We start from the raw sequence: 72,089 nt of genomic DNA, 5'->3' as shown, positions 1-72,089 counted from the left end.
ATTTTTATACTGAGCTGGTTCCTAACTATCCTTTTCTAATAGACAAATATGAACACATGAATTTTTTTAAAATTTTAATGTGGAATGTAACAGTAGCACATATATAGAATGACATGTATTAACAGAAGTGACCATATGAAAATTACCCTGCTGGACATATTAAAAAGAATAGCCCATTTACTTGAAAATAATATTATAGTAGATTACAAACATGTGATTTGTATCCTAATTTCCCTATTACTAATGTGCTGTGGAAGAACCTGAATTCAAAACTTAGGTCCATATTTACTTGTTAGGTAACTTTAGACAAATTACCATACTTTTGAATCATGTACTGTTATGTGTGAAAGTGTGTATGTGTATGTGTGTGTATGCACACATGCGTGTGCACACATGCATGTGTGAAAGAAGAGGATGTGTATTTAGATATACAGATAACTATTTAGATAGTGCTTAGTGCAGAACATATGATAGACATACAGTAAGGATACTTTGTTTTCTACCAACACTTCTCTACTCCTCTGAGTCAAAAAGTAAGAAATTCAGATAAGAGGGCACACAAACTAGGGCAGGCTCTTGGAAACAAGATGAACTCTTTTGGAACCACATCCTCTAATAGGCAAAATAAACAACAGAGAAGCAAAAAAAAAAAAAAAAAAAGAACCCCAAAACTTATTTTCTTGGAATAATAGATGATGAATTGTGTCCCCCTTTATGCAAAAGATAGACTAGCCACTGGCACTGATAATCCCAAATGATATAGTCTAGCCAGATATGAAAATAGGCTTTCTCAATATACTACCCTTGGTTTTCTCATAATGGGACCACAAGGATCATCATTTGACTGTTAGAAGTACTCATGAAATTTCTCAACACATTAAACTGATTTTTATTAAGTTCTTACTGTGTACAGTGATTTTAATTGTTCTTGGACTGTCTAGCATTCATATCCTGAGCATTCACTCTATATTTATATATTTTTTCCTTTGAATATTTTTTACCTAAATGTATTTTCAACCTGATTCTATACCTGTTCCTTACTTACATAACTTGGAGATCTGTCATCGTAGGTCTTAATGGGGCCTATTATCAATAGTTACCATATTACCATGTTCTATGAATATCTTTATTCTAGAAATGATATAACTTCAAATTTTGCTTTTCAACCTCACTGGTATTTTTCCTGTTGCTTTTTCTTCCCCATAAATTTTTGGCCTTCACATAATTTTTTTCTTACCAGTTTGACTAATATGTGTAGAATTTATTCAGAGTAGAAATTACTTGCAGAGTAGAACTGATAGCGCATAATCCAAAATTGAATTAAGCTTTTGTGTCCTAATCAACAGTCCCTTTCCTTCTTCCAAATCCTATTTTGCCATCCTTTATTCAGCAGTTACCACTGACCCCAGGATGTACTTCCAAGATTTTCACTTCAGATTAACTATTTAGCCAAAGAACATGAAAAATTTTTGCAGAAAGAGAATTACTCCTTCCTGATGCAAAATCATCTGAGGGCAGAGACCATCAAGGCTAGATAGACATAGATATTAAGAACAGAAAGATGATTTCAAGGATGACAGGACATTCTAATCTGCATAGAAATTAACTATATATTTACAAGAGAACTTCCCTAAAGGCCATCTCATTTTGCCAATGTGGATTTCAAGACCGTGGTAGCTGAGGTATATTTGCTTTTATCAAATACTTTATAATTTAGAATACATACCTAGGATGCTGTACTCCTAGGTTATTTCCATTTTGAATATAGCACTCTACCCCCTCAGTCCTTCTATTCAATTCACATCCAGGGCCTGAGATTTTCATCATCCATGGTTTAGGTCTTTAGAAAATTATTGCTGAAACATAATCATGTTAATTGGGAGGGAGTTGAATTTATTGATAGCGTGTTAAACACTAGCATATTTTAAAGATAATTTTACTTATAGGTCAAATTACAGAAATATGTCCTTAAATTTGGCAATAAGTTAAAAAGTTGCGATATTGACACACATTGGGGTAAATAACTTGATTTGGGAAAGTAGGAAAAAAATGAGAATGTGATTTACCGAGGTTACACTTTGGAATGGGACCTCATTAAGAAGCAAGTCCTGGATTACTGGAGGTAGAAGAGAGTTATAGGAATGCAGTCTGGTCTTGAGGAGATGTGTACCACAACAAAGAAATAGAGACAGGAATAAAAAAATGAAATATCACCTAATTCACCTATTTTTTTCTAGGTCCTATACCTGTCCAATGCCTCTTTTTTTGTTGTTACTATTTTAAACTAGCTCAGGAGCCACTGGTTTTGATCAGATTTTCTTCCTTTCTTGGCCTATCTTGTTTATGCTCTTATCTCTATTATCTGAGGTCATGAAACTTAGAGCTTTGATTCTGAAAACTCTACATGTACCTTTGTCTCTGTTTCTATTTCTTCTTGTATTTCTTTGTCTCTCTTTTTCTCTTTATCTCCATAGACACACAAACACACAGACTGAAAAATATGGACAGTGCACTGCCATAGGGTTACTAAGAATTGTAAGCTTTGATATATTAAACCTGAACAGGGCTGGAGGACAGCAATAGTTATTTGCACCTAGAGAGAGGGAGCTAAGTCAAGGCCATCCTTTAAACAAAAGCAGCCAGTTTTAGCAACCCTTCACAGAAGTCAAGGGATTACTTTGAATTTACTTTCCTATGTCTCATTTTTTCCCCTGTGCTTCCCACTGGCTACCTCCATCTCCCAGAAGGCATAGAGCAACAGACCCCAAGGTCATTGTCCATATACTCACAAAATAGGTACTGCATTTAGAGAGAAGTCTGGAAGAGTGAATGGAAGGTATCTAGTATAGTGCAAAATTATTCAGATGAATGAATATTTTCTACAGTTACTTCTTCATAATATTCAGGCAACTTATTCATCAAATTAAAAATAAAATTATAACAGGTCTACTTTTTATTGTAGTGATCCAACATATGTGTTCATTATAATTGTTCACAAATATGTATTACTAAACAGGAATATCTAGAGTGTATATATTCAGTGATGAACTGATAAACTTCACACAGTGGAGGAAAACAGTTTCATACAAAATTGCTTCAAAGACATTAATAGTTCTCACTTTGGGGAATTTATCTGGAGAAATTCTCCAAGGTATCTCATCCAAGAGATGTGATCAAAAGAGCAGACCACCTAAATTAGCTGCTTGTTCAGACTATGTTAAATATTTTAACAGGAAGTTAAATTAAAGAAAGAAAGAAAGAAAGAAAGAAAGAAAGAAAGAAAGAAAGAAAGAAAGAGAATATATTTTTTATTTTACACAGAAAGAGAAATTTTTATTTTCCATATCCTGTGTCCTATCAGGTGCTGTGTGATAAATAAATTAGTCATAAACTAAAGATCAAAAGAAAAACACAACCAAGTAACAACTTGATTTAAACTTTATTATTTCTCTGGTATTATTTGTGATAAAGTTCCAAGATTGTGTACTTAAAGGTTAGATTAACTATGTATTACTCTAGGACCAAGAGAAGCAAGTTTCTAGATTTTGATGATTATTCTAGGGTTTTATAAGTTTTTAATATTTGAAGATGGTGAAACCACACTATAGGAAAACTGTATAATTTTTGCAACATTTCTTTCAACTTAACAATTATCTAAAAATAGAAATCTTAAAAACAACTTAGAAACAACTATCAAAACAAACTGTCTTAATATGTATTATCATTGATAATATGGCAGTTAAAAGTACTATTTGCAAGAGTACCAATTTTCTGAGTAAAATACCTTCACTTTAGGAAAGGGCAAACAGAAAAGTAGCATTTGTGAATTCATTTTAAAAAATCCCCTTGGTGGAATATTTACTCTAGAAGTTTATGAAAATGAGGACATAAAAATATTAAACTTATAAATCTCACTTTACAAAACCACTTACAGATTTCAAAAACATTGCTGCATATTTGGTCTGAGGTCTTGGGGTTTAATCTTCTGGTCTTTTGAGAAGAGAAATATGTTTGTGTCAGAATGGGAGATGGAATTTTTCTTGCATGAGACAAAACATGGAATTATATTCGAAACCCTATTTTAGTGAACAATTTTAATAACGACTGACCATGAAATATAATAAAGCAAAAACACGAACTTGGTTGTCAGTGACTTAAATGACTGCCATCAAAAGAGTCATTTTTTTGACAGAGTGAAAATATAAATTGTGTATTTACACCCTATATTTCTTTTTTGGGAATAAAAAATCTTTCAATTCACCCCCTTAATACAGAAAAATGAAACACTGAGTTACAGTAAAAAGAGCAAGGTGATTGTAATTCCTCTACCATTTACTTTCTTAATCTGAAGCAGGTAGTTTAACAAAAGACTCTGTATCATCCTTTTAAATTGAGGTTAAACTTCATTACAGGATTATCAAGTGACTTAAAGGAAAAATATATAGAGTTAATTATAAACTAAAAGATCAATACCAGGGTAATACTACTACTTATATTTCTACAATGATTTATGAGAATAACAAGCGATAACATTTATGCCAACTAATGATGTAGAGTGGGGGGAAAAAAGTTTGTTACTGGTACTTTGGCCAGGCTTCAGGTCTAGCTTAGAGATGTGTAACCATGTAAATATTCATGTGAAAAGTCCAGGTAAACTGACCTGAATTCCATGATCTAAAGAAGTCCAAAGTACTCTCCTCAGTATCTGCAAATTCCTAAGGGCAGGTTTTCAAACTACTCTGTGCTTCTGACGTTTGTGTTCTCACAAGCCAACTAACTTTTGCCTGAATTAGTGTGAAAGCAAAATTTACTCCTGCTATTCTTTGGCGTGTGCACAGGTGCACTTGTGTGTTCGCTCTTGTATTTGCTCTCTCTCTTTCTCACTCTCTCTCTCTCTCACCCCCCCCCACACACACACACAGACAGAGTCCAATCACATAAATATTCTGGGATAGAACAAAATGAATCTTTATGGATCACACAGATGATTCATTCTACACACGCTGGTACCTTTCTGTCTTCTCCCATTCTCTCATCTCCTTACTCTTCTCTAGAATCCTCTCTCTAAAGAGACATTTTGTTGGTTATGGCCAGACTTTGGAAACACAGGGTATTCATATTCAATATTACATTATATATATATATTACATTTGTATATATTACATTATTACATTACATTATGTAATATTCAATATTACATTATATTACATCATATTCAATATTACATAATATATATATTACATTTATAAAATATACACATGTATATTTCATATGGGTATATATGTGCATATATATAATATTATGTATGTACACACACAAGTTTTAGATGAATTATGATATCAGTGATTAGAGTCAAATATCCTCTTTATAGATTCCTCCAAATTTTGGTAGTGTCCTGGCCACCTGTTGGGTATTTAGCCCTATGGGAGAAGCCTGGGTACATTTTTAAACTTAATTCAGGTAAGAGTTTTTTTTTTAATATGTAATACATTTATCATTGGCTACAATAAAATGTATTTTATACTTGCATTTTAAGTATTTTTTAATTACCATAAAATAGTAAGTAGCTAGAAATATCAACAAAAAATCCCTTTGGTGGGTAATGGAGAATGGTTTTTAGAGTCTTATTTGAATTTAAATTACATTTATGTCATTCCAGTTTCAGATATCTCCAACCCATTCTAGTATTTTAAATCTATATATTTTGTTGGTGTGCACAGCATTGTACTTTGTGGATTTCAAGCAGGATTCACTTAGGAAAACAGAAGCCATTGCAGACATTTCAAAGAGGAAGGTTTTTCATATCAAGAAATACAGACTTAAAACTTGTTGGCAAGGTCAGAAAAGTAACTGTCAGACAGTCCACTATTGGGTGTTCAAGAAATCAGGAAAGCAGTTTAGAAGTTCTTAAATTAAAAATAGAACTACTTTATGATCCACCCACTTCTGAGATATATACCACTTCTGAGTATATAACCAGAGGAACCTAAACTATTATCTTGAAGAGACATCTGAATTCTCGTGTTCACTGTGGCATTATTCACAATCACTTAGTTATGCCATCAACGTAAGTATTTTTCAGTTGATGAATGGATCAGTATAATATGGTATGGTATAACATATAGGCAATGGAATAATCTTCCTTGAAAAAGAAGGAAACCCTGTTATTTGTAACAACATGAATGAATCTGCAGGGCATTATGCTAAGGGAAAGACAGCAGACGGAGAATGACAAATACTGCATAATATTTACATGTGTAGTGAAAAGAAAAGTCAGACTCATGGAAACAGAGTAGAACAGTGGTTGCTACAGGATGGTTGGTGGTACAAATAGGAAGAGGTTGGTAAAAAGTTTCAAACTCCAGGGGCGCCTGGGTGGCGCAGTCGGTTAAGCGTCCGACTTCAGCCAGGTCACGATCTCGCGGTCCGTGAGTTCGAGCCCCGCGTCGGGCTGTGGGCTGATGGCTCAGAGCCTGGAGCCTGTTTCCGATTCTGTGTCTCCCTCTCTCTCTGCCCCTCCCCCGTTCATGCTCTGTCTGTCTCTGTCCCAAAAATAAATAAACGTTGAAAAAAAAATTAAAAAAAAAAAGTTTCAAACTCCAATTATGAATATGCTTTGAGAATTTAATGCATAACATGATGACTACTGTTGATAATACTGTATTGCATAATGGAAATTTGCTGAGAGTAGAACCTAAATATTTTTACCAAGAAGGAAAAAAAAGAGCAAATAGGTGAGGTGATGGATGTGTTAATTAACTCAATGGAGTGAATTTTCATAATATATATGTATATCAAATCTTCCCACTGCACACTTTAAACATCTTACATTTTTCAATTATACCTCAGTAAGGCTGGGAAGGGGGAAGAAATTTTGTACAGCTAATAAGTAGTGGAGCTGGGTTTCAAACCCAGCCAGCCTGGATCCAGAATCCATGGTTACATCCATGCTTTTAACCACTATTCTTACTGACAGAAACTCTTCTCTCAAATTCCATCTTAATGACTTTATAACATATTCTTATATGATAATATATATAAAATAATATATAATATAATATATATATATAATATGTATATAAATTCCAGGCTATCTTAGAAACATGTTGCTTAGAGACATCCCGTCTTCTGTGGGTTCTAAAGCAATGAAATAATTTTTTGAGCTGCAACTGTTGTTGAAAATAGTGTCATTAGAATTTAGTTCCCAATACACTACCATACAGTAAGCTGCTATAAATGAGAAATTTCATGGAGCCCTTCAATGGTGCAAACTTCATGAACACTGCAGAGATAACAAGCTCTTCATAAGATCAAAAAGAAAAGAGAATTCTCAGAATCCCTGATGACTTTGAGGCACATTTGAGCCATTGTGACACAGGATGTTCCCCAAAGTGATGTGGATATACTCCTTTTTTAATGCATGAATCTATTTAAAATGAGTATCACTGATAATTTTGAGCATTTAAAGTTAAGCAATACATATTAGGGAAAAGCAGTGAATATTGGAATTGTCCAACAGATAAGGTGTAACAAAGGCAAAGATACCACGCATGTATCTCATGGAGACAAAAACCATAGGGAAGCCCACTGCACAATGAAGCTGGAGATGTTTCAAAATCTGATCCTTAATTGTGTATCATTCATTGATTGCTAGTTGCTATGGAATTCCAACTTATCAGACTCAGGAATATACTCATGAAAAGGTTTTGATTTACAGACTAAATATCATAGTCATGTTTTTTTTTCTTTTCTTACCTCTATTTTATTTTGATCATGTTGCCAATTAACAGGAGTTATTTCTTTCCAGTAGTAAAATGAAGACTTTGGTGGAGACATGCCAATTTTGTGTTTTAGAATGCTTACAGCAAGTAAAAAAATAACACTATAATTCGTAGTTTCATTGTTCTTCGCCTTTTTTATTCATATATTTTTCAAGTTCAAAGAACTGCCTTTTTATAGTTTCTCTAGTTTAAATTTCCAGACATTAATGGAAATAGTAAAACAAAATATGATGATAAAAATAGTTCTTAAATAATGCCCAAGAGAGCTCCTAAGACCGACTTTATCTATTCCTTGCAGGCTCAGCCTGAACATATCATAAGATGTGAATTCTATTTAGCTGACACTTTGGTGGTGTGAGTGTTTTTTACAACTAATCAGCACCTGAATAATCAAAGGTGTGTACCATCCATCAGCTTTAATGAAGCATTAAAATACTTTAATGGAACTTAGGGTAATTAGAAAGTCTCTTATGTAGTTCATCTACTAACAAGAACATTTTCAGGATTAATAATAATGGAGTGAATTTTCCAACGAAGAATGGGCACTTCCTTAACTTCAGCAATCCCATTTGTAAAACTGGAGGTGTTTTATGTATTTCAAGGGGAAGTTGGGTATAATTAATGATTAAACTGTTATGAAGTATTCATAGTGTCTTGGTTGAAATGGCAAGTCTGCTTTTCTTCCTTAAGGATCAGTCATAAATGAGAAAAGAAAATGCAGTTTTCCAAATATTTAAAATTACATTTGAAAGAGTCTAGTGCTTCAGAGGAAATATTTTCCTCTGTCACTTGATATTTATCTAATAATGCCCTGAAGACTATTGGAATGGAATAAAATTTACTATGTATTAACAGATAGGTTGTGCATTATAATTCAACAAAATTTAGTTGGTATGACTGATATTCACAATTATTTTCACAATTACTGGAAAATCAATCATGTTCCCAACAGTGAGTATCTCCAGCTGAAAAGCAGGAAAATTATGAAACGATCTTGTTGTTAGCCAGATGTATTTGTATCTCAGCAATTGATTTTCTACTGAATATCTATTCTCCCTTTATTTCCTATTTAAAGAGCCTTTATTGTATTTTGGGTAGCAACATACTTACATAAAAACAACAACAACAACAACAACAAAACAAAACTAAAGTTTCCCAGACTGTTTTGTGGCCAAGCAGATGATAGAACTATGTCAAAAATTATTCTGTTAGTACTATACCCTTTTGCCCTTGTGCCCTCTTTCCTACCTGATGTTTAGAACTGGTGCTCTGGTAGTTCTCTTCCACACTGAGTTGACTTCTGTGCTTTAACATGATGGACCAGAAAGAGGAAAGGAATCTAGGTCTCTGAATAAGAACCTTGTCACAAGCCCAGGACTTCTCACTGCACCTTATTTTATAGGGGAGAGAAATAAATACCTGTCTTGTTTAAACAGTTTCACTATATTTACTGAATATAAATTATGAGATCATATGACATAAGGAAGTTCAATATGTGGTATACAATTTTAAAAAGGAAAGATATATAATTAAATGATAAATTAAGTAAATGTAAAAATACATTAAGAAATATTTCAAAATAACAAAAAATATAATCTTAAAATCAATGTAATATAACACATTGAAAAAAATTAAAGTGTGCATCCTGGTTCCAAGATATTGGGATTTTTTTAAGTATTTATTTACTTTTGAGAGAGAGAGAGCACACACAAGCAGGGGAGGGGCAGAGAGAAAGGGAGACATAGAATCCAAAGCAGGCTCCAGGCTCTGAGCTGTAAGCACAGATCCTGACGCGGGGCTGGAACTCACCACCTGTGAGATCATGACCTGAGCCTAAGCCAGGTGTTTAACTGACTGAGCCACCCAGGCACCCCCAAGATCTTGGGATTTAAACCCAAGTCCACAACCTAACAGCTAGTCAAATTTGGGCAGTTTATTTTATCCTCTAATAAAATGTCTTGGAAAATGATGATAGACATAGTGCCAATTTTAAATGTTTATTTATTTTTGGGACAGAGAGAGACAGAGCATGAACGGGGGAGGGGCAGAGAGAGAGGGAGACACAGAATCGGAAACAGGCTCCAGGCTCTGAGCCATCAGGCCAGAGCCTGACGCGGGGCTCGAACTCACGGACCGCGAGATCGTGACCTGGCTGAAGTCGGACGCTTAACCGACTGCGCCACCCAGGTGCCCCCATAGTGCCAATTTTATAAGCATTGTTGTAGAGATTAAATTAGACACACATAAAATACTCAGAAGACTACCTGGTCCTTAGTATCCAATGATAAATTTCATTTATAAAATACAGTTAAATTGCAAAATTGTGTCCTCATATTTTTAATTTCTAATTTTATTTGAAAATTAATTTTTAAATTGAACTATAGTTGACATACATTTTATTAATTTCAAGTGTGCAACATAGTGATTTGACAATTATACATAATGAAATGCTCACCATAATAACTGTCACTGTACAAGGTTATTATAATATTATTGACTATATTTTGTATGCTAAACTTTTCATTCCTGTGACTTTTTTTATAACTAGAGTTTTGTCTTTCTTAATACCCATCACTTATTTTGATCATCCCCTCATCCTCTCCCTTCTGGAAATTATCACTTTGTTTTCTGTATTTATGAGTATGTTTCCATTTTGTTTTGTTTGTTCATTTGTTTTCAATATTGCACATACAAGTGAAATCACATGGTATTTGTCTTTCTCTGTGTGACTTATTTCACTTAACATAATATCCTTTAGGTTCACCCCTGTTGTTGCAAATGGCAAGATTTCATTCTTTTGTATGACTGAGAAATATTCCACTGTGGTGTGTGTATCTGTAAAAAGACTTCTTTATCCATTCATCTACTGATGGAGACTAAGCGTGCTTCCATATCTTGGCTAATGTAAATAATTCCTCAGTAAACAAAAGGGTGCATATATCTTTTTTAATTAGTGTGTTCATTTTCTTCAGGTAAACACCCAGAAGTGTTATTACTTGATTGTATGGCACTTCTATTTTTAACTTCTTGAGGACCCTCTTTGCTGTTTTCCGCCATGGCTGCAATATTTTACACTGCCATCAACAATGCATGAGGGTTGTCTTTTCTCCACATCCTTGCCCGCACTTGTTATTTCTTGTCTTTTTGATACCAGCCATTCTGACAGGTGTACAGTGATATCCTTGTGGTTTTGACTTGTATTCCTCTGAGAATTACTGATTTGCACATCTTTTCATGTGTTTCTTGGATATCTGAATGTCTTCTTTGGAAAATGTCTATTCAGATCCTCTCTCCATTTTTTAAGCAGATTTTTTTTTCATTTTAGTGCTGAGTTGCATGAGTTATTCATATATATTTTGGATGTTAACCCTTTATGAGATATATAATTGGCAAATATCTTCTCACATTCAGTAGGATTTTTTTCCATTTTTTTGGTTTTCTTCCCTATGCAAAAAAAAAAAAAAAAAAAAAATCAGTTGGATCTAGTCCCAGTTGTTTATTTTTGCTTCTGTTTCTCTTGCCTGAGGGGACAATCTCAGAAAAATATTACTAAGAGTTTATGGCCTAGATTTTGTTTTAGGAACTTTACAGTTTCTGGTCTTTTATTTAGGTCTTTAACTCATTTTAATTTATTTTTGTATATATAGTACAAGAAAGTTTTCCATTTACATTCTGTTGTATGTAGGGGTCTGGTTTTTCCAGCACCACTTAGTAAATAGATCCCTTTTCCCAAGCATAATTTTGCCTCATGTGTCACAGATTAGTTGACCATGTAAGCATGGGTTTATTTCTGGGCTTTCTATATTGCTCTATTATCTTTGTGTCTGTTTCTATGCCAGTACCATATTGTTTTGATTACTATAGATTTGTAGTATAGTTTGAAGCCTGGGCTTGAGATATTTCCAGTTTTATTCTTTCTCAACATTGCTTTGGCTATTTGAGGTCTTTGTGGTTTCACACAAATTTTAGGATTATTTGTTCTAGTTCTTTGAAAAATATTATTGGTATTTTAATAGGGATTGCATTGAAACTGCACATTACTTTGGCAGGTGTGGTTATTTTAACAATATTAATTTTTCCAATCCATGAACATACATATCTTTTTTTATTTATTGTATTACACTCACTTTCTTTCATTGATGTCTTAAAGTTTTCAGAGTACAGGTCTCTCACCTCCTTGCTTAAATTTTCTTCTTACAGTTGTGTGTGTGTGGGGGGGCATGATTGTAAATAGGATGATTTTCTTAATTTCTCTTTCTCCTATTTTGTTGTTAGTATATAGAAATGCAACAGTTTTCTGTAGATGAATTTTGTATCCTGCAACTTTACTGAATTTATTAGTACTAATATTTTTCAGTGTAGTCTTTGGGATTTTCTATATATATAATCAAGTCATCTACAACTGGAAGTTTTATTTTTTCCTTACCAATTTGGATGACTTTTATTTCTTTATCTTGTCTTACTGCTGTGGACAGAAAATCCAGTACTATGTTGAATAAAAGTGGCAAGAGTAGACATACATCTTGTTCCTAATCTTAGAGGAAAAGTAAAACTTTTTTCCATTAAATATGTTCAGTGTGGGTTTGTCATATATGGCCTTTATTATGTTGAGGTATGTTCCCTCTAAGCCCACTTTCTTGAGAGTTTTTATTATGAAGAGAGGTTGAATTTTGTCAAATGCGTTTTCTGCATCTATCGAGACAGTATTGTAGTTTTTATCCTTCATATTTTTAATGTGGCATATCACATTCTCACATTGATTGTTTTATAGCTAATGAACCATCCTTGCATCCCTGGAATAAATCCCACTTGATCTGGTGAATAATCTTTTTATGTATTATTATATTCAGCTTGCTAATATTCTGATGAGGATTCTTGGATCTTATTTTCAGGGATATTGTCTGTAATTTTCTTTTTTTATATATATCTGGTGTTGGTATCAGGGTAATGCTAATTGTTGAATCAATCTGGAAGCATAACTGTCTTCTCTTTTTACTTTCTTTCCTTTTTTTGGAATAGTTTGAGAATTACAGGTATTAACTCTTAAGTGTTGGGTGGAATTCACGTGTGAAGCTGTCTGGTCCGGGAGTTTAGTTTTTTGGGAGTTTATTGATTACTGATTCAATTTTGTTAAGTTACTTATCTGTTCAGATTTTCTATTTCTTTCTGAATCAGTCGTGAAAGATTGTATATATTTCTAGGAATTTGTCTATTTCTTCTAGGTTGTCCAGTTTGTTGGTAGATAATTTTTTGTAGTAGTTTCTTATCCTTAAAATTTTATAAGTAGTATTTCTGAAGTATCAGTTGTAACATCTCTTTCGCTTCTGATTTTATTTATTTGCTTCCTCTTTTTTTCTTGAAGAGTCTCACTAAAGGTTTTTCAGTTTTGTCTTCTCAAAAAACCAGTTCTTTTTATCGATCTTTTCTATTGTTTTTGGTTGTTTGTTTTGTTTTTAGCATCTATTTCTTTTATTTCTGCCCTGATCTTTATTATTTCCTTCCATCTACTAACTTTGGGCTTTTTTTTTCTTTGTCTAATCTTTTAGCTATTAGATTGTTTGAGATTTTTCTAGTTTCTTGAAATAGACCAATGTTATATCAACTTCCCTGTTTGATCTGTTTTTAGTCTGTCCCAAAGATTTTGAACAATTGTTTTCCATTTTCATTTTTCAAGGTATTTTTTGATTTCTTCAGTTTCTTTATCCACTTACTGGTTGTTTGGTAATATGTTGTTGAGCCCCATGTGTTTATGTTTTTTCAAATTTTTTTTTCTTGAGATTGATTTTTAGTTTGATAACATTGTGGCCAGAAAAGATGCCTAGAATGATTTCATTCTTAAATTACTGACTGTTGAGAACTGAAAGCAAACTGAGGGTTGATGGGGGGTGGGAGGGAGGAGAGGTTGGGTGATGGGTATTGAGGAGGGCACCTTTTGGGATGAGCACTGGGTGTTGTATGGAAACCAATTTGACAATAAATTTCATATATAAATAAAAAAAAATAAAAAATAAAAAAAAAATAAATTACTGAACTTGTTTTGTGACCTAACATGGGATCTAACTGGAGAATGTTCTATGTGCACTTGAAAAAATATGTGTATTTTCTTGCTTTCAGATGGATTGTTCTCTGTGTGTGTGTGTGTGTGTGTGTGTGTGTGTGTCTATAAAGTTCATTTGGTCTAATGTGTCACTCAAAGCCACTGTTTTCTCATTAATTTTCTGTCTGGATGATCTATTCATTGATGTAAGTGAGGTGTTGAAGTCCCCTAGGGTTACTATATTATTGCAGTTTCTCACTTTATGTCTGTTAATATTTGTTTTCTATATTTAGGTGGTCTTATGTTGGGTACATAAGTATTTACAACTTTAAGATCATTTTTTTTATTATCCCTTTATCATTATGCAATACCCTTCTTTGTTGTTACAATACTTGTTTTAAAGTCTATTTTGTGTGATGCAAGTATTGAACCGTGTATTTTTCCATTTGCATGGAGTATCATTTTTCATGCCTTCACTTCTAGTGTGTATGTCTTTAGGTCTGAAGTGAGTCTTTTGTAGACAGCACATAGATGGGTCTTATTTTTCATCCATTCAATCACTCTAAGTCTTTTGATTGGAACCTTTAGTCCATTTACATTTAAAGTATTTATTGATCAGTATGTACTTACTGCCATTTTATTGTTTTCTAGTTGTTTTTGTAATTTTTCTCTGTTTCTTCTTCTCTTTCTCTTTTCCCTTATCATTTGATGATTTTCTTTAATGTTCTGATTGGATTCCTTTGCCATTCTGTTTTATGTATCTATTACAGGTTTTTGATTTTTGGTTTCAGTGAGGATCATATATCATAACCTATGTGTATAGCAGTCTGTATATTAGGTTGATGGTTGTTGAAGTTTAAACACATTCTAAAAGCAGTACATTTATTCGCCCTCCCCATTTTATGTATATGACCTCATACTTTACATATTTTTATTTGGTATATCCCTTGACTAATTGTTGTAGATATAATTCATTTTACTAGTTTTGACTTTTAACCCTCATACTAGCTTGATAAGCAATTGATCTACCTATATGTTTGCTTTTACAGTGAATTTTTTCCTCATGATTTTTTTACTTCTACTTACTCCCTTTTATTTTCTGCTTAAAGAAGTCCCTATAACATTTCTTTTTTCTTAATTTTTTTAATGTTTATTATTTTTGACAGAGAGAGAGAGACAGAGCATGAGCGGGGGAGGGGCAGAGAGAGAGGGAGACACAGAATCCAAAGCAGTCTCCGGGCTCTGAGTTGTCAGCACAGAGCCCGACGCGGGGCTTGAACTCACAGACCCTGAGATCATGACCTGAGCTGAAGTCGGACGCTCAACCAACTGAGCCACCCAGGCAACCCCTCCCCCCCCCCACCGATAACATTTCTTATAAGACTTGTTCAGTGGTGACGAACTCCTTTAAATTTCATTTGTCTGGGACTCTATCTTTCCTTCAATTCTGAATGATTATCTTATTAGGTAGAGTATTTGGGGTTGTAGGTTCTTTCCTTTAAGCCTTTTTTTTTCTTTTATAATTTATTTATTTTTAATGTACATCCAAGTTAGCATATAGTGCAACAATGATTTCGGAGTAGATTCCCTGTAGATTCCCTAATGCTCCTTACCCATTTAGCCCATCCCCCCTCAAACAACCCCTCCAGTAACCCTCTGTTTGTTCTCTATATTTAAGAGTCTCTTATGTTTTGTACCCCTCCCTGTTTTTATATTATTTTTGCTTCCCTTCCCTTATGTTCATCTGTTTATCGTAAAGTCCTTATATGAGTGAAGTCATATGATACTTCTTTCTCTAATTTCCCCTAGCACAATATCCTCTAGTTCCATCCACATAGTTGCAAATGGCAAGATTTCATTCTTTTTGATTGCCAAGTAAACAGCCCTTTGAATATATCATGTATTCTGACCTGAAGTTACTGCAAAAAAATCACCTGATAGCCTCCTGGGTTTTCCTTTGTATGTAACTGTTTGCTTTTCTCTTATTACTTTTAAGATTTTGTTTATCTTTAATTTTTGAAAATTTAATTGTTATATGTCTGGATGTACACCTCCTTTGGTACATCTTGTATAGGGCTCTCTGTGTTTCCTAGACCCGGATGTTTGTTTCTTTCCACATGTTAGGGAAGTTTTCAGCCATTATTTCTTTATTTAGGTTTTCTGCTCCTATCTCTCTCTTCTTCTGGAACTTCTGTAATGCAAACATTAATGTGCTTGATGTTGTCCCAGTTGTCTCTTAATCTGTCTTCATTTTTTGGAAATTCCTTATTCTTTCTGCTGTTTAAGTTGGATACGTTCCACTTCTCTGTTTTCTGGATCACTGACCCATTCTTCTGAATCTGTTGTTGATCCCTCTAATGTTTTTTCATTTCAGTTATTTTATTCCTCAGCTCTGATTCTATTTTTTTTAAATTTTCTTTCCCTTTATTAAAATTCTGAGTTCATCTACTGTTCTTTCAAGTCTGGCAAGTATCTTTATGACCATTATTTTGTACTATTAGGTAGATGGATTATCTCGGTTTTATGTAGTGCCCCCCCCCCCCACTGAGGTTTTGTCTTTTATTTGGAACATATTCCTCTGTCTTGTCTTTTTGTGTGACTCTGTATGTGTTCCTATGTATTAGGTTAGTCACTTACATCTCCTGGTCTTGAAAATAGTGGTCTTATTTAGAAGGCATCACATGGGACCCAATAGTGCAAACTCCACTAGCCATCAGTAACAGGTGCTCCAGTGTATCCCCCACTGTGGACTTCATGAGCCTTCCTGTTGTGACTGAACTATAATTGTTCTGGGTATATTATGATTTGGGCTGGCCTCCAGCCCAGCTGGCTGTAGTGAGTGGCTGCAACTAGTGTGAATGCACTTGTGAGCAGAGCTGGCCTCAGTGTGTTTAGCTAACAGGCCCAACTCTAGTTGGTATTGATGAGCTGGGGATGAAGAAGTTGCTTTGGAGGGGACCCAGTCATGACTGAAGCTTCCTCCTGGGTAAGGCAGGGCAGGAGTTTTTTGCGGGGATACAGGTCTTGACCAAGGCTTCCTCTCTGTGTGATGAAGTGGGAATCACTTTGGAAGGATGCTTGTCAGGTGCGAGAATGCTGGATGGGGTGGATGGCGCTAGCAAGGTTGATGAGAGGATCTCAGCATGGCTCTTGCAAACATCTGGTCAGCTACGTTAAAGGAAGGTAAGAATAATTGCACCCACCAGGAACTGTTCCTAAAGAAAGCTCCTACAGATCCCTGCCTCTCCAATACACACTCCAAAATTAGTTAGTAAATCTACGCCATGTATAACCCAGACACTTTTAAAACTGTTGCTTTTGTTTTTGTTGTTTTGTATTCCTTTTTTTAAATTAACTTATTGTCAAGTTAGCTAATATAGAATGTATGCAGCGTAGGCTTGGCTTTGGGAGTAGATTCCTGTGATTCATCACTTAGAAACAACACCAAGTGTTCATCCCAACAAGTTCCCTCCTCCATGCCCACCACCCATTTTCCTCACCCCTCCAACCCCCCATCCCCATCAACCCTCAGAATGCTCTCTGTATTTAGGAGTCTCTTATGGTTTGCCTCCCTCTCTGCTTATAATTTATTTTTTCTTCCCTTCCCCTCTGCTTCTGTGCTGAGTCTTGGACCAAATAATACAGCATGCTGACCCTTTAAGAACAGTCTCTGTTTCCTATAGCCCTTTGGCTGTCCCAGAGTTAATGTCTACTGATTTTCAAAGCCAGATTTTATGGGAGAACATCTTTCTTGTGCAGGTCTCCAGGTTTGGGACTTGATCCTCTCTTTCCTCAAGGAACACCTCTGCACCTGTGATTCCCTCCTGTTTATGAGTTGCCACACTAAGATTTTTGTTTCCAATTATATTTCCTCCTGCCCTTCTTGCTGTGGCTCTTCCCATATATCTTTAGCTGTGAAAGATCTATTCTTCTAGACTTCAGAGTGAATTTCATAAGATATAATACAGTATTGTTGTCTTGCCATGTTTGTGGTAGAAGATGAAATCCCCATTTTCCTACTCCACTGTTCCCTTGCTCTTCCGAATTATTTTTCAACCTTGTTTGTTTTACTAATTTATGTTGGGATACTGTAATTTTTTAAAAATTGTTTTTAGTCTTGGATTAAAACTAGTAGGTAAGAAACATGTTGAGATAAACACAATGTATTCCAAAACAAAGAACGATTTTTATTTTACAGTTGGTCACTAATATGATCAAATTATTGTATGTAATTTTTGTATGTAATTTTGTATGTAATTATATGTAATTATTGAAAATATTGATTTAGATATTTTGTTCTGGTACATGTGCATCCTTGGATTGGCTTATGGAATTACCATATGTCAAGAATTCTTAAGAGATGGTAGGAGCAGGTCTGCAAAAGCTTGTAAAGAGAACTCACCAAAGAATTTTGAGGAAATAGTTGATAATTAAAAGTGAATGTGATATGACTTAACATATGGAGTGAGAATGGCAGATCTACAGCTGTATGAGAATATGCAGTCTGGCGGTAAAACTAAGAGCATTTGCCAAAGCTGTGAAAAATGGTACACCAAAGGAACATGTAACCAGTTAGATATGTTAGTCAATGATTCAGTAGAAAAGACACTTGGGATTAACCGGCCTTCAGCTGAGATTTAATACTACATGAATAGATGAAAGAAAATAGAAAAAAGATATAAGAGTTAGGCTTCCTACTGGGTAGCACTGAGCCATTCCACTCACAAGGGTCAGGTTTATGGAATGCTGCCTAAAATAAACAATTATGGGAACCCTCTTGCACTGTTGGTGGGAATGTAAACTGGTGCAGCCACTCTGGAAAACAGTGTGGAGGTTCCTCAAAATTTTAAAATAGAATTACCCTACAACCCAGCAATAAGACAACTAGGAATTTATCCAAATAATACAGGAGTGCTGATTCATAGGGGCACATGTACTCCAAAGTTTATAGCAGCACTTTCAACAATAGCCAAATTATGGAAAGAGCCTGAATGCCCATCAACTGATGAATGGATAAAGAAGTTGTGATTTATATATACAATGGCATACTACTTGGCAATGAGAAAGAATGAAATCTTGCCATTTGCAGCAATGTGGATGGAACTGGAGGGTATTATGCTAAGTGAAATCAGTCAGAGAAAGCCAGATATCATGTTTTCACTCATATGTGGAATTTGAGAAACTTAACAGAAGACCACAGAGGAAGAAGATGGGGGAAAAATTAGTTTCAAACAGAGAGAGAGGCAAATCCTAAGAGATTCTTAAATACAGAGAACAAACTGAGCTTTGATGGGGGGGGGCAGGGGTGGGGGGAAAATGGGTTATGGGCATTGAGGAGGGCACTTATTGGGATGAGCACTGAGTGTAGTATGTAAGTGATGAATCATAGGAATCTACTCCTGAAGCCAAGAACACACTGTATACACTGTATGTTAGCTAACTTGACAATAAATTATATTTTTAAAAAAGGTTTATTGTAAAGGAAGCTCAGAAAAGAAAATTTTAAGAACAAAGTGGCCAACTCAGTCAAACTCTATTTCTCTCTCACTGAAATGATAGGAGTGAATCCAGTGGATATGGTAACACGAGGTCTTTGTGATCTTGGCAAGAGTAATTTCAGTGAAATGCTGGAGAGGAAGCTAAGTTAATTGGCGGAGAAATGTTAGAAGAGAAAAAGGGAAGAGAAATGGTGGATCCAGAAAATGAACACAATACTTTTGAACATGTTTACTAGGCAGAGTTTGGCAGAGGATCTTGGACAACAATGCAGTATAATTTAAAACTATTAATGATAACAGGACATATCAGCATGTTGATTTGAATGAAAGGAGAGAGGAACTTGAATCAACAACAGAGGATAAGAAGGATGAGGAATGGTGACTCACAAATTTACCCACAATATACTTTGAGTAGAGAAAATGCAGATATTTTTTGTCTCCAACTGATAATGGTTTCTTCTTAAGGTCCTACCATCCTAAGTAGATGGTATTTGTGTTTGTAACCACCTTTGCTGTTATGAATAAACATGTAACAGAATACTAACCAAAGGTGTGGATGCAGAAACCTGGTGGATCCATCTACTTATTAAAAAAAATACAATTGGCATGCTTCCACCTTCTTTCCCTCAGCCCTTTCCATGTTTGGAATGTGTGAGGAAAATTATCACCATGGGGAAAAGACTGCAAATCATGAATACCTAAGTTCCGTACAATTTTTGAACATGTATGAAGAACCCATTCCATTTATTTACTACCCACAAACTATGTAGTATCTGAAAAAAAATAAGTTAACATTTATAATATTTTCAATATTTTAGTACTGTTACTCAACAGCAATTCTCACTGATAACCTCTTGCTTTTCCATCTATGTATAATGCTGTCTCCTCATTCTTTCTTATTATCTCTAGTTTAATATCACTCCTCAGAGAAGACTTGGTATAAACTAGGTCCCAGCTTATATTTATTATAAACTCTAAACATTATTATAAAGATTATTAAAATTTCTCAACAAAAAATGTCCATCTACTCTATGGCTATCCAATACAAGAGATTTACAATAAAGTAGATTCTCCGTAGTTAGAATATACCCTGAAATTTTGTAAACTTCAAAATGCAAATTTATATTACTTAAAAACTTTTTTTTAATAAGGAAGAAGGCATTATTGGCATTATTGTTCCTCTTGTTGTTGTGTTGTTTTTAACCAAGTATTAGAAGTTACAGCAGTGGGTTAGGGATAGTGACCAAAGCTAAGAAGGAGCAGATACAAGTGCCAGATAAGTGGTTAGGCATGTTTAGTGGCTTGGTGATATGCTACCCTTCATTAGTCTTGCAGCACAAGAATAGCCAACTTATTTCTCAGTAGTATTTCATAATCACATATGCAATGGCTTTTGGTGATAATTCACACTTAAATGATAAATGGGTTCATGACATAGGTCTGCTTTATTAGTGGTTGAATTTTGCACTTTAATCACTTTAAACAAAATAGTATACAAAAACATTTTGTCAACAAATAAATCAACTTTAAAACAATAGATACCTACCAGTGACTATTTATCTCCAATTTGTAGGACCAAAAACAGCAGTTGTGCAGAAGGGCCAAATCTTAACAAGCTGGATGTTGGGGAGGGTGATTCTGGCAGTCAGGTGTCAGTGTGATCTCTGGGAGGGAGAAGAGGATGACGGGCTCGGGAACACTGTTAAGTAATTTCATTCAGTCTTTCCATTAAATTGTCATGTTTAGTGCCAGTGTTAAGGAATTAATATCTCTATCACCAGCATGTTAACATCACCTCACAGAGTGCTGCCAAACTAACTACCTGGCTATGTCACAGCAACTCAGGGAGTTTATAAAAAATATTTTATTTCTTATACCACTCATAGATAGTCTGATTCAGCAGATGTTAGAAAGAGATGTTAGAATATGTTCATATATTTAACCATCTCTCCATCTTTCCCCCACCCCACACTTTTTCTCTCTGTTCTGCTTGGTAGGTGGGTCTGTTAACTGTTTCCTAAATTATCGCCTAGATAAATTGTCTACCTGAGTGTCATTTCAATATACTGTCCAAAATGGGCTTATCTTAAAATTGTAATCCACACTGTCCTAAGTAAATTGTCCTACTGTTAACTTAAAATAAATCTAAGGAAATTAATATTAAGTAAAATTAAAAATCGTGAGGATATCTGCCACCTAGAGGATGTTCACATGTTTGTGAGAGTGATATCTGTGGTACATAGTGACAGTCTCTAAGAACCATCAAGAATACATCTATTTCCCAGATTGGTAGAGTATTATTTTCAATACATCATTAGTTCAGTAAACTAAATTTCTTAGGCAATGCTTTATTATAGGCAAAGCACTGTGAGCATTCTCTACTTGGGCTTCTGGAAGTTCCTCTCCAGTAATGTTGGGAGTTCTGATTCTGAGTTCAACTAATTTATACATGGGACTTATTGTTCAAGAAATGCACCTTTAGATTACTTTGAAAAGCAGTTCTAACACCAAGGGTCTATAAATAACACATCTGTGCTGCCTTTTTAAGACTGTGGCCCAACTCTGACCTCCATATTAAATCAAAACTATTAAATATGCAAGAAAGAGCTGCTCTCAATGGAAACCACTTCTGAAGCTTTGAGAGACTCAGCACTTAGAAGCTTGGGACATTGGATCCATTTATATTCTTTATTGTTTGTTTTTCTTTAATTTTATCCTTTTTTTCAGGAATGTTGCTTAGTTATGGGAAGAAAGTAAAAGCATAAAGAGAAATTCCCTAAATGTACTATGTATGTATTATGTTTACATAATGAATGCAGATGATAATGAAGAAAACAAATATATCTCTACTTACTGAGATCATTAAAAGAAATAATATGAAATTATGTTACACAACAGTAGAAAGGGACATGCCAATTTCTGAAGTTCCTAAATATCTTACTAATGTATTAAACATCTTTTTAATATATTACTATACACATATATATTATATATACACATAATTATGCTTCTGAGTGTATAAGCATATTCTCAAGCATGTATATGCTTGTATATTTGTATATGTATACAAGCAGGCATACAATGAGGGCCTATTTTCCTGTGTGTAATTTGGTCACTATTTATAACATCAATAGTTACCATGTAGACATGAACTTTATAGGAAGAATAGGTTAAACTTTTTCTTTCCTGCAATGGATGGATGTGGTAGTTTTGACTTCCAAATTGTTGCTTATCAGTTTTGGTCATTGTTAGGTCACTTTTGTTAAGTAGCAAAACAGTTTTTAATATTCACATTATAGTGTCAGCATTTTAGAGATTTTTAACTTTGTGGATGACTATTTTACTATTACTCAAGGAATTTATCTCTTACAAGGATGATGCTAAGGGCTCTTGTTAGTTTCCTGAGGCTGCTATAACAAGCACAAACTTGGTGGCTTAAAACAACAGAAATTTATTTTCTCATGTTTCTGGAGACTAGAAGTTTGAAGTCAAAGCACTGACACAGTTGGTTCATTCTAGAGGCTGAGGGAGAATCTGTTCCATAACTCTGCTTGTTTCTGGTGACTGCTGGAAATTCTTAGCATTCCTTGGTTTGTAGCCACATCACTCCAATCTTTGAGTCTGTCTTTACATCACCTCCCCTCCTCTGTGTGTACAAGAGTTCAAATTTTGCCACAACCTGACCAATGCTTGATGTCTTACCTTTGTTAATATCAACTATCCTAGTTGGTGTGAAGTGATATCCTGTTGGTTTTGATTTTCATTTCCCTGATGATTAGTATTCAAAGTATCTTTTCACATACTTATTAGTCATTTGTAGGTCTACTCTGAGAAATGTTTATTCAACTCCTTACCCATACTTTAATCAGGTCATTAGTGCTTTTGCTATAGAGTTGTCAGAGTTCCTTATATATTTTGGAAATAAACACCTTATCAGATATATAGTTTGCAAATATTTTCTTCCATTCTGTAGATCACCCTTTCATTCCTTCCATTGTTTCCTTGCAGTGCGAAGCTTTTTTGTTTGATGTAATTACACTTGCATTTTGTTTGTTTGTTTTGTTTTGTTTTGTTTTTTGCCTGGGTCTTAGGTGTCATATCCATAAAATTATTGCGAAGACCACTGTCAGAGAGTTTTTTCCCTAAATTTTCTTCTAGGAGTTTTATAGTTTCAGCTATTATGTTTAAATCTTTAATCCATATTGAATTGATTTTGGGGTATGGTGAAAGATAAGGGATTAATATCTTTCCTTTACATGTAGATCTACAAATTTCCTACTACCATTTATTGGAGTCTATGTATCCCTTCTCCGTTGTGCATTCTTGGCACCCTTAAAAATATCAGTTGACCCTATACGTGTGGATATTTCTGGGCTCTCTATGTCATTCCATTGGTTTGTATGTCTATCTTTATGCCAGTATTGTACTGCTTTAATTACCATAGCTCTGTAATATATTTTGAAATCAGGAAGTGTGATGTCTCCAGCTTAGTTTTTCTTTTTCAAAATTGTTTTAGATATTCGGGGTCTTTTCTGGTTCCATATGAATTTCATTTCTGTAAAAAAAAAAAAATGTCCCTGGGATTGTGATAGGGATTATATTAAATCTGTAGGCCACTTTGGGTACTAGGGACATTTTAACAATACTAAGTCATCCAATCCATGAACACAGAATATCTGTCCATTTATTAATGTTTTCTTCATTTCTTTCATCAGTGTTTAATAGTTTGTTCTTAAGTATTTTATTCTTTTTGATGCTATCATAAATTCAACTGTCTTAATTTCATATAGTTCATTATTGGTGTGTATATCAATGTATACACATATTAAATGCAGTATGTATCTATATTATATATAGTATATATGTGTGGCAAATATATTTATAGTGTGTATATATAGTATAATATATAGTATATATTGTACAGTGTATACATAGTATATAGTGTATATAGCATACATATAAATGTATATATTAGTATGTATGTGATATATACACACACACAGATATATAGATATATAGATATATAAATATAAATATATTTATATTAGTGTTTAGCCCTTAAGAGACTATACTGGGCCCCATCAACTCTGACACAGGTGAGATAGAATGCAGAACCTAAGGTAATATCCAGACAAATTGGGGAATTAGATGTATAGTCCAACACCTTCAATTCTCAGAAAGATGGGAGCTGGGGGTTCCCTCCCAATCGTATGGCACTGTGTTAGGTTGTGGATTTTGTTGAGGGGGTGTTTCCACTTTTCCTACCACTTTTGATGTTGCTGATTTGACACTTTTCTAGAGTGCAGGATCTCTGGATTTTTCACAAAGGAAATTGAATATTGCATTGCTGTTGAATGGTATATTGGGGTGCAGTGGGATGGGAAGAAGAGTCCAGTGCTTCCTATTCCAGCATATTAATGTCCCTCCTCTGCAGTTTTTAATAATGTGGTCAGGGAAGACCCCATCAAAGTGACCTTTGAGTTAACACCAAAAGGGAGTTCAAATGTGCAAAAAAAAAAAAAAAAAAAAAAAAAAAAAATTTAGCATTCTCTTCAAGGTATAATGCAAGGTATTGAATATTAAGTGTATGTGGGGAAACACATAGTTTGCTGCCAAAACACCATTCTTATCTATAATTAAGTTTATAAATATGTTTCTCTCCAATTGGTAAATACAATGAGGATATGTATATTTCAGTGACATTACTGTGATTTCATTTAACTACAATAGCTATTTATTGCCAAATAATGGCCACTTAATATATACAACCATTGTTTACACTGTTCATTCCATGAGCTACTTTAGGAATTTAATTGCATTCTTGAAAACTGTAAACTATGATTCAGTGAATGACTTTGGTGCCAAGCCCAAACCACTGTAATTGCAGTTATAGGCCCTCTTGAACTTTCTTTCCCCCACTACCATTGCCAGAATGGAAAGGTTATAAAGTTTAAATCAGTCATTGCTGGAAGGGACTTTTAACTCTTCTCTATTCTTTCAATAATTTTATCAAAAACCTGGGCACCTCCTGCTCAGAATCACAATGCTTCAATAAGGACAAAAATGAATATTAATTTAAGAAAAAAAGTGGCATTGTATTTTAGATGTGGTACAAACATCACACAACATGTTTATTTTCTGTTTAGTATAGTTTGAATTCCATCACAATCTATAAACATTTTTATGTGGATCTGTTTTACATAAGGACAAAATAATTCCCTCTAAGGAAAGGGGAAAGAAATTAGAGAAAGAAGACACAGAACCTTCAGTTACAGTGTTCTGCTCCATATACAGAGCAATGTCTTTAATTACCAATCAGTGTTTTTGAATTAAATCTTATCAAGTGAAACCAAATCTAAACTACATCTCATTGGAAATTAGTACGTTCTTAATGAGAAGTGCAATTTAATAATTACAATTTAACCAGTCATGGAAGTTAATTGCAAAAAAGCTATCTAATTGAGATCCTAAGAACTTAAAATAGTACGTATAGTGCAATACTGAGGGTCTTTTGTGCTGATATTCACGGAACAGTTTTTAATACATTAGGTCCAATGGTGTAATGAAATATTTTACAATACTTACATATAATATGACTTAATACTTGTGTATAATAACATTTGTTAACCATAGAAAAATACATCCTCCTTTTCCTCTATATTTGTACATTAATTTTTAATATTTTCGTTACCAAGATTTTTATGAATTTTGTTGAAATATCATTAAGTTCTTTATAATGTAAAAGTTGAGTTTTTTTTGTATATTAACCTTTCATTATTTTATTCAGGTATCATTAATGTAATTTTATTGGTAAATAAACTTATCCCTGCCTTCAGAAGGATATAATGCCTGACAGGAAATAACATAAAAATCAAAATTTAAGTCTTATAAACTTTATCTAATTGTTTAGGATCTAGAAAAATATCACCTTAGAACAAATATCCAATAAATACTTGCTGATTAGTTGATTCTGCATGTTCAATGAGCCTCATAGACATGATAAAAACATTTACTAGGTCCTGAATCAAACGAATAAAAGTTGTGAGATAGTTATCTGATATTATTGATATTATAATTGTACCTTTCACAGTAGCGATATTAAAATAATTATTCTATGTAGATATAGATGTAAAAATATAGATACAGAAATCCATATATCACATTTTTCTAGTGTTAAAATACTTATTAGGAAAATGTTGAAATAGTGACATAATCAAGTTATCATAAAATCTATATGCCACTATTTATATAGTGTCTCTCTAATGTTAATGCACATATATACTAGCCAGAGATCTTGTTAAATGTTGTTAAGTGATTCTGATTACAGAATTTTGAGTTATGGCCTGAGATTCTGCAGTTCAACCAAACTCTCAGTTGATGTTCATGCCACTGGCACAAGGACCACACTTTATGTAGCAACATTTTCCCAAATTGATATACACCCATTACACCAATTCAAACAAGTGATACTTAGAGAAAATTTTGTGTAGGAGCACCCGCATGGCTCAGTTGGTTAAATGTCTGACTTCAGCTCAGGTCAAGATCTTGCAGTGTGTGGGTTTGAGCCCTGCAACCAGCTCTGCGCTGGTGGTGCAGAGCCTACTTGGGATTCTCTCTCCCTCCATCCCTCTCTTTGCCCCTTCCCCACTTGTGCTCTCCCTCTAAAAATAAATAAATTAAATTTTAAAAAATTGCGTAATGTAGCTGCTATAGAAAAGAAAGGAACTTGTCCGTGGCCTCTGCCTCAAATAAGGTAATAAAATTATCATTTGTTGTAAATATCATCCATTATTTATGATATAAATAAAGTCGCACAAAGAATAGGCCTCTAACCCTGTTCAGTGGCCTTCTGGCGGTAAACTTCTGTCCATCACAAACTGTCACCCCTAAAATGAAAGCTCCAGATATGTTCAGGTTTTTCTAAAATAATTCTGTTGAAATAGTGGCTGGTAAGAAGAGTACTACCTAAAGGTTAGTTAATATAATTACAGTGGAAATACATAGGGAATATAAAACACTTTGGTTCTTGCTGTTATAAAACTTCTGCTTTGATTAATTGGGACCTGTACTCTCCCCTGATTTTCACAAGGTCCAAAGAATACCTGTTCAATAAATACCCCAGACGATTATGCTCTGACATCTTGTCTCAACTCGAAGCAGTATTTCTTTCTTACTGTCTCTTTCAATTTTCCAGCTGCCATGTCTTGCAGCTATCAATTTGCCTCCTTCTTGCAAAATTACCCCCTTCTAATTTGTTGTTTTTGTTGTGGCTTAAGAAACCAAGTAAACAATCTCATTAGATTGATGTCTAAAGTAAGAAAAAAAGAGGCTGTGAATAAAGGAGAGATTTGGGGGTGTTTGGTAAATATTGTGTAAGGGCTTTTAGTGGTTTCATTTGGTGCTTTATTTGTAGTTCGTGAGAGACTTTATTTCTTTTTTCTTGGTTTCTGTCTCATTTCCAGATAATTGTGATTGATAAGTGATATCTGGAAAAATTGTCCTGCTGATTTTAAAGCAGTAATAATTAGCATAACTTAGCAAGAAATCCAAGTTAATTAAAGTAGCAGGACTGCATTTTATTCCTGGATCTAATTGCTTATAGGTTGGGGAATAAAAAACTTAACAATCTTCCTTCTTCACTCAACATGCAAACCTTTATAAGTAATGTCATCTTATATTGTTGAAAAACTGAAAAGAATTCTAAGGTCTTTGGTAAAAAGCAATTTGGGATTCCAAGCTTAACTGTATTTTAATTTTTGCTCTTGGATCAAATAGCCTTTCACTGACTTGCAGTTAGTGTATTCACCAAGATCTGTATCTATAGCCATGTCAATATAAATGAAGCCAAAACATAATGAAAAATAAATTTCCATCAATTTGTTTTCCTTTTTTGGCTAAGATCCAGAATCCCTATTTCCATAGTTGTTACAGCATTCTTGCTCCAGGAAAATTAAATCCATTGCATCTCAGGCTCGTGTTCACAATTCACCTATCATGTATAAACATAAAGTAAAATTTGGCTCACTATATGGCTAATGGTGTACATGTAATCTAAAATAAAATATTCTTGTAGACTGATGATTTGTGCATGCCTCTCCAGCACTATCCAGAATTCTGCCCCCACCCCCACCCCCACCCTCCCCCGCTTTATCACTGATAAAAAGAACTCCCATAGGCCTGGCAGACCCAATGCTTATAGGAGAGATTTAAAATGTCTTGGCAAGTTGATTATTCAAGGCCTTAGCATCCTTATCATAGTCCAGATGTGACCACAATTCATTCTGTGGTCTGAATGTCCTGACATTAGTTGTATAGTTCATGTCAAGTTTTTCTTCTCTATTTAGCCCTTTATTCTATGTTCTTTTCAGGGTTTTTTTTAATATATATTTTCCTTCCTTTTTAATCTAACTGTTCTCTTACTATGTATCATACATTATGCTAGGCACTTGGTGACATTGTGATACTTATGTTTTTTACATGTCCTCAAAAACACAAAATTTTAATTCTAAATTCATTTGAGAGCATCCTCAGAAATGTCTCTATTACTAGAATCATTTGTAATTTCTATCAGCAAATGACATTTTTTTAATATATGAAATTTATTGTCAAATTGGTTTCCATACAACACCCAGTGCTCATCCCAAAAGATGCCCTCTTCAATGCGCATCACCTACCCTTCCCTCCCTCCCACCCCCCCCATCAACCCTCAGTTTGTTCTCACTTTTTAAGACAGATACCATATGTTTTCACTCTTATGTGGATCCTGAGAAACTTAACAGAAACCCATGGGGCAGGGGAAGCAAATGACGTTTTAAAGGTTCTACTCACTGTCTTGAATTCTAATTTATCAACCTTCCTCTCTCTTACTGGTGATGGGAATGAAACCTTAGTTTGTCTTCCTCTCCTTGTTATTATACAGATTACAGTACCACCTGTGTCATACAGGTGTCATGAAGATTAACTGGGAAAAACATCTTAAGTGCTTTGATCATTACTTAGCAGGTAATAAAAAAACTCAATACATTTAGCTTAATAATTATCAGTGGTAACATCAATATAATTAGTACACCTAAATTTTCTCTGCACTTAACAATTCTCGGAATATTGGCTATTAGAGAACAAACATGAAAAATATTTGAGTCTGGTGAGATGCTTGTGCCTGATACACACTGTATTAGATCCTTAAACACAAAGAGGTTTATTCCCCTTTTAATTCCCTTTTGAGCATTTGGATTATATTTAGGAAATAGATAATTTGATTCAAGTTGTCTTTGACATTGCTCTAACAGGAGGTAATCTTCCTTTTCCCAAAAGAGAGATCAAAAAACAGAATGAGTCTTGACTGTGCAAGAGTATCCAGCTCTATTTTAATTACAATTTTATGGTTACCTTCCATTGATAAAAAAGTAATACTGGCTTTCATTTATGGCAGAATATTATACTTTCATTTGAAAGTCATGTATGTCATAAAAATTAGTTAATTAAAATATCAAGTTAATAAAATACATAATTTGTGGATGTCTCAACAATTATAAGGGCAGCACAGGAATAAGTTTGGGAAATACTGATAGAGTCCAACATTTTTATTTTACATAAGAGAAATTTGAGTCTTTCAAAGAAGTAGCTTACCCAAGATTAGGATCCAGGCCTAATTACTTTAAAAATCTGATGGGGGTGCCTGGGTGGCTCAGTCTGTTAAGCATCCAACTTTGGCTCAGGTCATGATCTCACAATTCATGAGTTTGATCCCCACATTGGGCTCTGTGCTGACAGCTCAGAGCTTGGAGCCTGCTTCGGAATTTGTGTCTCCCTCTCTCTCACTCTGCCCCTCCCCTGCTCATGCTCTGTCTCTCAGAAATAAAATAAATATTTTAAAAATTAAACTTACTGATGTGCATCAATATCATACCGGCTTTTATTATAGAGAAATATATATACATATATATATATGACTATATATATATAAAATATATATAAAACAATATATATATAACATATATATAACAATATATAATATATATAATATAGAGAACAATATATATATAATTATTATAGAGAACAATATATATCTAAAACAATATATATAAAATAACAATATAATAGCTACATAAAATATATATAATTATCATTATATAGTACTCATGTACCTACCTTCCACAAAAGTACTGGATAATATTTGACCTGATTTCAAAAGAAAGAAGGGAAAAATGTCTACCAAAATAAAATTTTAAAAACAGCTGAATTTAAGAATTCTTAAACCTGGGTTACAATTAACCTAAGATGTGATGCAAAAATGTGGTATTGATAAACATTCTGCACTGTAAAACTGATTTTCATTGATGGGACTATTATATTTGAAACTTGCTCTATAGAGCACAACAAATACACTTCAACATATTAAAACAAAGAAGTTTTCTCTTTATGGCAACTATTTAGAGAAATGGTATGTTTCCCAAACTCCACTAGCTGAATGATCACAAATACATTATCAAAACTGAAGCCTGAAATTTTTGCTCACATTTATTCCAATTCAGCATGAAATTGCCTGCTAAATTACAGTCTAAAAACTGAGGGTCAATCTGATAACTGATGATTTGGTATTGTGAAAGGAAAATATTTTTTTTTTTAGAAAGAAAGGACTACACCTTTTCAATCCTAGTAATTTGGGAACACAGTTGTATAACTGTTTAAAATAAAATTAAGGGGAAATGAGAAAGTGCTGTGAAAAACTAATTTTTGGGGATGGTAAATACATTTTAAAATTCTCCACAATTTTTTAAATATTAAAGGATTAAGTAATCAACATTGATATAAGAATATACACAGATTGTACAAGTTTGAAATATGTCTGTGTGGGGGTTCCTGGGTGGCTCAGTTGGTTGAGCATCCAACTTCAGCTCAGGTCATGATTTCTTGAGTTCGAGCCCCACCTTGGGATCTGTGCTCAGGGTCTGGAGCCTGCTTTGGATTCTGTGTCTCCCTCCCTCTCTGCCCCTCCCTGCTCACACTCTGTCTCTCTCTCCTTCAAAAATAAACATTTTTTAAAAATTAAGAAAAAAGAAATATGCCTATGTGAGGGCATAGTTTGTGAATTAATTTATAATAATATCATTATTGATTGCTTACTTGGAAGTTAAGGGGCTTTAACAGACTGAAATATCTCATTTAACTATTACAATATTCTATAATAACTTAATGAAAAAACCGAAGTATAGACCAGCTGTAAGCAGAGTCAGAATTTAAACCCAGTCTGAATCCAAAGCCATGAATCTCAGCTCTACTCTACTTTCCTGATTTACATTTATATTCATGATTTACATCTTATATTTATTCTAAAAATAAAATTTCATAAATCTTTGAGGCTCCTTGACTGTAGTCTTTGATTTTTTTGGCTTGATCTCAAGAATGAAACCACTTTGATATGTTTTAAAATAACATTTTATTCTTTGTAATTGGAAAAGTAGCTGTAAAATGCATTTGTCTTTTTATGATTGATTATCATAGTTTTAAAGTTAGTTATTCATACTGTTACTTTTTTTTCCTGTCCTTGAATTGTTTTAAGTTTGTATTTTAAGTAGTATTGGGGGGGAGGCAGTCCTTTGCTCAGCATATCCAGGGGAGAAAGATCAGGATGGTGAGAAGGTAGTAAGCAGTGTTTATGCTGAATGGTGGGTGAAACAATTTGTCTGGAGTAATACACAAATGGGTAGAGAATAAAAGCAAGAGAGCATGACTGATGTCTTTAAAACACCATATTTTATAACACAAATTATCTTCAGATAAATAAACTCAGTCCTCAAAACCCAAGGAGTTATAAAGGATAGGTATTGTTATCCGAGTATTATAATTGAAGCACCTAAAGGTTAAGAGTACAAGTACAGTACGACACATTTAACAAAGTGGAAAATTCTGCATTGGAGCAGAGATTTTCTGACAACTGTTCTCTATGTGTGCATGTAATACCACACACAACTTTATAAAAAAAATGTGTAAGATGTTGACTATGTGAACCCAGGAATAAAGTGAAATATGATAGATGGGAGAGGGAGACTGGAGGCAAAAACCAGAATTTTTCTAGTACTGTTGAGTATTTCCTAAAAAATAAAATGGGCATTCCTAGAAAAAAAAAAGTTTTTTTTTTTTAAATTTTAATGTTAATTTATCTTGGAGAGAGAACAGAGCATAAGTGGGGGAGGGTCAAAGAGAGAGAGGAAGACACAGAATCTGAAGCAGGTTCCAGGCTCTGAGCTGTCAGCACAGAGCCCGATGTGGGCTTGAACTCGAGCTGCAAGATCATGACCTGGGCTGAAGTCACTTAACTGACTGAGCCACCCAGGTGCCGTGAAACAAAAAAGGTTTTGAAAATTGTAGTTGTTTAATTATAAATTAGATCACCCCTTGGAAGAGTTATCCTAAAAAAATAATATTGAATATATGTAAAACTGGACGACTGGAACTTTCTGCTCAACCATATTAAATTCATATAATATGAAATAATTGAACTTTCTGTTCAATAATCATATGAAATTTCATATCTCCTGGTTTTAATTATGAAATATTAAAAATATTTGCAAAGGATAGAAATAATAAAATAAACATTTATACAACACCCAAGTTAATAATTTACCATTTTATTCAGATCATTTTTTGAGACATTATTTTTTTTAAGGTAGGAAGTAAAATGAGATGTTTTTATAAAGTTCTCCACAATTTTAGAACTGAAATGGGCTCTGCTAATATATAAACATTTGAATTCAGTATCATAGATGATAGTGTCAATTTTAACCCTAGCCTTATTTGCTGTTCTCAATAGGAGAAAATCCGTATAGATATATATGTAGTTATTAAGGAATGCTAATCTTTTTTAAACTTTTTAAATTGAAGTATAGTTGACACACAATATTTTATTAGTTTCAGGTGTACAAGATAGTGATTGGACATTAGGAAATGCTCACCACAATAAGTGTAGTTACCATCTATCACCATGCAGTTATTAAAATACTATTGGGTAGGGGTGGCTGGTTGGCTCAGTCAGTTGAACATTGGACTTCCACTCAGTTTATGATCTCACCATTCATGGGTTTGAGCCCTGCATGTCAGTATAGAACCTGCTTCAGATTCTCTGTCCCTCTTTCTCTGTCCCTTTCCTGCTCATGCACTCTCTCTCAGAAGTAAATAAACCTTTAAAAAATATTATTGGGCTGTAATTTCTATGATATACTTATCATCTCCATGACTTATTTATAACTAGAAGTTGGTACCTCTTAATCCCCTTTATGTATTTTGCCCATCCTTTCTTCACTTCTGTCAACCATAAGTTTGCCCCCTGTATTTGTAAGTCTGTACCTGTTTTTAGGAGTTTGTTCCTTTGTTTTGTTTTTTCACATTCCATATATAAGTGAAATCATATGGTACTTGTGTTTCTTTGACTTCCTGCACTTAGCATAATACCCTCTAAGGCCACCCATGCTGACACAAGTGGCAAGATGTCATTCTTTTGTATGGCTGAGTAATATTCCATTGTGTATATATACCACATCTTCTTTATCCGTTCATCTACTGATGGACAGTTGTTTCCACATCTTGGCTTTTTTAAATAATTCTGCAATAAACGAAAGGGTGCATTTATCTTCTTTAATTTGTGTTTTCATTTTCTTTGGGTAAATACCCAGAAGTGGAATTACTAAATTGTATGGTATTTCTCTTTTTATTTTTTGAGGAACCTCCATACTTTTTTCCACAGTGGCTACACCAATTTACCTTTCTACCAACAGTGCATGAGGGTTCCCTTTTCTCCACATCCTCACCAACACTGGTTATTTCTTGTCTTTTTGATACTAGCCATTCTGACTAGATTAAGGTAACACCTCATTTTAGTTTTGATTTGCATTTCCCTGATGATTAGTAATTTTGAGCTTCTTTTCATGTGTCTGTTTGCCATCTGTATGTTTTTTTTTTTTTTTTGAAAACTGTCTAGTGGGATCCTCTAACCATTAAAAATTTAGATTGTTGATGTTGAGCTGTGTAAGTTCGTTAAATATAATGGATATTAATGCCTTTTTGTACATAATATTTACAAATATCTTCTCGCATTTTGTAGGTTACATTTTTGTTTTCTCATTGGTTTTCTTCTCTTTGCAAAAGGTCTTTAGTTTGATATAGTCTTGATTACTTTCGCTTTTGTTTCCCTTGCCTGAACATAGATCTTGAAAAATATTGCTAAGAATGAGGTCCAAGAGTTTACTGCATATGTTTCCTTTTAGTAATTTTATGATTTCTTGTCTTACATTTAAGTCTTTAATCCATTTTTAGTTTACTGTTGTATATGGTGCAAAAAAGTTGCTCAGTTTCATTCTTTTGCATGTAGCTGTCCATTTTATCCAGGGCCATTTATTAAAGAGATTTTCTTTATTCCACTATTTATTCTTGACTCTTTTCTCATAGATTAATTGAACATACAAGTGTGGGTTTATTTCTGGGCTCTATGTTCTTTTCCAGTGAGCTATGTGTCTATCTTGTGCCAGTACCATACCATTTTGATTGCTATAGCTTTGTAGTGTAGTTTGGAATCACTGATTCTGCTACCTCCATCTTTGTTTTTTCTCAAGATTGCTTTGGCTATTCAGAGTCTTTTGTGTACCCATATAAATATTAAGATTGTTTGTTTTACTTCTGTAAAAATACTATTGGTATTTTGATAGGGATTGCATTAAACTGTAGATTATTTTGGGTAGTGTGGATATTTGAACAGTATTAATTCTCTATATTCCATAAGCATGGTGTGTCTTTCCATTTATTTGTATTAAATATTATTTATCAGTGTCTTAAAGTTTTCAGAGTACAGTTCTTTCATCTTCTTTGTTAAATTTATTCCTAGGAATTTTATTCTTTTTGCTGCAATTATAAATGGGATTTTTTTAACTTATCTTTTTGTTAGTTTGTTATTAGTGTATAGAAACACGTTAGATTTCTGTATGCTGATTTTGTATACTGAAAATTTACTGAATATATTTTTTAGGCCTGATCTTTTTTTGTGGCATCTTTGGGATTTTCTATATTTAATATAATGTTATCTACCTTATTACTTCCTTACCAATTTGGATGCCTTTTATTTTTTGTCTGATTGCTATAGTTAGGACTTCTAGTACTATGTCGACTAAAAGTGGTGAGAGTGGATATCTTGTCTTTTTTCTGATCTTAGAGGAAAATTCAGCTTTTCATTACTGGTACAGTGTTAGCTGTTGGTTATATATGGCCTTTATTATATTAACGTATACTCCCTTTAAACACACTTTGTTGAGGATTTTTATCATGTTTGGATGTTGGATTTTGTTAAATATCTTTTCTGTAGGGAGACTGCATGATTTTTATCCTTCATTTTGTTAATATGGCATATGTATCATGTTGATTGATTTGCACATAGTGAACCATCCTACATTCCTGAAATCAATCCCACTTTAACATGGTGATCTACCCTTTTAACGCAATTTGTATTATGAATTCAGTTTGCTATTATGTTGTTGAAGAGTTTTGCATCTATGTTCATTAGGGATATTGGCCTGTATTTTCTTCTTTTATACTACGTTTGCCTGGTTTTAGTATCAAGGTAATTCTGGCCTTGTAGAATAAATGTGGAACCATTCCTCCCTCTTCTATTTTTTGGAGTAGTTTGAAAATGTTAGATTTCATTTGTAAAGCTATGTTGTCCTATATTGTTGTTTCTTGGGAGTTTTTTTTTTTTATTGCTGATTCAATTCTGTTATTAATGATTGTTATGATTTTCTACTTCTTCCTGATTCATTCTTTGAATATTGTGTTTTTCTAGGAATTTATCTATTTTTTCTAGGTTGCCCAATTTGTTCAGGTATTATTTTTCATTGTAGTCTCTTATAGTCTTTTGTGGTACCTGTTGTAACCTCTTTCATTTCTGATTTTATTTTCATTTCTGAGTCCTCTTTTTCTTGATGAATCTGGCTAAAAGTTTTTTTTTTTTTCATTTTTTTTCAAGGAACAAACTCTCAGTTTTCATTTATTTTTTCTATTTTTGTCTCTAATTCATGTATTTTTCACTCTTTATTTTCTTCCTTCTAGTAACTTTGGGTTTTGTTTGTTATTTTTCTAGTTCCTTTAGGTGTAATGTTAGATTGTTTGAGATTTGTTTGTTGAAGTAGGTCTATATTGCTATAAACTTCCCTCTTAGGAAACTAAAACTGCTTTTGCTGTATCCCAAAGATTTTGAATTATTATGTTTCTATTTTAATTTGTCTCAAGGTACTTTAAAAAAAATTTTCCTTCAATTTCTTTGTTTATCCATTGCTTGTTTACTAGTATGTTGTTTAGATACCATGTGTTTGTGTTTTTCTCCAGGTTTTTTTTTTATTATTAGAATGGATTTCTACTTTCATACCATTGAGGTTGGAAAAGATGCCTGATATGATTTTTAACATTCTTAAATTTATTGAGACTTGCTTTGTGCCATAACATGTTATCCATCCTGGAGAATGTTCCATGTGTACTTGAGAAGAATGTGTATTCTACTGTTTTGGGGTAGAATATTCTGTAAAAATCTATTAAGTCCAGCGGATCTAACGTTTTATTCAAAGCCATTGTTTACTTACTGATAATCTAACTGGGTGATCCATTGATGTAAGTGAGATGATAAAGTCCCTTCCTATTATTGCATTATTGTCAGTTTCTCCCTTTATTTCTGTGAATATTTGCTTTATGTACTTAAATGCTCCTATGTTCGGTGCATAGTATTTACAGTTTTTAAGTCCCCTTTGGGATTGATCCCTTTATCATTACATAATGTTCTCCCTTGACTCTTGTTACAGTCTTTAAGATCTATTTTATTTAATATAAGTATTGCTATCCCAGCTTTCTGTTTGTTTGTTTTTGCTCCCATTTGCATGGAATATCTTTTCCCATCCCTTCACTTTCAGTCTGTATGTGTCTTTAGGTCTGAAGTGAGTCTCTTGTAGGCAGCATCTTGATAGGTCATTATTTTTTTTATCCATTCAATTACCTTATGTTTTTTGTTGGGAGCATTTAGTCCATTTATGTTTAATGTAATTATCGATAGGTATGTACTTATTGCCATTTTGTTAACTCTTTTCTGATTGTTGTTACAGTTCTTCTTATTTTGCTCTCTTCCTTTGTGATTTGAGAACTTTCTTTAGTGTTATAATTGGATTCCATCCCCTTTATTAAAATGAACAGTGTCAGAGCTGGATCTCACCATCATCCTGACAGCCAAGCTGAAGGAAGGCAGGAAAAATGGGACCCTCTAGCGTTCTTCTTGGATAAATTTCCTGTAGATTCTTGTCCCTCCAGCATATGCCTTATTAGTCAATAAAATTAGTCAATAAATCACCTTTACATATAACTCAGGCACTTTTTCAAATGCTGCCTCTATGCTGGGTCTTACAGTGAGTTGTATAGTCTGCTGGCCCTTTCAGAGTGGAGTCTCAGTTGCTTAAGCTTTCCAGCCCTCTCAAAGTTAACCTGTATTGGTTTTCAAAGTGCCCAGAGTTAATTCCCACTAATTTCCAAAGACAGATGTCATTGGGCCTCATCTTCCTGGTACAGATCTTCAAGGTGAGGGTGCCATGGTAGGGCTTGATCCCCTCACTCCTCAGAGTGAACCTCTGTGCCTGTGATAAACCTTTCCACTTGTGAGTTACTGTGTGAGGGGGTTACCAACAGTGTCTCAGCTGCTCCTACTGATCTTGATGTGGCTTTTTCTTTATATCTTTATTTGTGTAATAGCTCTTTTGTTAGTCTTCAGGTTGTTTTCAGAGTGAGTGTATTATATGTAGTGATAGCATCAATGTGTTTGTGAGAGAAGGTGAACTCAGGATCCTACTGGCCCCCCATTTTTCCAAGCTCCATCGTTATACTCAGATCATTTTTAAAATGATAAAACATTATATCATTGAAGAGCCTCATTTATAATTCCCCTTGATCCCATTCTCCTTGTCTTCTTCACTCCCCAAAGTATTAGCATGATCTATGGATCCATTTCACTGTACTTTATGTGTGTATATAAAATTATCAACATGGATTGCACAAATGGTAATGTGTCTGGAATATCACTTACATGCTGACCAGTTAGCCTGCCACATTTCATAAATACTGGGAAGACTCTCCTGGATTGGAGAAAAAGGTCTTTAGTATTGACTGAAGTAATGGTAGATAATAGAATTTTCATGTATGTTTTTCCCAAAACCCACTTCTTAAGGGGAATGAAAGATTTCCAGGGGCCCCAGCACATCCTGTGGATAAAATTATAGGAGACGAACAATGAACTTAGATATACCTAAGCTTTAATAATAAACAGTAGACACTTCTGCCCTTTGCTCTAGAGGGAGAATTTGCTTCTCTCTGAAGAATATTTCTTATAAAAAAGAACCTTGAAAATATAGTTGAGTATAGTTTAGGATAATTTATATAACAGAATTATTTTTTTTGCTCTATTTTATATCATATTGTGTCATGGGAAGAACATAAAGTATTTTAAGAGAAGAGACAGATTTGGGCACCACTTTTGGATTATCACTCTCTTGTAAGACATGTTTAATTCTATTTTATTCAAATTATTATATATTCCTCAATTCCTGAATCTTGTAATTTTATACATATCTATAGATATGTAAGAATTCTTTACATTTTGGTAAGAATTCTTTAATATTACAATAAGTTCAGTGATTTAAATATGTAGTTGTTAATGCTTTTGATTGGATTTTGAATTTGCTAATAACAAGGTGAACTATTATTTCTAAAAGAAAATACTGTAATAATTGTAATCAGTTGAAGTTTTATTATGCATTTTCCTAAGTATATTCAAATAGCTATTTAGTATGCCAAAAAAGGAAGGAAAAAAGAATATTTGTAAACAATATTTATTAATATTTATTGTTATTGTTAATATTTATTGTTAACAATAAAGTGTTAGTGAAGAAATAGAATTAAATGTGTTATGTATATTTGCTTACTGCCTGGGAAGTTTGTTCTCCTTAAGAGATTAATGATTTGACAAATAAGCAGAGTCATTTTGGGAACTTAGTTTGATATAATCAAATCTGGACAAGTGTCACAGTACCTTCTGGTCTGGGAATACCCAAAATTCTGAAATTGGAAATCATGAATATAACCACCTCTGGGAGAAGACCCGTCTGTTCTTTTCATCTTATTTAGAAAAGTAAAGAAAAATATCAGCTTCTAAGAAAGGAGCATTCAAGCATAACTCAAACAGCCAGAAAAAAGATAACCAATATCTTCATATTATTACATAATCAGAGAACATTCTGAGTTAAATTCAAAATTTTATCTGTTCTACATTAAAGAAATTACCTGGAAAGAATATGTTCTTTTCTAATTACGTGGGAAAAGGCTTGCACTTTGTTATGATTTCAGTACTAACAAGAACACATTGCACAAATTCATGTATCCCAAAATGACTTCCTGTAGATACTTAAATATTTTCTTAAGTGTGTTATAGACAGTTCAAGGAAGGTGTTGAGTAAAAGTAATCAAATAATCATAAAAAAAAATCTTCACGTATAGAATTAGTATTTTGGCTTTGTGAATATAGTAATGCATAATTACATTTGCTTGATTTAACTTGTAATACTTATTTTTATTTTATTTAAACAATTTTTCAAGTTTATTTTGAGAGAGAGAACACAAGTGGCAAAGGGGTAGAGAGAATGAGAGACAGAATCCCAAGCAGGCTCTGCACCAGCAGCACAGCGCCCAATGCTCAAGAACTGTGAGATCATGACCTGAGCTGAGATCAAGAGTCAGATGCTTAACCAACTGCATGACCCAGGCATCCCACTTGTAGTAATTATTTAAAGTAATTCATTAATTACCTACTGGGAGAGGCATGGTGCTAAGTGCTAGCGTTGCTTTCCTTGTTGTGTTAACAGTCTACACTAGTTTATTAGGCTATTTCAGGAACCAAATGACATTTTTGAATGTATTTCCTTATGTAAATTATAAAGAATGGACTAGATTGTTTCTAGGGTTCTTTCATTTCTTTATACTCTGCTATGGAGAAATAAGCAATTGTTGAGAAGAAGAGTAGAATGGAAAACCCAGGATTCGGCTTTGCCTTTTATCCCTTTGACCTTGCTCAATCTGTCTCATATGTCTCAGTCTCAGTGTCCTTATTTGCAAACAATAAATACAAATATTTAGGGGAAGATAAATGTGATTACACAAATAACAGTATGTAGCATAATCTCTGGCACATCTAGTAAAACCCAATAACGTGGTAACTATTTTAGAGCCATTATTACATAAATGGCAATTATATGTAAAATACAAGTAGGTGAAGGCTAGCTTTGCTTGGATATTTGGGCATAACCTTTGGGGAAATGTGCAGGTCTGGATAGGATAAACAAAGGGAGTGACATGTTTATACTTGTATTTTATAAATATCACTGGGATAACATTAAAGAGACTAAATAAAGCTACATTTGGAATACCATGATTTGGCTTCTATTTATCCCATCCTTAAGGGCTGACCAGTTTAGTTTAAAACAATTATTAGATCCCATCATGCTGCACAGTATTACTTCATAAGTTGGCACGTGATCCAATTTAAAGTGATTAAATAAAGGAGACTGTATTTGGGGCATTTTTCTATTTAATAAGTGTTTTGTTTTGTTTGCTCTCTTTCTTGCTGGAGTTCACGGTAGAATTCTGTAGCTTTAGGAATTCCTGACAACCATGTTGTGGCGACAACAAAATGTCAAAAATTAAGTGACCACAACCCAAAAAGTAATGAAAACTTGGACCAATGAAGTAGCAGAAGATGTGGATTAATACTTTGCTGTTAAGATTGGAGAAGACTATGGTATGGACTAAATAGTATGTGGTTCATTTGGAGAAGGGAATGGTGATAAAAAGGAAAGAATAGATATTCATTCCTAGGTTTCTAGCTTGTGCAGATACATGGGTGGTAGTGTCATTTGCTGAAGCAGGGAATATTGAAGGAGCATTGAATAGGAAGTAGATAGTCAGGTACATAGATTCACTTTAGAATCATCTCTAAGTCAGGTTTCAGCTGGAAATCACCCACTCCTGGTGGTTCAAATAAAAAGAATTTAATTCAGAATTAGATGCTTACAAAGTCACCAAAAGGGCTAGAGATGCCTAACATCATGGTAGGTCATGTTCTGTTTATTTCAAGATCATTATCCTGTAGTTCTAGTTGAGAGATGAGGAAACTACCACAACCTCTACTCCCAGCATCCACCTTGTATCTGTCACATCCTTGCAGCCTGTCATTAAGTGTTAGAATAGTGGTGTTCAGTGATATACTCACTTTTGTCTCACCTGGATTGCCAGAAAACACAATAGAGGGAAGGTAGCCTTCACCTCATCTATATCTTCCAGACATCAAACCAGAACATCTCATTGGCAGAATCAAAATTAAATATAGAAACTTACTTGAAAACAAACAAAAAGCAGCTTAATAATGTCTGTGATATAGGGAAAACAAACAAACAAACAAAACAACTTGATAATGTCTGTGATATAGTCAGAAACACAGACTGGCTTTAGATAGATGCTATGTCCCAAGAGATTATCGCCAGTTAAATTGCTCCTTGGTCTCTCAGATACAAATAATTACTAAACAAATGGCTATTAGTAAACAAATAGACATGGGTCTGAAATCTGTGTGTATAAGTTTCAGAATGTATAGAATTTATAAGATAGATGGAAAAAGAGCCATTGTCCTAAATTGTTAGAAACCAAACGTCTTCAGACTAAATATTTTAGGCTCAATTTCAAAGAAAATGGCATCTACCTGGATTTAGAGCCACGAGTTGGGATCCCACAAAGGGTCTGAGTTGTCACTATGGGAACATGAAATCTTATTCCAAGGTCCATGTTCTGAGGTCCCAAATGGTCTTCAGGTAATAATCAAATTGTAACAAAGCATGTGTGTATATGTGCCTTTTCTTCTGAAGAAAGCTGGCTTTAATCAGATTATTTAACCCAGCCAAAGATTAGAACCACTGTTTGGAGTTTCTGTCAACCTAACACAAAAGATGCTGCTAATAAGAAAACTCTGAATTGAGTCAGAGAGAGCTTTTCGAGATCTTGACTATAAATTGGTTGCTTATCTACTCAGACCAACTCTAAAACATACATTTAAGAGAAAAGCAATGGTAATATCATAACTTTTCAATCAGTATAATTTCTATCACTGGGAAACTGGATCAACTTCACAAGATTTCTGAGAAAAAATTCACACTAGGAGAGCTTATTCTAGTAATCAAAAATGACAAAGGGATTCTTCTTTGCCCCACTGTATATCATGCCTTCTTTGTTGAAAGTTAATTGACCATATATAAGTGAGTTTATTTCTGAGGACTCTATTGTGTTTCCCTGATCTGTGTCTGTTTTTGTGCCAATATGGTACTGTGTTGATTACTGTAGGTTTGTAGTATAGTTTGAAATCAGGGAGTATGATACTTCTACCTTATTCTTTCTCAAGCTTGTTTTGAGAATTTGGGATCTTTTGTGGTTACATATAAATTTTAGAAGTATCTCTTCTAGTTTTGTGAAAAATTACCTTTTGATAGGAATTTTGATAGGGATTGAATTGAATCTGTAGATTGCTTTGGGTAGTAGGGACATTTTAACAGGCCTTTTATCTCTTGTTTAAATTTAGATATTTCATTCTTTTTGATGTAATTGGAAATAGATTTTTCTTGATTTTTTTTCTGCTAATAATTCATAGAAATGCAACAGGTTTGTGTATATTAATTTTGTATCTTGCAACTTTACTGAATTCATTTATTAGTTCTAATAATGCTTTGGTATAGTCTTAAGGGTTTTCTGTACATAATATGATGTCATCTGCAAATAATGACAATTTTCTTTTTCTTTTCTAATTTGTATGCCTTTATTTCTTTTTCTTGCCTAATTGCTGCAGCTGGGAATTCCAACACTATGTTGAATAACAGTAGGGAAAATGAGCATCCTTGTCTTGCTCCTGATCTTGGAAAGATTTCAGTATTTCACTGTTGAGTATATTAGCTATGGATTTGTCATATGTGGCCTTCATTATGTTCTGGTATATTCCCTCTATACCCATTTTATTCAGAGCTTTTATAATAAATGGATGCTTTAAATAAATGGTACTGGAAAAACTAGACAGCTACATGCAAAAGGATAAACCTGACCACTTTCTTAGACCAAACACAAAACTAAACTTACATTCAAGTCTTACTTCAGTATGAGACCTGAAACTATAAAACTCCTAGAAAAATCATAGGCAGTAAGCTTCTTGACATTAGTCTTAGAAATTTTGTCTTGGATTGGGGAAAGCAAAGAAAACAAAAGCAAAAACACTTGAGACTACATCAAACTAAACCGTGTCTGCACAGCCAAGGAAAGAATCAACAAAACGAAAAGGCAAACTACTAACTGGGAGAAGATATTTGCAAATCATGTATCTGAAGAGGGATTAATATTAAAAACATATAAGGGGAGCCTGGGTGGATGAGTAGGTTAAGTATCTGATTCTTGGTTTCAGGCCAGGTCATGATCTCACAGTTTCATGGGTCTAAGTCCTGCATTGGGCTCTGCGCTGGCAGTGTGGAGCCTTCTTGAGATTCTCTTTGCCTCTTTCTGCCCCTTTCCTGCTTGCACACTACATCTGTCTCTCTCAAATAAACTTAATATATATATATATATATACACATATACATATGTATATACATATACATATATATACACACACACATATATATGAAGAACTCATACAACTCAATGTCAAAAATAATCCAATTAAAAAAATGGGCAGAGGACCTGAATAGACATTTTTCCAAAGCAGACAAATAGCCAACAGACACATAAAAGATGCTTAAAATCACTCATCACCAAAGAAATGCAAATCAAAACCACAGTGAGAGCATTGTGGCTCTGTGCTGACACTGCAGAGCCTGAAGCCTGCTTCAGATTCTGTGTCTCCCTTTCTGTCTGTCCCTCCCCTGCTTGTGCTCTCTGTCTCTCAAAAATAAGTAAACATTAAAATTAAAAAAAAAAATTCAGAGAAAGTATCACATGATTTTGCTTATATGTGAAATCAAAGAAACAAAACAAAACCCCGTCTTAAAGTTATAAAGAATAGATTGGTGGTTGCCAGAGAGGAGGGGGCCAGGGGTCATAAAATGGGTGAAGGGGAGTAAGTAGAAACTTCAGGTATAAAATCAGTCAGCGGTGCCTGGTGGCTCAGTCAGGTAAGCACCCAAATCTTATCTTGGCTCAGGTCATGATCTCATGGTTCATGAGTTTAATCCCTGCCACAGGCTCTGTGCTCACAGTATGTGGAGCCAGCTTGGGGTTCTCTCTTTCCCTCTCTCTCTGCCCCTCCCTTGCTTGTGTTCTCACTCTCTCTCAAAGTAAATAACATGGGTGGCTCAGTTGGTTGAGTGTCTGGCTCTTGATTTTGGCTCAGGTCATGATCCCAGGGCTGTGGGATCAAGCCCTGCATAGGCTCCGTGCTGAGTGTGAAGCATATTTAAGTCATGGAGAAGTAATGTGCAGCATTGGGAATATAGCCAGTAATATTGTATTAACTTTGTGTGGTGACATATAGTAACTAGACTTAACATGGGGATCATTTCACAATGTATACGAACATGGAATCAATATGTTGTGTACCTGAAATTAATATAATATTGTATATCAATTAAACCTCAATAAAAAAATAAAAATCTCCTCTACAAAGTTGGGAATTTAATGAGAGCAAAAAAAATTTTAAGTCCTCTAGATAACTCCATATACCAGGCAGTTTACACAAGAAAAGAGGACTTCTGAAGTCCATTAATTATGATTCATTACTATTGGGTGTGTGTGTGTGTGTGTGTGTGTGTGTGTGTGTGTATATATATATATATATATATATATAGAATGGCAAGGGGGATATTATGACTCACTGAAATCTTTAGGACTTTATGCTACTTCTGTAAAAGTTAATTCTGTTTGACTGTTTTTTAATAAGGTTCTAAATGCCAACTTTGTCATTGAGAATACAGTCTTGATTACCTCATGTTTCCCACCAAGCAATAGGGTTTTGATACCCTCAGAAAAGTAACCTAACACTGAGTACTTGTGTTCTCTCTCTCTCTCTGGCACAAGGTCTGGCAGTTAATATAGCACAACTTGCTTGGTAAAGTTTCTTTATCTTGGCATCAAAAATTGGGAATTCATTATGATTGTAGCTATAATCAATGTGTATATACTCATACCTACTTCCATAAGAAAAAAGAGTGTGAATGAAGAACACTTTAGGGTCCAGAATATTTGGTAACAAAAATATACAGGTTCCATACTGTGTAAAGCTGTATAAATAAGCTGTACTTTGTGTTCATTTTTTTAAATGAGAGCATAAGAGTCAGGACAGAGGAAGTAAAATGAACTAAAGCAGAGATGTGAGAAAAGAACTGTGTGAAAAAGTGAAAAAGAGACAAAGTTCAGTAAAAGGACACAGCTTATGGTTTACAATAATTATTGTGTTGTACGAGCAGATATACTTCCCAACTGAAAAGTATATGAAAACACATTTGGTGTTCTTTATGCAGTCAGTTGCCCTGTTTCTTCCTCAGAATGCTATTGAGAAGCAGTCATCCTGAAATATAATCAATTTAAAACATGATATAGTATGGGGAATTATGGCATGTTATAAAAGTATATTGAAATTTTGCAAAAGGAAAAGTAATGTTAGATGCTGAAAGGTGATGGGGGCCACAAAATGGAGTACTCTGTGATACATTACTCTTGAATTTGAATAAATGGAAAAACAAATACACTCTTCTGGTGTCTAACACATTTTAGAAGAGAGGATTCATCATACTGATAAACACAAATCTGTTTCCTGGTGAGCATATTTTTATTAGAGAAGGATGACTGAGGAAATGCATTTAAGAACCATTCCACTCTAACATATTCACCAAGTTAAAAAAAATAGTTGTGCTTTTTTAAAAAGTGATTTTTAAGTATCTTCCCCACCTAAGGTGATAATGTGGTGACTAGACTAGCTAACATGTATTCTGACCTGCTTAGCAATAATATTTTTGTGAAAATTAATTAGTTCTCTGTTGTAAACTAATTTTCATGTGAAGTGTGGGTTATAAAAACCAGGTTTCGCAGAGTTTTGTGAGCCCAGCAGAAGCTGATTTTGAACAGTAAGGGTCTTGCATATGTGGTAAACATACTAAGGGGCAAAAATCGGTTAATTTCAGAGTGTATAGCAGAGTTACCAACTTAATTGAAAAATTCTAAATTCAAGAAAACAAACCTGTCTCATTAGGACTTCATTAAATAATCATACCCTTTTTACTGAAAATAACTTTGATAAGACCACAATACTTAAAATTAATGGAAAATATTATAGTATTTCAACTGTAAAGATCAATAATGTCTAAGAACTCACTATATATTCTGTTTTAAATGAGCCTTTTTCTCAAACAGTATAGTGTACATATACCTCACCTAACAGAGGTACATACCTGATATAAATATCCACAGATTAATTGAACTATTGTAGGAATTCTTGCAGCCAGTTTGAATTTGAATTTGTCATCTATGATGTATTATTTTTGATTACTTTAGGGTAATATGTATACTTGGCAGGAATGAGAATAACTGATGACTCATAGTTTGAAGATTTTCCTAAACAAAGAGTGGTTGTTCAGGAACACAAATGAGAGGTAAACAGCTGAGGTGAAAATGAGTAAGCCTTCAGCTGAAAACGTGCATTATGCAATACCAATTCCATGAGCTGACTATAAACAGACACAAATATCAGGTTTCTAGTGCTTTCTGGCTGAGGGTTCATTTTCTGCCAAGAAATGAAATTCATTCTGAATTGTCCCCAGAAATTAATCTTCTGCTATGTGTTAAATCATATGTATTAACTAGGCACAAGAAGCTGATGCAATAGGTTGTACCTTGAAGTCAGAAAATTTACCAATGTGCATGCTTTTTATAGTTGGTTTAACAGAGAGCAGGCCTTTGGCTCCACATAAGATAGACACTCATAGCCTATCCTGAACATTATGAATTCTTTACCTCCCTTTCATTCTCTGTTCACAGTCATCATTTTCTTCATCTTACTGTTTCAGGACCCAGCATCTATCTGTGCTACAGGTTGGGTCTCTGGGCGAGCCATCCTCACAATCACTTGTGTGGTGATCTAATCCTATTGTTTAAAGGGCTCACACAACTGGATCAATAGTCCATTTCTTTCTGACATGGGCATACAGCCCTACTGCCACTTTGCTCTGTACAGGGGAAATGCTAGGAGTTGTTATCATTTTTCCTTTTCAAGGTAACGACTCCAAGTTTAGTAGAGATTCTTTCTATTTCTATTTTTATAGTCTTAGTTCTAGTTTTCTTTCTCAGCTCAAGAGTGTTGAGGAAAGCCACACTCTAGGTGTCATCCTAGCTGCTGGTCTTAAGATTTATTTTACTTCAATTTCCACAGCATACTCTCTTCCTGTTCTGGCTCCACACTCTGAACACATTTTCACTCTGTCAGTGTCTCCTCTCTCATTGTTCCATTAAATATATCTGTAACTCTGCCTACACTCCTGCACTGTGTCCCTTGTCACTGCCTATGTGCAAGGGCAAATGTAATCAGTGCTTTATCACCAGAGGAGGTGATTTGGGGTAAGAGTTTATGATCTTGAGAATCTAGTAGAGAAGAATAATTTATTCTTCAAAATTCCTCCCTTCCCATTAAGGATAAATAGTGGGTAAATTCCTGATTTCACAAAGTTTTATTTCCATTTTTAATCCAATGACTGTCAAATGGAAAGAATTATAATATTGCAAGATGCAAAGAGATATTCACTTATACATCATGTCACATTAACATTCTTGGAGAGAAGCAACTGAATCTACTCACTACACATACCAAAGATTATAAAAGATTCATACCATTTCCCCCATATATAGCCTAGATACAGGTCAAATGGAGATATATCACTTTATTTCTGGAAAGAAGGAATATAGTAAAGAGAAAAATCAATAATTTTACATTTTAATGCTATAGTCAACAATGATACCTAAATGTTAAAGCAGTTATTATCTAAAAAGTAGCTAATTTCTTTGTAATTAGTAATGAAATAATTATGCGACCCCCAAATTGGGTCAGTTCTGAGTGCTTTACATGCATTGATCTACTTAACTTCTTTATAAGTATGGGACAGGTAAAGGGATAATTTCTCTGATTTCCTTACCTGAAATGGTTAAGAGATTATAAATAAAACTTGAATAAATCACTAAACAGTCTTCAGACCTACTAAAACATGACTACCAAGTATGTGAAAGAGAACCAGAGAAAACTCGTAAACACGATTTTTTTTAAAAGCTCTTATTCCTTTAATTAGCTCATGTTTTTCCTTTAGCTTCAAATCTTAGCAAAGACAGTGACAAAGACATACAGTATATATATATGTGTGTGTATATATGTATGTATATACGTACACACACTATGCTATATATAGTGTATATATACATATATACGTATATATTCTATATATATACATACATATATATACTCTATATATACACATATATATACATACTATATATATAGTGCATATATATATATACACTAAATTCTATATAGTATAATATTGCATGAACAACAAAATTATTCCCCCAAGATAAAAATGGTTTGCAATTTTTATTTATCTGGCAATGATTTCTGAGAAGCCAGAAACTCTTGAGTTCACTGATCCAGGTATTCTCCTTGCTCTTCCACTATCTATTGCAGAATTGACATGTAAACATGGTATATCCCTCACCATCCACTGCTTTCTAATTCAAGTCTTTTTGTCTTACTGGTAGTTAGAATCTTTTGATTGTGTATTGCATGAAAGAGGTAAGAGTGGAGGAAAAAATCAAATAACATTGCCTATCCAGATAATTTTTTCTCTTTGTGTACTTGAACTTCGGTATGGGCAGATAGGGAAACTAGGGAGTCTTTCTTTTAAATGTTTGTTTATTTTTGAAAGGGAGAGAGAGGGGAACAGAATCCGAAGTGGGCTCTGTGCTGACAGCAGATAGCCTGATGGGGGTTCCATGTCTCTAACCATGAGGTCATGACCTGAGTTGAAGTCAGGTGTCTAACCAATTTAGCCGCCCAGGTGTTAGGGAGTTTTTAATCCACTGTTGGGGCCCCTACCTTTTGGTAGCCTTTGTTAGCGTTTCTCCTATCTTCTTCCTAAATGGCTGCATAGGGGCACCTGGGTGGCTCAGTCAGTTAAGCATCTGACTTCAGCTCAGGTCATGATCTCATGGTTGGTGGGTTTGAACCCCACGTCAGGGTCTGTGATGACAATTCAGAGCCTGGAGCCTGCTTTAGATTCTGTGCCTCCCTATCTATCTGATCATCCCCCACTCACACTCTCTCTCTCAAAAATAAAATAAACATGAAAAAAAATTTTTTAATGGCTGCATAGATCTCAATAAATGTTAGCTATTACACTAATGATATATAGTAATGTGAGATAATTTATCAGACTTACCATAATTTGAAATAATTCTTCTCAGAAGTTGACAAAGCATTGATTATTGTGTTTGTGGTGTCTATGAGCATATCTGTCTTGTAGGAAGATAAGAAAGCCTTAGAAGGCATAGCTAACTTCTACCATAATTAGGTTAACTTCCAAGGTATTTCTTTATTTCAAAATTTTTTTCCTAATAGATTATTATTTTTACCAAAAGGATGAACCTACATATTTAGTTAAATATGTCTATATATAAAATGCAGTATCTTCTGAGTTGCTAAATATTTAAATAAATGTATCAATTACATGCTCCAGGGCTTTTGTAAGGAGTGTAATTTATAAAAGTAATTAATAAAGAAGTTGCTAAGATGCTACTGAATTTACAAAATGCACTATAGGGCATCTACTAAACCCATTCAGAATGGAACTATAAATAATTTAAACTGCTATACTTGTCAGAGGAAATGAGCAAAATCTATTTTCATGTAATGGTCTTGTTTACTCACTGATTTGATGGAGCTACTACTTTCTCACAGGTTTTCCATCAGGAAAAATGAAGGCATATCTACATGTTTCAGCCATATGTAAACATGTATAAGTTATATTTATACCACATGATGCAAGAATGTCTCAATAAACTGCATCTCTTCTGTATATAACCCATATAACATTGATCTAATTGTTGGCCACTGGGGGTAGAAAGTGGGTTATTCCAGTTTCATATCATAGATTTTTCTGAGTTTAGTCTAAAGCAACATTATAAATTTTTAACCTATTTTTATTCTTCTTGAAATACCCATACCCCAAATTGTGAAAAATACAATTTTATTGATCATGGCTCTATACTCAATAAAATGATTGTTTTTTTTTCCCAAATAGTTACTCACCTAGCATATGGTAATCTATCACCATCATCTAATGCTTCTGAGAAACATGATGGTATAGCCTTCCTGTGTACATTATCTCTAGGGTAAAAAATCTTTAATTGCCTGTTCACCAGCTTAATAGCATGCAAAAGCTCAGCTACCTTCTTGACACCGTCCCTTTTTTTTTTTTTTTTTTAAGCCCTTGTATATTGGAAAGCTGCTTTCACTTTCTCTAAAAGAAGAAAATAGATTATGGTCTCATCACGTATGCTGGACCCTGGGGCAGACTGCAGGTATTCAACTTCTTCTAGTCAAAGCAAGTTTTCAAAGCTTCCTTCTCTTTCTAATCCAATATTTGGCTATTTGGCATTGCTCATTTTTACAATCATCTGCTAATATCTGATGATATAAAATACCTTGGAGATCTGTCTCCAGTTTTCAAAAGGCTAAGATGCCTTTATATGTACACAGACACACTAGCATACAGAGGCAAGCATACACATGAATTTGAAATATAGTCATAATTGGGGCGCCTGGGTGGCGCAGTCGGTTAAGCGTCCGACTTCAGCCAGGTCACGATCTCGCGGTTCGTGAGTTCGAGCCCCGCGTCGGGCTCTGGGCTGATGGCTCAGAGCCTGGAGCCTGTTTCCGATTCTGTGTCTCCCTCCCTCTCTGCCCCTCCCCCATTCATGCTCTGTCTCTCTCTGTCCCCAAAAATAAATAAACGTTGGAAAAAAAAATTTTTTAAAGAAATATAGTCATAATTATTTCAATTACAAAATCAGTAGAAAAACTAAAAAAAATTAAGTACTAGGAGAAGACGGAGGGAGATAAAGGAAATGTACTATATGTGTATAGCATCTTCAAATTCACAGTGGGTAATTCATTTGACATGCTCTGTAAGTTTATATCTTACCACAGTGTCTGGGGCACAATAAGTGCAGATACCACAGGATGAAAAATCTAGGGAATACAAAAGAGTTATCTTTTAGTCCTGGATCTGAGGTTTATACTGCATAGGAAGAGACTGTGCTTTCATAATCTCTGCAGTTTCTATAAACTCCATGATTTCCATTTTTATATCATTGGCAAAAAATTGGATCCAAGATGACTATATTCATATTAAAATATAACAAGAAATTATTTATAAACTTGTTGAAAGATTATGTAAGCCCATTCACTGATCCCCAAAATGAGCATTTTTTATAAATAACTTAAAAAACTTTCTCATTTCAGATTTAGATACAACTACACACTGTTAAATGAAAATTTTGAAACAATTGACTGGTTGTATTTTTATTGTTTCATAACAAGTGAAATTTATGGCTCTGTGGCTTAAAAAGTAACATCAAGTATTAACTATGTTCTCCTCCTTTTGGTAATAATAATCACCTATGTGTGAAGTTAATAGGCAAAATTATATAAAAGATAGACATTCCTGTAAGGACACAAAGAAAGTGATGTGTGGTTGAAGAACTATTTCTATCCAACAGTTTATATGATCTCAAAAATATTAATTTTTATATATAAGATCAATTTTGTTTCAGAGTGCATACTACAAATACTTTGTGCCAATACCATTTAATTGAAAAGTAGGTCTTTGTGTACATAGATTAGGAAATTATCAGGCAGGAATTATCATTTTACAACCTTAAATCATGTGCATGTTATCAAAAAATGAACATTTAGACATTTCATATTGCACAGACCAAAATAAATCCTAATTGTATTATCCATTTCATGTTCAATTCTGTAAACAATTTTTTTTTCAAATCATTTGATGAGGGAACACAATATGAATCTTTTTTTTTTTTTAATTTTTTTTTCAACGTTTATTTATTTTTGGGACAGAGAGAGACAGAGCATGAACGGGAGAGGAGCAGAGAGAGAGGGAAACACAGAATCGGAAACAGGCTCCAGACTCTGAGCCATCAGCCCAGAGCCTGACGCGAGGCTCGAACTCACAGACCGCGAGATCGTGACCTGGCTGAAGTCGGACGCTTAACCGACTGCGCCACCCAGGCGCCCCTATGAATCTATCTTACTTTCTCCTTTTCACTGCTTCTTCTAACTGCTTTAATCTGTTCCTATTACCCAGTTTATACTAATTTCTCTTTTATTCCCCAGAGTGGAATGTAAAGCATGCATATATATATATATATATATATATATATATATATATATATATACACATATATGTATACACATACATATATACACATACATATATATATACTTTATTTTATATACATATATGCTTTATTATATATATACACACAGACACACATAAATGTGCATTATATCTATCTATCTATAGAGAGAAGGGAGAGGGAGGGCGGGAGGGAAAGAGAGGAGAGACTGTGAATAGTGTTTTCATGTAAGCAAAAGGGTTTGGGACTTAAGTGAAAACATTTGATAACAGTATTAGTCTAATCCTGAAAAAAACTAATCTATAGATATGTACTCTGAGTTACACACAAAAAAGTAGAAAATAAATTCAGTGGGACATTGTAGAGATGGTCAGTGTATTTTTCTTCAGCAAGACTTTTTATATATAAATTTAACTGAAACTGAATTAGCCATGAAGATTATTTACTCCCTTTGGTAGTCAAAAATGGTATTGAGTAGCTAAGCAACATAAGAGTGAATATTTTTATAAACTAAGCTTTGATTAGTATATAGTTATATACATGATATAAATAGAAAATTATTATAAAGTTGTCATTATATATGCTGCAAATTTTAGTATACACTAAAAAGTACCCGAATGATATAATTGAAGAAAATAAGTTTCAGAACAAAAAGTTGTTTTAGATGATAATCTGAATGTATTTAGCTTGTTATTTGGAAAAGCCTAATAATTATTAGGTATTAGGGTATTTAATAAATATTTCTTATACTCCATCTTCAGAGATTACCTTCCTGACCTTCTTAGGTTTGATTAGGGCCCAAGTTCTTGACCAGGAATTGTGGATAGGAGTTGCATTTGTTACTTACAGACCTACAGTTTAATTGCAGGTGAAATATACTGAAGAGTGCTTTATTTTTCTCTGGCATAATTTTGGATAATATTTGAAATGTAAGTTGCCCCATCAGTTTGGTTTGTCGAACAAATATCATCATCAGAGACTTTGACAGTGTCTCATTGTGGACATATAGGTTGAATAAGAAATAAAACACTGTCATTCTCAGGCAATGAAATTTTGGGCTTGGTTATTGGTGGAGCATAATCTACACTATCGTGACCGAAACAATTCCTAAATCATTTCTCAACTACAGATTCTTACACTGTTAAGAATGGACAGGATGAGTCAAATGGGGCACTGAGTAACTTTTACTCATGGAGGAAAAGTTGGATTTGACAAAACTGATTAAACATAAAATTAGAAGAAAAATTCCTACTTTTTTTCTCTGCATTCTTGCACTTACTCTGTTTGACTTTGAGGTCAATGTTGACTACAAGTGATTAGAAATTATTTTTGTCTTTCTCCCAGTGTTAGGGGGAACACATTCACCCTTTTACAATTAAGTAGGTTAGTAGTCTTGAGTTTTTCATAGCTCTCTCCAGAAGGTCAAAGGAGTTAGTATCTATTCCTAATTAGTTCAGAATTTTTTTCATAAAAATATGTTGAATTTTGTCATGTCAGTTTTCTACACCCGATAATATTATGATTTTTTGTCTTAAATATGTTATTCACCATAACAGACTAGTTTTTCAAATGTCCAAGCAACTTTTCATTCTGGGATGAACCAAACTTGGTCATTATGTCTTATTAATTTTAAATATAACTGTATTTCATTTGGTAAAACGTTGTTAAAAGTTGTTGCATGTATTTCACAAGGGGATTTGGTCATGGTGTTTTGTTTTCCTATTTAATGTCTTCGCTTTTAGTATTGGCCTCATAAAATGAATGGGGATGTGCTTTGCTTTATTTTACTTTCTGGAAGAGTTTGTGTAAAAATTGTATTTTTTTCCTTCCATGTTTAATTTGCCAGTGAAGCCATTTAGGCTGGTGGAGAGTTTTAATTATGGCAGTGTTTATTTCAAAATTCAGTTTCTTTTGTTAAAGACATAGTGTAACCTCTTTTTTTTTTTCCTTCCCCTCCCCCATGGGTTCCTGTTAAGTTTCTCAGGATCCACATAAGAGTGAAACCATATGGTATCTGTCTTTCTCTGTATGGCTTATTTCACTTAGCATCACACTCTCCAGTTCCATCCACGTTGCTACAAAAGGCCATATTTCATTTTTTTAATTGCCACGTAGTATTCCATTGTGTATATAAACCACAATTTCTTTATCCATTCATCAGTTGATGGACATTTAGGTTCTTTCCATAATTTGGCTATTGTTGAGAGTGCTGCTATGAACATTGGGGTACAAGTGCCCCTATGCATCAGTACTCCTGTGTCCCTTGGATAAATTCCTAACAGTGCTATTGCTGGGTCATAGGGTAGGTCTATTTTTAATTTTCTGAGGAACCTCCACACTGCTTTCCAGAGCGGCTGCACCAATTTGCATTCCCACCAACAGTGCAAGAGGGTTCCCGTTTCTCCACATCCTCTCCAGCATCTATAGTCTCCTGATTTGTTAGAGTGGGAGAGAGCCAAAGCATAAGAGACTGTTGAGAACTGAGAACAAACTAAGGGTTGATGGGGGGTGGGAGGGAGGAGAGGGTGGGTGATGGGTATTGAGGAGGGCACCTTTTGGGATGAGCACTGGGTGTTGTATGGAAACCAATTTGACAATAAATTTCATATATAAATAAAAAAAAAGAATTACTAAATCAAAAAAAAAAAAAGACATAGTGTAATTCAGATAACCAGGACAATTCTATATATATAGCCTTTCTTGAATGAGGTTTGATAGTTTCTGCCTTTCAAAAAATTGTTACATTTGATGTTGAATTTTTGAGTCTTTGGCCTAAAGGTGTTTATATTTCTATAATACTCGGATATGTGTATGGTCTGTACTGATGTCCATGTTTTATTCTTGTTCCTGGTTAGCTTGACACAGGTTTATAAACACTGTCAGAACACAGAAAATTCCTATGTCAGAAACACAGCTCATTGTCTCATCAGTTTGTATTGTCCCCAATTTCACTGAGGAAATGTGAAGTGGCTAAAGTGGATGTTATACATATCCTGAGTTTGCATTGCAGTTGAGGAACCCCAAGGAACTCAAAATCTTTTAGAAAGGACTACTGGCAAACTTGCCCAACATTTACCCCTGAGGAGGATACCATCTTTGTAAACAGATTGCCTTCTGCTCTGGAGACACCATCTCTGTCTTTCAGAGCTGTTTGCTATACAAACATCTTTATAAAATAGTTCAGAATAAAACCTCTTAATGCTTTTTCTCACAAGCTACCCACGGAGAATCATTTCCCAACTGATTTCTCTGTTCTTTCCATGATTAGTCTGACTAGTGTTTATCATAATTACTAATATTTCTAAAGAATTGACAATTGGTTCCATTGATTGTATTTTTTGGTTTTTATATTTGGTGTTTCCTTCTTTCTGCTTGCTTTGAATTGAATTCATTCTTTTTCTAGCTTCCTAAAATGGAAACTTAGATCATTAATTTGAACCCTTCTTTGTTCTGTAATATAAGCATACAATTGTATAAACTTTTTTGGTAAGTACTTCTTGAGCTGTATCTCACAAATATTCTTATGTCGTATTTTAATTCTCACTCATCTAAAACATTTTCTGATTTCTCTTGGATTTTTCCTATGACCCATGGATTATATAGAATGATGGTGGTGGTGTTTTCTCAGTATACATTAGTGAATTCAGTGTACTTTTTATTTCACATATTTTATTTTTAAATCCAAATTTTGGGGTCTTTTTTGTATCTTCTATGCCTCATCTCTTCATAATCATGTTTCTTCTATATTCATAAGTATATGGAGTATATTTGTAATATATGTTTAAAATATTTGTTTATATTCCATTTTCTCTGTCATTTCTGGGTCTTTTTGATACTGGCTGGAGTAATAAGTAGTCAACAGTCAGAGCCAGTAGTCTTCGATTCATATTGACTACAAAATTGAAGGAGTAGCCATTGGGGCTTGATCTATAGGGAAATATGAGGATGGTTAATAAACTATAATATCCCTAAGGTTAAGATATACAGGCAGCCTGAAATATTGTCAGCCAGAAAATTATAATAGTGAAAAAAACAGGAGATTAAAGGCAGTTATTATAAATAAAATTTCATAATTTCTTTCTTAGTTCCCAACCCAAGGCAATGTTCATGTCCCAAAAAGGAATGACTCTACAAGACTGTGCCAAGAATCAATCATAATAATTCAGTTTCTTTCTTTTTTTTAATGTTTGTTTATTTTTGAGACAGTGAGAGATGCTCTGTACTTGAACCCACGAACCATAAGATCATGGCCTGAGCTGAAGTCAGACTCTTAACTGACTGAGCCACCCAGGCTCCCCTGTTTTTTTTTTTTTTTTCTCTTTTCTTTCTCTCTCTCTAACGACCTTATACCCATTTATTCAAATGACTGAATATTACAGAAAGAAGGGAGTGGATACTCAGACATTATAAAAACAATTAGACACCGGTTATGAGTAGACAATAACACCTAGAGATCCAAAGCATCATCTTTGTATCCCTATTAGAGTGGCTGGCCAGTCAAGACATCCTATTTTACCTAAGCTAGATATACCTAGAGTGAATAATGAACAGTCAAAATAACAAATATATACATTTCCAAAACTTTCCCCCGAATGCACTGTCTTTTGTATTTTATTATATATCTTGGTTATTAGCACTATTATCTGCCAGCTAACCAAATGAAGGACATGAGTGTCACCCTTAACTCTGAACTCTTGATCTCTTATTCTCAATCATTCATTCAAATCTGTTGATTCTACTGGTTTTATGTGTCTTGAACTGATCAAACCTACATCATTTCCTAATCGGCCTCCTTCCAATCTCAAGTTTCCAAAACATATTCCAAAAACATGATGTATAAATCTATCTAAAATATACATTTAGACACTTCTCTTCCTTGCCAAAAATCTTTCATTGGCTCCAATAGCACTTAGAACAAATTCCGAACTCCTTACTTTTGCATGTAGGGACATTCATAGACTGGCCCCCACCTAAATTTCAAACTTCAAATCTCAACACTTCAACTCCCTCTTAAAACTCCACCCCCCATCTGTAAATCCCTGTTCCTGCCATGACAGAGTACTTACAGTTACTCAACTTCCTCCTGGAAGTCTTCCATGATTCTGACAGCTAGATTAAGTGCATTCATATGCACACTCATAACATTCAGGGCTTATCCTATCTGAGCAATCATTATGCTTAAATGTTAGTATATTTATTTTTCTCTCTCATTAAACTATCCAGTACCTAGTATTTTCCCAGATACACATATGTTAGATATACAGCAGATGGTTTTTTAAATGAAATAGTATTTCAAAACATTTAAAATCCTTGGAAGAAAGATAAAGTTAACTTTGGGAGATTTATTACCTCACATTACCTCAAATGGAGAATGTATCACATGTAAATAAATCAGGATTCATAATTTAAATTTAATTTAAATGTATATGTAGAATAGAAATAATGGTCTCAATTAAACCAGTAAGAGATTTTCTATCTTTAAACCAGACTGTGGAAATCTCTGTTTAAGATGAACAACATCTGCATGAAGTCAAGAGTAAGTACTACAGTTTTTACCAAAAATATTTACTGTGTTGTGTGCTTTTGGGTCATCAGCCATACATGCTGTCTTCATATTAAATACCAGCATTGTATTTATCTTTGCCAACTCATCCACAATTCACAAGGTCTGACAACTGGTACAGGCAACTATGTCTCAGAGTATGCTCATCTACTTAATTAACATGACAATAGTCATTCTGGACTGAGAATTATGCATCCAATGAACACTGTCTTGGATATTTAGGAAACTTCTTCCCTTAGGATATCTTATTCTTTCTCCTATGTCCTTCAGGTACACCAACCTTTTTTTTTCTTGTCCTACCAAGTATATTCCCTTTTCTTCTGAGAAGACTGAACTGTTACTCATGTAATTCTATCCAGTTTCACAGCTGGATGAGGCTTCTTGGGAATGGGTAGGGACATTTTTATTTATAGGTATAGAGGAGGGAGGGCAGAAAAAGACCATTATCTTGGCCAGTTTTTGAGGAAAATCATCATTAAAAAAAAAAAAAAACATATTTCAGGGACACCTGGCTGGCTCAGTGGATAGAGCATGAAACTCGATCTCAGGTAGGTTTGAATGTCATGTTGGGTGTAGAGATTACCTAAAAATGAAGTCTTGGGGTGCCTGGGTGGCTCAGTCGGTTAAGCATCCAACTCTTGGTTTTGGCTTGGGTCAAGATCTCAGTTCACGAGTTCAAGCCCTGCATTATGCTCTCTTTCTCTCTCTCTCTCTTAAGAATAAATAAACTTTAATAAAGTGAAATTTTTAAAAATAAATATATCTTTCATTATAACATTTCTTTAAAATATCTCTCAAGTGTTATTTTAAATATTGGAATGTATGCTGGGTGGACTGGACAGGAAGTAATGTTAAATAGTAATAAAGCCTAACTAGAAATTAGGAAGTCAAAGTTAGATATTATTTCAACTGATTTTACTCAATAGCTGTGAGATTTAATATTAGTTACTTGGTTTCCTTTAGCCTCAGTCTCTTCATATGTAAAATTTGTATAAAACCAACTCCTTTTTTTTTTTAATTAGAAGTAAATATGATCTACATAGTACATTTAGTATAGTGCTTGGTACATAGTATTACGCAAAGAATCTTACATCCATTACCATTAACAGCCTGTTGTCTCTGTTAAGACACCCTGAAAAATTGGGCTCTAGCCAACAGTGTTTGTACTTTAGGGTTCCTGTCTACTAAAATACCTGCTAATTCTTTGGTAGATAATGTAACAAAAAAAGTCACAGTATATTCTGGGTTCCGCTGCTATCTATTGCAATCCTAGGACATGTTATTGGTGTTTGTTATGCTAGAGCCACTGCTGCTACCCTGAAAAGAGAGATTTAAATAAGTGCTTTATTTAATATTATAGATGAAGGATGATTCCGTATTGTGTTTTTATCGGTGGGAGGGCAGGCAATTAATTTGAGTGTGGCAGTGGGCCTAAGGACCAAAAAAAGTTTTAGAAAAACAAAATACTTTCAGAGTCCTGGAAAAGACACTTGGAATAGATATCTCTCCATGCAAAATATTACTAGCAACACATAAAAGCAATCATTTTGAAAACACAGGGTATCACTAAGGGCCACATAAAGTGCATACTGTGTCTGCATGTAACAAAGTATACCGGAAAATATTTAGTCAACTGAATCAGTATATGTAATATGTCATATTGAGAACCCAACCTAATTTCTTGTTATTTACCCATGCAGTTACATTTAGCAGTGTCAGCTGAGGTTATTTGGAAGGTAATAGTAGAATCACCAAGATTTTATCGTTTTCTCCACAAAGTAATAAATCTTTTTAAAAAAATCTTTATTTCCTAAATTGCTCATTCAAATTCAATTCAGTTTATGCTCAGTTTGTGTAGAGAATGACTTCCCTAACCCTATAGGGGCACAGCAAGCCTGGGAAGTGTCTGGAGAGATACCTGTCCTGATATTTCGCTAAGTTCCCCTGACATGTAAAGGGAGCCAAGGCATTACTCTAAGGAAGGGTATACATTAGGGTTTGCTACCTGGTCACTCAGTGGTCCAGCTTCATTCTGGGACCATTCTAATTAGAAAAAAGAAAATGATAATACAAAACTATAACACTGTTGCTGCTCCAAAATCCTTCAAAGTTTAGAAAGATGGCCTTCTACAGACTAACGGTATCTCACTTCACAATGGTCAATTTGGAGAATTAGACAAAAGTTGGCTATTATTTCTAATATGACACAAACCTGGAATTATGCCCAAAATGTTTACGAAGAGGCATCAAGTACATATCAATAACATAATTCCTATTAGCTGCTCATAGGATACCTGGAGTTTCATGTGCAAAACAATTTTTACTTTTCCCATCAAGTACATATGGAAATTACCTTGGATTTTCATCATTAATTTTCCTATCTTTCTGGTCTCTTAGACTCTCATGTTCTCCAGGAAACCCTCTTTGTCTACTCTTTTGTTCCTCTTCCATGGCCTAAAATACAAATAGCCTTACATCTTCAAGTCTCAATGACTTCCTGGATAAGACGTAAAGACTTCAGAATTCTCAGAGTAAAACACCTACAGGCAATTATTTGTATTTTCTTAACTAATATTGATAAATTCTCAGAGTATAACTTTAATTACTTTAACAGAATATCTCTCTTTACCTCTCTTATGAAAGAGACTGTTCACATATAGTAAGTGAACAAAAAGGAACTGAAAATACTCGGATGACAGGAAAAGAAAATTTTGTATTGCCTACATATATATTCTCTTTTTGACCCTCAAAGTTAATTATTTCTCTCTAAATGCATCTGTAAAACCAATCTATTTGAGAAACCTTGATAAAGACCTTACAAATGATGTGTTCAGGTAACTGACTCAAAACTTTCTACCCCTTACTCACAGTATTGATAATTTTGATGGATATAAAGATGTGCTAGATAGAGGTCAAATTTAGGTGACTTCAAGCCTATAAAAAAAAAAAAAAGCCTGATTTCATTTTTGAGTAGATGGAATGGCCTCAGTGGCCTTAAAAGTCACTGCAGTTTTATATGAGGTTTGGCAAATTCCCAGTACTCTGATAGGGACTCATGCATAGGCATAGAGTACAAAGGCCCTGTGCAGGTCAAGATGATCTCAGTATTTATGTATTGGCACCAACATTCCATGAAAAATAAATGGCTTATCTTAGCAGGTCTTTCATATTTGTAAGAAGTCATTTCATTTCATCCTTTTTTCAGATTAAGGGCTATTAAGATCTTTTGTATACTTAAGATGCTTACATTCAGTTAATTTCTACATCATTCACTATGTCTGCCTATTTTGTTTTAAATTACTGTGTTTGTGGAGATAGATGTTTATTTCATTAAGATGTTAAAAACATTTTCCCTTGAAATGAGTATCTGAGCAAAAGCTACTTGGTCCTCTTTCTTGATCAGAGTTGGTCACACTCGTAAAAGCTATCATAAGTCTGGAAATACCATAACCAAAATGTTTGCTCTATTTTGTTTTTTTTTTTACTAGCTTATTTTGTTTTCATATACTCTAAGACAGATTTTAAGGATATGCCTCTCCACATGCACTGCTTATTCACCTCTCCTTTCATTGTGTTGCTTTCTCACAGACACATTATACTTACTTTCAAACTAAGATTTCATTAACTTCCATTCCCCACAAACATAAATTGCTACTCTCTACCAGTCATACAAAGTCACATAAAACCTACAAATATGAGGTAGTGGGCTGCCTATATTTCGGCTTTCCCAGTCAATCACAGTACACTAAAGTACTCATGCAATTTGCAATTGGTATTTAGTGAGGAACTATGAAAACTGACTTGCTAAGAATTTAGAGAACAGAGAAGAAACACATATATACACATGCTAATATGAATGGCTATTTCATTCTCCTCAAGAAGCTTGCAATCAAGGATGCATAAGATAAAGATTGAAAGAATGGTGTGAGGAAATTTTTCTTAAGGGATCTTAGAAAATCTACTAGAACCCTGCTACTCAGTGTTGTCTTCAAACCAACAGAGTTAGTGTCCCTGGTAACTTGTTAGAAATGAAGAATCTCAGGGCCTGCCCCAAACCTATTTAATCAAATTTTCCATTTTAATAATATCCATTGTTATTAAGCTTTGAGAAGGTTTGTGCTGGAGGTACCAGGTTCTAAGATGAGATCAAAAGTTTATGTGTGGAAATGAAGGTGTGGGAGTTACATCTTAAATATAGAAAGAAAGAGGGATGAGGCCTAATATCAAAATCACACTGGTTGTACAAAAAAACGCATTGTCTTATCCATAGCTTACTCTATTTGATGGGTTATGAGTAGACCATATGGAACGATATCAGAATGATCAGCTTGTCTTTAATATCTGATTGAGTCATAAAATGACATGTTTTACTAGACAATGTTGTGTATTATACATATTACTACACAAAGTATTAATACTATTAATGTTTTGTTTTTCTCCTAGGAATAAATTTGCAAGTTACAGAGACTTTCAGTCTATTTGGGCTGCTATAACAAAATACCACAGAATGAGTAGTTTATTCTCACAGCTCTGGAGGCTAGCAAGTCCCAGATTAATGTATCTGGGTGGTCACTTTTTCTTTGTGAGCTCTCTTCCTGGTTTATACATAGCCAGTGCCTTCTTATTTTCTACCACTTAAGGCAGAAAAGGCAAGGGATCTCTGGTGTCCCAAAAAGAACACTAATCCCATTCACAAGGGCTCTACGCTCATGACCTTAGCACTTTCCAAAAGCATCTTAGGGGGTTAGACTTTCAACATACCAACGTGGGGGGGGGGACACAAATATCAAGATTATAGCAGATACATTCAGAAGTACTATCCAGATCTATTCTCTACTTGTTTTAATTATCTACAACTCTAATAGTTCTGGTGATAATAGAAATCATAAATTTTATAATTGAGAAATGGTGGTCACTTGGTTTCTTTTCATCTGCCAGTATTGAGATACAAGAATTTTGTTTTTACTCTATAATATTAAATTATATGAATTTAGATTTTTGTCAGAAGCTTTCTTTTTGGCCACTCTACCAGAGAAAACTGAGTGCTATGGAAAATGAAAGGCCTTCAGTTAATATAAAAAAGGAAATCTTAGCTGATAAAATGTGTGAGTTGATAGAGGGAGCTGTGAGGATATGCTCATTAATTTTGTGTAAAAATTTGAATTTCTAATAAGCCACACTTATGCTTTCTATATTCATATGTCAGTATAATACTCCTATAGGGGTGTGTGTGTAGCATATATGTGAAAAGTAAGATGATTCATTTTCAGAAATACCAAATAAAAGCTGTGTTATCTAGTTAACAATAGGTTTACAACCTATTGGAAATGTGTACAATCACCCTGTCTCCCCACATTGGAGTCCCAAACCCTTAGACACTTCGCTTCCTGGTTCTTATTCCCCTCTCCATTTTGCAGGCTTATTTTTCACGGGCCTTGCAATGAGCATACGCCAAAGAACTGAAGTCTCTGTGTCACCTCAAGGAATGTACATTTGTTCCAGTCAGACTACTTTTTGCCTTACATGGGCATAGGCGACTTTCAGGTAATGCTGTAACCTCTGGTACTCAACCAATGAAGAACCAGGGAGGGACTTACACCCTAGGAGATAAATTGCCTGCTGTAGTTGCCCTTAGTGTGCCTGTCCATCAGACACCCACTCTTGCAAGAAAGTTGTTTAAAGCCTCACTTCAGTGTGCTCAGGGTCTCTGCGTCCCTCTTTTGATTAGGTCAGTGAGCTTATTTCTCACAATATATATATTTGATAGCAATAAAAAAAAGTAGCTTTTAAACTGAAAAGGTTTAATTTTCTAAGTTGAAAAGATTTTACATATATTGTTAACAAATAAGTACTTAGCCAAGGCCTACTTGAGGAAGAGATTATATCATTGATAGGAAGTAGTTACCCAAACACATGCACATTTCCTTTTAAGTGAGTAGACTAACCATTTGAATAAGTGATAATATGTCACCATGCCTAGCAAAATGTATTATAGTCACCTGTTTGATCTGCGTTTTGACCTATATACATGTCTAGAAGTGAAGTTAATAATCACATTTCATAGATCTAGATCTTCCCTAAGAAATTATACAAAACAAAGATACTACTAGAAAATCCACCATCTCACTCAGTTCTAAATTCAATCCAAGACATATGCTCTGCACACAAATTGATGTGAAAATAGGGTTCGGGAGCAAATGGTCAAGAAAAATTCTTGAGACATCTATGGTTTTATTAAAATAGTGGACAGGACCCATGGGCAGAAAGAGCTGCACTCTAGTTTCAAATTGCAAAGGGGTTAGAGATAGCATAAGTCTCTATGAAACTTGGAACCAAGGTTTCCAGGACTTTGAGGGGCTCTGTTGTCAGCCAGAGGAAAAGATCATTTGAGACTGTCTAGTAAAACCTTAGTCATGAGACCATTCAGATGTATATATCAGTGGGCCATATGTTTGGAGGATGATTGCTCACATATATCTTGTGGTGTGAGTCGAGATAAAGGAAATTTCCAAGGAGATTTTTACAGCATCCTGGAGGTTGGGCTGATGTCAAGCTAAGGTTGCCTTTTGCCTCCAGCAAAGTATTAACATTGAGGCAGCTAAGCTCCTTGAGGAAGGTAACTCTGCTTATCTCAAGTACTTGTCAATAGGCTGCAAGTTATAATGAAGTTTAATTCTTTTTCTTTTGCCTTTGTTCTCCACATCATAAATGATCCAAATATTGGCCTAAGTAATTAAGATACCAAAATTAATAAATGGCTCTGTCCTCAGGAAAACTATTAAAGGAAACAAGTATATTTAATTAATTATTACACAAATAAGGCTAATTTGAAACTGAAATTATTAATTTCCTATGAGAAAAGAGGAAACTCTTGACAGAGGATATAGTATTTAATGATTGTCTTGAAGGTTTGGTAGGACATCAAAGGTCAGAAGAGAGAGGAAGACTTCTCTGTTCATTAACTTGACAAAGTCCAAGAACTGTGAGCAATCATGGCACATGTAGGAAATGGCAAAATTCTGAAGTTACCAGTGGGAAAAGTGTGTTAAGAGCAGAGATGGGGAAAAAAAGAGGAGAAGAAAACAATGCTGAAAATCAGTGAATGGGTTTAGGGAGTGTATTACAATAGGAAATAAGTGTTTGGTCTTTGTCCCTGTTCCTGGCACATAGCTCCTAAAAGCCTTGGAATTTCCTAGGTGATGCATGCAATAAAGGTGAAAGGACAGTCTTTTTAATTCCTAACAAGCCCTTTCAACCAGATCTGAATTTATGTTAATGAAGTGACTTTTGAAAAGCCCCGGGAATGAGGCCTTATTGCCAGGGACTATGTGATTACAGGGTTGGATCTTTCAGCCCCAACTCCAGGGTGGGGAGAAGGGCTAGAAATTGAATACATTACCAATGACATAATTCAATCAACCATGCCTATGTAATAAAGCCTGCATAAGAAACTCATACTGAAGGGGTTCAGATAATATCTGGATTGCTAAACATGTATGGTATTGGGTGAGCAGCACTCCTGGAAAGATTTAGGAGCCCCTCTGGACCCCTTCCCATATACTTTGCCCTATGGATCTCTGCCATTAGGCTGCTCCTGAGTTATATAACCTTTTATAATAAACTGCTTATTTGGTAAGTAAACTTCTAGGAAATTATGTGAAGGTGGTGAGAATTTAGGATTTAAATAGTCATTAAGTAGCCAGTTGGTCAGAAGTACAGGTGGCAACCCAGATTTGTGATTGGCATCTAAAGTAGAAAATTATGGAAAGAGCCTAAATGTCCATCAACTGATGAATGGATAAAGAAGATGTGGTTTATATACACAATGGAATACTATGTGGCAATGAGAAAGAATGAAATATGGCCTTTTGTAGCAACGTGGATGGAAATGGAGAGTGTTATGCTAAGTGAAATAAGTCATACGGAGAAAGACAGATACCATATGTTTTCACTCTTATGTGGATCCTGAGAAACTTCACAGAAGTTCATGGGGGAGGGGAAGAAAAAAAAAAAAGGTTAGAGAGGGAGGGAGCCAAAGCATGAGACTCTTAAAAACTGAGAACAAACTGAGGGTTGATGGGGGGTGGTGGGTGATGGGGGGTGGATGGAGGGTTGATTGAGGAAGGCACCTGTTGGGATGAGCACTGGGTGTTGTATGGAAACCAATTTGACAATAAATTTCATATTTAAAAATAAATAAATTAAATAAAAAATATACTACTGAAAAAAAAAAGAAAGAAAGAAAAAAGAAAGAAAAAAAAGAAGGGAGCAGTCTTTACCTCTACAGTCTGCTCTAAATCTGGAGGTTAGTATCCACATTGAGTTAAATTGTAAAACACCCAGTTGATGTCCACCAAAAACTGGAGAATTGCTTAGTGTGGGAAATCCCACATAGCTAGTGTCAGAGTATTGAGTGTGGTAGTAATAGAAACTAGAGTAGGAAATGTTTTTTTTTTCTTTCATGTAAAAAAGTCCTACAAATAAGCAGCTATGTCAAATGTTGTGATAACGGAGGCAAGATATCATAATAATGTATTTTATTTAAATGGGTTCAATAGAAAATGGAGAGAAATTGGAGATAGTATAAATGTTTTTTCAAGGAGTTGAGCTATAAAGGGAAAGAGAAAAACAGAGTGATAGGAGAAAATGGGCTCAAAATATTTACCGTGGCTTGATTGTTATGAGATATAAAGATATGTTGGTTTTCTGATAGGAATAATGCAGGAAGAAGGGAAATACTGATGATGTCTTTGGGCACATGATGAAGAAGGAGGAGCTCTGTAGTGCTTTGGCAGTAAAAGGAGATGGACCTTAGTAAATGGGCCCAGATGGATATTGCTGGGTAAATCATAATACAAACAGTGAATGAGAATGGAAATTCTTGTAGTGTTGGTGCACCTGGCTGGCTCAGTGGGAAAAGCATGAGACTCTTGATCTCCGGGTCCTGAGTTCAAGCTCCACGTTGGGTGCAGAGATTACTTAAATAAACAAAACTTAAAGAAAAAGAAAGAAAAAAGAATAACATAGTGTCAGTTTATAATGAGGATGAGGAGATTGTAGGAAATTTTTAGCTTTTAGAAATGAACAGAAAATATGAAATCCTATTTCATATCTCACAGAAAGGATGATGGACTAACCATCAAAATCCTCTCTGGGGCATCAATTATTAAAGTGACCTTAGTAGGGGTGCCTGGGTGGCTCAGTTGGTTAAGCATCTGACTTCAGCTCAGATCATGATCCCACAGTTCATGGGTTCAAGCCCCGCATAGGGCTCTGTGCTGGCAGCTCAGAGCCTGGAGTCTGCTTCTGATTCTGTCTACCTCTCTCTCTGCCCCTTCCCCACTCACACTCTGTCTCTCTCTCTCTCAAAAATAAATAAATGTGAAAAAAATTAAAAATAATAAAATGACCTTAGTAGTATTATTGTGCATTATTTTGGGGACAGTGCAACTGACTAAAAGACGAATGGGTAAGCCATTAGATGTAAGTAGGTTGTACGGCATAAACACTGCAAAAGGAAGTCTAGAAGTCAAGAGTATACGCAGAAAGTTCAAAATGACTGAAAACAGCAGAAAGCTAAAAAGGGAATAAAGTTCATGGGGAGGATGATAAGAAGTGAATAAAAAGTGTTTGTGTCCTTGGATTTAAAATTCCATTTGAATTAAACATTTGCTGTCAGTGGATTTGGAAAAGCATTGGTATGATAATGGAATGGCTGAAGTAGGATGGAAGGCAAGACCATTGGAGGAAATTTGATCATGTAACTGAAAGTAGTACAATTTACACGGATATTGAAATTATCAAGAGTGATAATGGGGGTATTATTGGAGAGAGGATAGTGATCCAGGAAATTAATATTCAAGGAAGGAAGAGATGACTACAAGGTGTAGTACCAGGAGACAGAATGCTTATGACATGAGATTGAAACTAGAGAAAGAAGATGAAGGAAATATTGACAGAGTTTAAAGCATAAGGAGGCTTTTATTACTGACCTTGAATTTAAGGTAGCACAGTGGGAGATAAGGAAATGGAGAGATGTAGAACATGCGGAAGAGAAGAATATGTATGGGATAATCAACTACAGTCCAGAGAGTAAAGTATGACCTCTGATTCTGTTTCTTGTTGTACAGGAAAAAGAATGACAGAGTATAACTCCTAAGTGTCAAGAGAGAAGGAAAGGTTGGAGAAATCTTGTCAAAACTGAGGATGAATTCTGAGGCCCCCATCTAATGTTCCTGACTGAGGTTTGGATTCCTATAGAAAAATATTATTACTGTTAAAATCAGTCAAAGGGACACAGTATTCTTAGCATGAAAAACACTTTCTTTTAAGTTTAAGAAAATATAGAAAAATATCTCTAGGACTTTGTAGTAGACAAAGGTGAATTAAACAGGCACAAATCATAAAATGAAAAATGAAAACATGTGCCTACCTTATTCTTCAAAATTCAGTACTTGAGGGGCGCCTGGGTGGCGCAGTCGGTTAAGCGCCCGACTTCAGCCAGGTCACGACCTTGCGGTCCGTGAGTTCGAGCCCCGCGTCAGGCTCTGGGCTGATGGCTCAGAGCCTGAAGCCTGTTTCCGATTCTCTGTCTCCCTCTCTCTCTGACCCTCCCCCGTTCATGCTCTGTCTCTCCCTGTCCCAAAAATAAATAAACGTTGAAAAAAAAAATTAAAAAAAAATTCAGTACTTGAACAAGTAAAGAGATAATTTGCAGGCTGAGAGAAGACATTTCCAATAGTTATGACCAGCAAAGGGCTCACAGCTAGAGTACTTAAAGAATTCTGACAAAAAGCATAAGAAAATTATAAACTATAGAAAAAGAGTAGAAAATACAAATAGTCAATACATTTAGGAAGATATCCGAGGGGGGAAAATGTTCAAGTTATTTAGAAAACAAAATTAAAACCACAAGCAATAGGAGAATGATTTATAGCCCAAACCCTCTGTTTGAGTAAGTATAACAGTTTCACAGTATTGAATGTTGTAAGGATCTGGACCAAGTGTAAATCTTTTTATGGTGAAAATAAAACTAGTACAATCATATTCAAAATATATCTGCAATATCTAGTAAAGGTAAAGGTCCCAGTTTTTCATGACTATAAAATCCTACTCTACATATATCTTTTTGAGAAACTCTGACACATACACATGAAGCAGCATTGTTTATGAGAGCAAGGATTTGGGGGGTCTCTCCAAACTGGTTCATCTCCAGAAGGCCCCTGAATACCAGTGACCCAAAAGCTCCTATAAAATATGGTTTGTTAATTGCTCCTGTTGTAAAGAAGAAAAACAGTTTTCTCAGTATAATCTTAATTAGGCCATCCAACAATCTGTCTACTTTATCTGAAACTATCCAATATGTCAACATTCACCTGTCCTCAACTGTTATTCCTATATTTATTCCAACCTTAAAGACACTCTCACTTCCCCATGTTCCCTCTCTTTATCATTCTGCCTCCCCCATCATGTTCTGACCCTCATTGTTTTTACACACTCTTCCTCAAACCTGTTCAGGTTTTCCCCCCTCCCCAATTTCCCACAGTTACTCGAGATGTTGGTCCTGCTCCTCCAGGGTTCAGACCCAGGGAAGGGAAGTTAAATGACTTTAGCTGCCTTCTCCCCAGCTAATTCTAAGCCATGGTCTGTATCTGATTTATATGCAACAATAAAGGACTCCCTTGACCCACCATCTAGGAGGGATTTTCTATAAAACTGAGAGATGGGAGAACATTTCCATCAAAAGCTAATATGAATTCTATAATACATTCCATAGGACAATTATTTCCATAAACCCTGGATAGCCTCCCCTGAGACAGATAAAAAAAAAAAAAAATTATGGCAATTGTGCCTATTGGTATGTATTGGACTGGATCCTATTTTCTAGCTAATCTTGTTATCCCTTATCAAATCTTCAAGGAGACTACTTTCTTTCTTCACTTTAACTACTCTGTGACCTCTGATCTTTCCAGATACTAGTGATCCTAAAGGTCTGTAAAGTGTATTACAACTACAAGTTTAGGTATAAAATTCCAATACTAAAAGCAATCTATGAACTTCCTTTCTTGTCATGTTCCTAAAAAGCCAGAGTAAGAGCCTAAGAAATTGGGAGTAAACCTAAAAGACTTGACTATCATTGCAGATCATTTATGGCCAGTTTGTGCTTATAGGTTCTACATGAGCCACTCAGAAAGTTCACTGGAAATCCTGCAATTTGTATACCCTGCTCTGGGAAATTATCAGAACTCTGGACAATCTTACCACAAATAATCAACAGCATTGCCATAGACCTAGAAGAACTGTAGTGAATGGTCCTCTATAATCATACAATATTAGACATGATTCTGGCTTCCTAAGGATACACTGTGACGTAGTTATGCTGACTGCTCTGTATAAGTTCTCCAGAAACACTCCGATGCCTGTGCCCTCACCACTACCATCCTTACTCTACTATTTAAGGACACATTGGGCCCAATATTCTGAAGACTCTTGACTAGCTCCCTGCAAACCTCAATCTTTTAACTCTTACTCAAACTTTAATACTAATTATTTTTAGTATATTCTTTTCTGTGTGCATGTGTATGATGTGCTTCTCCCAGCTTTACTGAGGTATAATTGAGCAATAAAAATGTAAGATACTTGAAGTGTATAATGTAATGGCTCAGGAACTACTTTTATATTTTGCTTCTCTGAGTTCAATTTTTTTCCCCCAATTTCACAAATAAGTGATACCATGAGCTATTTGTCTTCCTCTGTCTGGCTTATTTTGCTTAGTATAGTGCCCTCCAGTTTTATCCTGTACCATGCCACAAATGACAGCAATTTTTTTTTCTTTAAAGACTGAATACTGTTCTGTAGTGTATCTACACACACACACACACACTGATAATCCTACCCATTCATCTGTTGATGGAAACCTAGATTGGATTATTTATATATTATGGCTCCATGAACATTAGAGTACAGATATTTCTTCGACATAATGATTTTGTTTCCTTTAGAAATATACTCAGAAACAGAATTCCTGAGCCATATGATGGTTCTATTTTTAACTTCTTGAGGAACTTCTAGTATTTTCTATAGTGGCTGTACTAGTTTACATTCCCAGCAGTGTATAAGGGTTCCCTGTTCTTGACATTCCTAACAACATTTGTTATCTCTTGTCTTTTTAACATTTTTAAAAATATTTTTGAGTTTTGAGAGAGAAAGAGAGGGACAGAGAGAGACACACACACAGGCTGTGAGCTGTCAGCACAGAGTCCATGGTGGGTCTCGAAACCACAAAGTAGGAGATCATGACCTGAGCTGAAGTTGGACACTTAACTGACTGAACCACCCAGGCACCCCTCTTGTCTTTTTGATCATAGACATTCTAACAGGTGAGGTGGTATCTCATTGTGGTTTTCGTTTGCATTTCCCTGATCATGAGTTATGTAAAACACCTTTTCAAGTACTTGTTGATCATTTGTATGTTTTCATTGGAAAAATGTCTATTTAGGTCCTTAGCCCATTTTTCTTAAGGTTTTTCTGTTTGTTTTTTAGCTATTGAGTTGTAGGAGTTCCTTGTATATTTTGGGTATCACCCCCTTATGTGGTTTCCAAATATTATTTCCCATTCCATAATTTATCTTCTCATTTTGTTGGTGGTTTCC

Source organism: Herpailurus yagouaroundi, unplaced genomic scaffold (assembly GCF_014898765.1).
Source record: "Herpailurus yagouaroundi ecotype Mexico unplaced genomic scaffold, PumYag 29, whole genome shotgun sequence".
Taxonomy (NCBI): Eukaryota; Metazoa; Chordata; class Mammalia; order Carnivora; family Felidae; genus Herpailurus; species Herpailurus yagouaroundi.
Note: the sequence above shows the minus strand (reverse complement) of the source record.